Source organism: Notechis scutatus, chromosome 1 (assembly GCF_049901735.1).
Source record: "Notechis scutatus isolate UNSWTSFEM ecotype Mainland chromosome 1, rNotScu1.2, whole genome shotgun sequence".
Taxonomy (NCBI): domain Eukaryota; kingdom Metazoa; phylum Chordata; class Lepidosauria; order Squamata; family Elapidae; genus Notechis; species Notechis scutatus.
The window spans coordinates 202,050,407-202,122,495 of NC_142009.1; positions in this window are offsets into that span (position 1 = coordinate 202,050,407).

Consider the following 72,089-nt stretch of genomic DNA (forward strand, 5'->3'; position numbering starts at 1 on the left):
GTGATTGGTCTAAGGTCTCCCAGCTGGCTTTGTGCCTATGAAAGAACTAGAAGTCACAGTCTCCCAGTTTCTAGCTAGTACCTTAACCACTACATCAAACTAGCTATCAGAATCAGGGTTACATCATCATCATCTTCATCATAGCAAGAGGAAACATTGTAGATGGCATGGCATTCTTACAGGAATTCTGGGTCTGATAAGAAAAAAACATTGCCATAGTAAGATCTCTAGGTTTTATTTGCTCTGCATCTAAGCCATCATTTGGACCAATCCATTATACAAGATGGTTTTATTTGAAGTTTATGTGCAAAATTGGCTTCAGTAAATAATATTTTTCAGTATTTGTTCTATCTAGCTAAGTTCTTTCGATTAGCTTCTTAAGTTCTGGGGATGGGTGAGTTTTGATTTGGGATCCAATCAGTATACAAATTGCTGGGGTGAGTCTCTTTTTCTGTATAAACGTGTACCCTCAAAAGAAACAAACAGAACATTCCCAATATTCTCAAATACCTACAGCAGCATTTACATTTTGAATACTACCCAAACAAGCAAGCAAGCTTCATTCAGTCATTGACCAGCAGATAAAGCACAAAAATCACAATTAATTAGGATAAAGAAGGAAACTTATAACTGTTCCAGAATACCTAAAAAGGATTAGAAGAAATACGATAGTGTAAGAAACTACAGAGCAGTTGTTCTTAACTGTGGTCAAATAAATAAAATCAGACTGATAATAAAAATTTGAGATAAAGAAAGTCAGAATGACCAAGATATTTACTGGTGGAGATAATAATTCCTAGTGAGCACCCACATAAAAGGGGAAGTACAGAATAATGTGTTTCATCATTTCAATTATTTATCCACCACACAGTCACGGTCTCTTTTTCAAAGAGGTTCTTTTGATATCTCCCTTTTGTTAGGGCTGTTGGAAGAGCACCGAATCTGGCTAAAGCTCTTCTAAATTTTAGGACTGTTACTACCTAAGTAAAATGTCTAGCTGGTTTGAGAAGGTGTTTTGGGGCAAAACTGGAAAGTCTGCTGGTGGCTCTAAATCAATGGCCTGCTATTTGAGACCAGCCATTGAGCATTCATATCCCATCAGAGCGATGGTTGGCCATAAAAAGCCATCAAGTTGCAGTTTGGCAGGTATTGCCTGGCACAGGAAGACTGAAAGCTGTCAATCTTACTTAAAGGTGCCAAGCCAGCTGAAAAACTGGAGAGCTTAAGCCAATAGGAGAAGATTAAAATCCAGGCAGAAGTTTCTATTTTAAGTAGGCCAGGTTTTGTTTTTTCCCCCCACAGTGGAGCAAAGAATACTATCTTTTTCTACTATTAATGGAGTCCCACCTTATTGAAAGAGCGTAAAGGTATGTATTTTTGTCTGTGAAATTAAACCTGGGATGAAAAGTTTATTCCAATATTCCTCGTTGGAACTAAACAACGTGTTCGATCGTCATACAAGGTTTCGTTCTTTTCTGTGCTCATGCCCATCTGTCAAGATGGCATTGTGCCCGATTTACAGATGGTTCTCCAATTTCAAAGGTCCAGAGGTGCTGGAAAAAAAAGATGGGTTTATATAACATTGTTAATGCCATCTTTTCTCTCTCCATCCTTTCCGCAATGACAGCTTAAACAAATTGGCACTATTGTAAGATGTACAATGTCTTTTTTTAAAAAAAAAAAATCATAGGGATCAGAGATGGAAATAAGCTTAAGGGAAAATCACTGAGCTTATTTACTGAGCTGGATCATCGCTCCTATCTCCTGCAATATGAATATCACTGAGCAAAAAAGAACGATGGCCTGCATTGCATACATGGTTGCCAAAAACCATACTAGGTGTTAAAAAGTGCATGGGGAAACCTCAGAGACCATACGGGATGTCAGAAAGTATTATAACCGAAATTCGCTTCTTCCATTGACTTTGTAGGACCGTGTTTATCATTAGTGAGAAATGAGTGGGGAATGGACTCATAAAAGAATGCCCCTAAATATGAGTCAATTCTGGGATGTAATACAGCACAGGTGTCAAACACACCACATCATGTTGTAGTCACGTGACATTTCCCCCTTCGCAGAGCTGGGGTGGGCATGGCCTTCGCATGATGCATCAGTCTTGCGGGCTGCCAATTTGACACCCCTGTAATAGAGCTTGCATAAGCTATCCTCTGAAAATATTTTTTTGACAACCACTGTGTCAACTTACCAGAGAGGTTTACATAGCAATTGGGGAAAGTTCATTGAAAAATAGTGGAGTTCAACAAGTTTGATGTGGTATAACTGAAAGTGTGCTCCTGGCAGTAGTGGTATGCTACCGGTTTGGACCAACCGGTAGTAAAAAAGCCTCCGGCGACCAGCTGAGAGGAGAAAGAAGAGAAAAGCACAGGATTGGCCTTCCCACCTGCCCCTGCACTTTTCTCTTTTTCATCCTCTCAGCAGTGCACTGCAGGCCTCAGCTGATGTGTGAAAAGCTGCGCACATGTGTTAGGTGCGCATGCACACATGCAATCACCAAACCAATAGTGGAACATGTAGGATCTTACTGCTGGCTTTTAGGTGTGCTCTTTAAATTTTGAGTGGTCTCTGATGAATGAAATGAAGCTAGTGTCACAAAAAAATGTCATTCCCATTTATGCTTTTCACAAAATAGTTCATTCGATTAACCCCATTGCTTTGGAAGAATTCATTGTTGCCCAATGTTGAACTCAGTTGTTTGTCAATTTTATAAAATAGTTATTTCCAGAACCAAATACGGATAGTGTAGTTGCTCAATATTCTTCCTGTATTTCTAATGTAATTCTTATCATTGGGTTACTTATTGTTGATAGGAAGCAAACTAGTACAGTCCTCTCTCATTTTTTTTCCATTTTTTAAATAATTTTGATCCAATTATTAAACCCCTAAAGTGGCAATTAAAACAACAACAACTCTACTGGTTGAATTATCTCCTGCAATGTTATATATGAGCTTTAGGTCTTTGGGGTGCAACATCAATTTTCATTAAGACTCTTTGGGTTCCATTCTTTTGAGTGTATCAGACCCAGTTAGTCTTGACAACAATAGGAATTATCATTGTCCAAGATTTGCAAAGACGGACATTCTCTGGTTCAATGAGCTGCTTTAGGATTGTTAGTAGATGGAGAGGATTCAGAGCTTAAGAAGGATTGATGAATTAAAACATTGCAACTTTCTTTGTGAAGAATCCCATCAGTAACCCAGTGACCCCATTTCTTTCTTTCTATGAGAATCAGTAGCCTTAAGTTAAAGAAACAGAAAGAGACTGTTGTCTATTTCTATAAAGAAAAAAGAGAGCATCTAATGCAACAAAAGGCTTGGAAATACTGTGTTAAGCCCAGACAATATTTGATGGCCAGTTATGTGCAACCTTCCCTGATCTCTTCTTGCTTTTTTAATGAAAAATGACAAAGGGAACAGACCAGTCGGCTGAACTCCTGTACCTTGGGGCATTTTTTTTCACTCATCTCTTCTCTCTCTCTCTCTCTCTCTCTCTCTCTCTCTCTCTCTCTCTCTCTCCGCCCCCCAGGTTTCACTTTTATTTTTTCCAGGGAGGGAAAGCAGTTCAGAGGAATTGTGCAGAGAACTTCACTGAAATTACTTGTCCAGAAGGGAGGAAGGGATAAGAGATGGACTCATGCTACACAGAGGAAAATGGAATTCAAGCCAAGCAATATTTTACAGAAATTATGAAACTGACCAGGAACAAATTAAGAGAATTAAGGGTGGGCTGGTTAACAGGGTTATCTGCAAAGGTTAGAGAAGGACTGGAACAAGAGAATAGGCAATAGCCCATTCAAGGGAGGCTCACATCATGGGGAGGCAGAGCTATAGCACTGCTTGTTGGATTACATGTGAAGGGACTCAGTGTCTTCTACTATAACCATATTGTTTCAGGGTCTATGACCATTTGTAGTGGCCAACTAGTCATGGCCAACATGCCATGGCCAACTCACCACAGCCAACTTACTGTAGGAAAACTCACTGCGGGACAAGAATTACACTAATATCAAAGAAATAGTGGAATAGAATTATTAAAGAAAGGATTCTAAAGGAGGGACAGAATGAAATGTGAATGGCAAAAATTAAAATAATTTTTATTTATTGTAAATAATGAAATAGAATTGTTAAATTGTCCCATAGTGAGTTGTCCTGAAGTGAATTGGTCATGGTGAGTTGGCTGCAGCAGATTGGCTGTGGCAAGTTGTCCCATGCCCATTGTTTAATTTCATTATGGAAAAGTCAGAACATTAAATCTCTATTTGATATTGACTTAATAAACTGTTGAAATTAGACAAGAAAAATGTAGTAACTATAGTTGAGGAATGACTTCTTGGAGCAATTTCTCTGGCTTTGGACTCATGGCTTTCTAATGGTGGCATAAACATAGCTCATTAACCATTACACGGGTGCAGCCTTGTTATGTTGCTTTCATCTCATCCCCAGTTAAGTATGGGGATAGCTGAAAACCATAGTTAGGTGTTTCTGAGATGGGATATGAGCTGCTGCCAAATAGAAACATTATGGAGGTTTCATTGAGTGGTACAAAGTGAAGGTGAGACATAAATCTAACAACAAGTAGTTCTTCATATTTTTATTGGCTATTTTGCCAAGCAAAGCTACCATCACCAGAGACCAATGTAGCAGGAGGGATCATTTTGACTGGTAGAGCGGCATCTGACCTTACAACTGCTTTGTAAACTAGGCATACACCCAGCTCCATGGATCAGCTAACTTAAAGACAAGTTTTAATTGGTTCGTCCAGCCATTGGTCAAAACCTGTCTTCTCCCTTAGGCATTGCTATTGGTGGTTGTTTATCTCAACAGCAGCTGATGTTAGGAAAATACACCAATCATTTTCTTTGAAGTGCCCTGCATTGAATTTTCAAGGACTGAACCAATCACTGGCTTCTTTGCTGAGGGAGAAGAGGGTGCAGCAAAGAGGGTTGTGCCAAATATGTCAATATACTTTTGTGGCATTTTATGGATTGGAGGAAAACATTTTAATAGGGTTAGGAGAATAATCCTTTGTGAAAGAGGACGTGAAGTTCTGCTTATGGGTAAAAAAAAATGATATAAAAGCTGATAAAGACACAATGTAATATTCTTTTTTTAAAATAATTTTTATTAATTTTCTTTTTTTTTTTACATCATAAAACATCATGGTATCAACAATGTTCTTGGCATGCTCACAAGTTCAATCCATCAATTGATGCCAAAAACGCTGTTCGTGCTCTGGTATCTTCCTCATTGGGCTAAAGCGCTGCGACTTCGGTCTGCCATCAAGATGGCCGATCACTCACACATTGGAGCAAATGAGGTCTGCCTCGAAGCTGTCAACAGCCGCCGCTGTCAAACTTCTCCTTGGGCTTCCTCACACCTTCGTCTTCCCCTCCAGGGTCTACGTGCCCCTCACCGGGGCCTCCAAACGCGCAGATTGGGGATGAGAGAGCAGAGCTTGCTCTTCTCTCCCCACCCCGCCGCAGCGCTGCAACCGGAAGTCGACACAATGTAATATTCTTAACTTTCTTAGTAGGTCATATATCAGATTAACTTATTAATAAGAATATGGGTTACCATATAATGGCAAGGGAGTGTTTCTTTTTTTAAAAAAGTTAAACAATGGGCTCATTTTCGTGTAATCCAAATATATACAGTAGAAGCTAAGACAAAATGCATAATCCACATGATGGTGTGACATAAGTAAAAGAGTTTAAGTTGATTTTCATGAGACTCAGAAGCAGTGAAAAATGCATGCTGAGGGGGAAATTTGAACAGGTGCCTCTTTCTTGAATATTATCATTTCTTTATGAGGTTCTTTTCTCATTCTATTTTTAAATACTCCTTAACAGGATTTCCCATAAAGGTCTCAAAGCTAAAGATTCAGTCTATCATAATACAATTAGCAATTCCTAATGTAAATTATAGTAGAAAAAAAATCTTTTTTTTTTTGCTGATAACATTAGTCAGCTTGTGAAGTGAGAACATCAAAGTCTTCAGCAAGATAGGATTCCTTACTCTCATCTAAAAGCAAAAAATCATTTTAATTCACTTAGAGGCCTTCTCCAAGAGTTCCACTAACTATTAGAAGCACCCAAGAAGGTTCCTGTGCATATGCAGAAATCTCTTCCAGGTACTACAACTGCCAGACAAAGTTTTGAGGTGATGTAAAGTATTTTTGTGAGGAAAACTGGATTGATAATGGTGACTTTTCTGTTGTATGAGGTTCACTGTTAAGGCAGGACCAATTGCCTTCACCAGGCCTTGTAACTACCAGAAAATGATTATAATTATCCAACCTATATCAATCTGAAACCTTCCTGATGAGTTAGACTGCATTACTTTTCTGCCTGAGGATGTTGGGATCTATAATATAACCCATTTTAAGATCACTAGATCAGGGAAGACCCAGTTTGATATAATTTTTACAGCATCAGGCTAGAAACTATGAGTTCTAGTCCCACTAAGCCACAAAGCCAGGTCGGTAACCTGGAGCCAGTGCCTCTCTTAATCCTGAACCTGCAGTCATCTCAGACTGTGAACAACATGAGGTAGTGAGGGGAGGGGGGAAAGGGTAGAGGGGGGAACTTGCCCCACTCATCCCACGAGCCTGTCCTGGCCACTGGGCTGCTTCTTTCCACTTCTTTCTTCTTCTGCTTTTGGCTGCATGCAAGGAAAGCAGCAAAAGTCTTTCTTTCTCTCCCCCAAACTCCTCCAGAAATGAATCTTTGGGACCCTGCAAGGCATCCTGCTCCAAGAGGCTGTGCCAGCATGGCAAATCTCACAAAGACTCATTTCTGGCAGAGTTTGGGGGAGAGAAAGAAAGACTTCTGCTGCTTCTGCTGCTTTCCTTGCATGAAGCCAAAAGTCTGTCTGTCTGTCTGTCTGTCTGTCTGTCTCTCTCTCTCTCTCTCCCCCTCCCCCCGAGAATGGAGCTGGAGACGGTATCCTACGATCCCAAATAAAGAATGATCAATCGGTAGGAAAACCTCTAAGCATAATCTTTGAAAAATCTTTCAGAACCAGCTCCTTGCCTAACCTATGGTCACAAGCCACAGTCATCCCCATCTTCAAAAAGGAGACCCAAGCCTAGTTGAAAATTACAGGCCAATCTCCTTATGCTGCGTCACCTGTAAAGTCATGGAATCAATTATTAACCAATCCATCGTCCTCCACTTAGAGACAAATAACCTACTCTCCAATAAAAATTTGGTTTCAGAAAAAACTATCCTGTAATCTGCAACTCTTACACTGCAAAAACATATGGACGACACAACTCGACCAGGGCAAAGCAATAGACGCAATCTACATAGACTTCTGTAAAGCCTTTGATTCAGTGGTACACGACAAACTACTCCTAAAAATAAAATCCTATGGTATCTCTGGACAACTGAATAACTGGATAGAAGCGCTCCTGTCAAACAGACAACAAATGGTCAAAATCGAGCGCCCTATCAAATCCAGTACCTGTCAATAGTGGTGTTCCCCAAGGCAGTGTTCTAGGACCAACTCTCTTCATACTCTACATAAACGACCTCTGTGATCATATTAAGAGCAATTGCGTTTCTTCGCTGATGATGTAAAGCTGTTCAATACCACAGACAATACTGCTACCCTACAAAAAGATCGTGACTATGTATCAGAATGGTCAAACAAATGGCAACTTCAAATCTCAACAAATAAATGCTCTGTCTTACATATTGGCAAAAAAATAATCAGAAAATAAAATACAAGCTGAATAGTCAAGATCTTGTTGATGACCCATGCTCTGTAAAGGACCTTGGAATACTCACCTCTAATGATCTAAGTGCTAGAGCCCACTGCAACTACATAGCCAAAAAGGCATTAAGAGTTGTTAACCTAATCCTACGTAGCTTTTTCTCTGGTAATATCACACTACTAACCAGAGCATACAAAACATTTGCTAGACCAATACTTGAATACAGTTCATCAGTCTGGAACCCACATTATGTATCTGATATTAGCACAATTGAGAAAGTCCAGAAATATTTCACAAGAAGAGTTCTCCACTCCTCTACTCGTTGTAGAATACCTTATGCCACCAGACTTGAAATTCTAGAACTAGAAAACCTTGAATTACGCCGTGCCTTCGGTCTGACTTAAGCATGGTATATAAAAACATACATTGCAATGTCCTACCTGTCAATGAATACTTCAGCTTCAACCATAACAACACAAGAGCACACAATAGATACAAACTCAAAGTAAACCGCACCAAACTTGATTGCAGGAAATACGACTTCAGCAATAGAGTGGTCAATGTCTGGAATACTTACCCGACTCTGTGGTTTCTTCCCAAACCCCAAAAACTTTAACCTTAGACTGTCTACTATTGACCTCACCCTTTTCCTAAGAGGCCTGTAGGGGCGTGCATAAGCGCACCAACGTGCCTACCGTCCCTGTCCTATTGTTTCTCTTATTCTTTTATTTTTCTTATATGTACCCATTTCATGTATTCACAACTATGTATACATTTATACTTATTACCTTGTAAACAATTGGCAAATCAAATAAATAAATAAATAAATAAATAAATAAAACGGGGTGGGTAATTTTCCTGCAGACTTTTTTGGGGATTTTCCCAGGGTCTCTGGTCCGTGGGATTTAAAATTATGAGTTTGGTGGTCCCTGATGTCCAAAAGGTTGGCAACCCCTGATCTAGAAAGATCCAGGGATTGTGCCTTTTCTGGAGCAATGCCTCTGGAATATTATTCCTCCCAAACTTGCTGGCCTTTGCTAAAAACCTTCTGAACTGGCTTATCACTCAATCATGAGAGTTTGGAAGACATTGAGTTGAATAAATTTGCAGAATTTAACTTGTTTGTCCCCAGTGGCCATTTTTCTTTCATTTTCTGATGCATTCTATTTATTGAATTTTGTCATTATGTTGATGTTTTTATTGTGCCAGCCACAATCACTTTATGTGAGATGGACAGCCATATGAAACTAAAAAAATTAAGTCTTTAGAGCTTCCATTGGGCAAAGATTTGAAATGAGAAATGAGGAAAGTTAGATGAGATCAGACATAAAGAGATGAAATCACCGTGCAAAGCCTCATATTTATCTAATGTCAAGCTGGAACAGAATTCAGATGTCATCAATAATTTAATTTTTATCTTAAAGTGTTCTGTTCTTTTATGCTTTGATGTTATGAACAGGTAGTTCTCAAATTAGAACCACAACTGAGCCCAAATGTATGTTGCTAAGTGAGCAATTTGTTAAGTGAGGTTTGTCCCATTTTACGACCTTTCTTGCCACAGTTGTTAAGTGAATCACTGTAGTTGTTAAGTTAATAAAATGATTGTTAAGTGAATCTGGCTTCCCCACTGATTTTGCTTGTCAGAAGATCACAAAGGAGATCACATGACCCCGGGACATTGCATTTGTCATAAATATGAGCCAGTTGCCAAGTGTCTGAATTTTGATTATGTGACCATGGGAGTGCTTGCAATGGTGGTAAGTGTGGAAAAACAGTCACAAGTCACTTTTATCAGTGCCATTCTACCTTCAAACTGTCACTAAATAAATGGTTGTAAGTCAAGGACCACCTGTATTAATTCTTTTGATGATATTGGGTATATGATAAACTGTTTGTCAGGGGTCCAGTCTTATTCCCATTTAAATCATAGTCTTGAGCCGAACTTCCAAAACTTAAAGAAGAGTTATTAGGAGTAAACATGCCAGCACTACCTGGGTGTAGCCGACTCTGAGACACATTAGACACCCCATTCTTTTACCCTTAAACCAACCTCTATTGACCTCACCCCATTCCTAAGAGGTCTGTAAGGGGCGTGCGTAAGTGCAAAATTGTGCCTATCATCCCTGTCCTATTGACCCCATTTATTAGTTCCTATTTCCTATATTTAAATTTATGTTTATTCTTATTTCTATTGTATTGTAAGCTTTTGACAAAATAAAATAAAATAAATAAACAAATAAACAAACAAATAAATAAATAAACATCATTCATTGACATCCTTGACCCTGGTTTCCCCCCACCCCCTGGGTGTATCATAATTCATATTCTCCAATGGGACACATCCATAGCCAAGAGTCATCTATCATACTCTCCAGTTAGAGAAACTTCAGTTACCTAGAAACTATCTTTGAAAATATTTATGGAAAGCAAGCTGCCCACTGTTCCCCCCTCCCTTTCTGTTGGCAACTCTAAAAAGACCATAGGAATATTTTGAGTTGACACTGTTAGGGTGTTTAATGTTATCTAAATACATTAAATATATCAATACATAAATGATTCCTTCCTAATTAATAGTGATTGTCTTAAGAAGAAATTGATTTTTAATTACATTGATTTAAATGTGGTATATAAACTGCATTAAAATCCCAAGTTTTAGTTATTTCCCCTTTTCATGTACATATACAATCACTCCTTCATCTTTAAGATTTTCATACACACACACACGCACAAACACACATATATACACAATGTGTGTGTGAGGGGGGGTACACACACATACCATTCTTCTATGCCTACATCCTCATGATTGTCTTAAAAACAGAAATTGCGGCTAAATTATTGTGCTATGAATTATTGTGTTATGCTCTGAGTTTGTCGATGCAGATCTAATTATTTATGTAGGACCTAAGAACCCAGAAGCAGGCTCTTTTGAAGCTGCTGGCAGTGGAACTGAAGACCTTTTTCAATTTTTTATGCTGTGTTGTTCCTGGAATTGGAATGACATGAGATGTCAGGTTCCACTCCTTCAGCAAGGAGAATAAATGCTTCGCGTTTTGGATGTTATGAACGAAGGCACAAAAGATGAGTAACCTTCTTATGAACAGCTTTCATGAGCAATAAATGGGAATATCAAATACCTTAAGGAAAAAAAATGTATGTTCCTTTCAACTATAAAAAGGTTTAGAAATTCAGAACAATAAAACAGCCATTTGGATCGTCGACAGATGGACAAGATGAGAGTGTGCTCATTTTTAGTGAAATGCCCCTTCAGGCCACATAGTCTATGAACAATTAGAATCTGATCAAATTCTTTTTAAAAGTACGAAACATTATTTGATGGTACAGAGAGTTAAGTAACCATGATGTAACCTGTGGAGGAAATTCAGTCCATTCAGTAACAATAAGAAAGCTTAGTTTTGTGTTTAAAAAAATATATATTGCACAATGCTTTTTTAAAAATCAGCAAATAAAAATCTATTGAGGATTAAAACCCCTCAAGGAAAATGTGGAAGTTGTGTTTGGTAGCTAAACATTTCATACCAAATGGAAATCAGGCTTATGACAGGCCTTTTGCAGCCAATTCCTCATCCACTGGATTTAAAGATAATCTGGAGAAAGCTTTCTGGCTGAGGACAAAATATCTACCCAGTTTCTGAGCTTTGCAAGCAATATTCCAGGGAAATGTGCTACGGTAATTCACAGAATCTGAAATTCAACAGAAATTGTCCCCCAAAATATTGGGTTGGCATAATCATCTCCACATGGAGCAGCATTTAAAGCCATCTCAAAACTTCTGCTGACACAAAACATTGCTGCCATTGGAGTATTGTTTGGCAGTCTAAAACAGGTCATTTTTTAAATCTCAATTTCTTAAATATTAACTAGATTAGGACCTGATCAACGAGTTTGCTTATCTGTTTAGACTTTTGGATTAGCTTTGGAAGCTCTCTTTCTCTGGCCTTTCCATGCATTCACCAAACTCCCGGTTTAAAGTAGAGGACGTTTATTAAAGCCTGATTTGGTGAATGGGAAAGACATTAGTTTCTGTCTAGTTACCCCATTTTTCTGATTTTACTTAGAAATTCTGATAATGATAAGTGACAGCCTTTTGAGATAAGCTGACACTGCAAGAAGTACTAGAAATCCATGTTATTATTTTAGGGTGTAATAACAGAATCTTGAAAAGTTGGCAAAGTTTCCTTCTGCTCCCTTCTTATATGAAAGAGAATTGGGGACTTCCGGTTTGAGCCTCTTCACAGACAGACCAAAACCACGATCGTGCGTGGTTTCGATCTGTGCTCGCCGCTGGAGTGCCCTGAGCTGGCTGGTTTCGGGGCTAAGCCACCCCGTAGAGGTGGTGAAGAGGGGGGAGACTGCCAGCAGGGTTGAGGAGAGCCGTATCTCTCCTCCTCAGCTGGCCATTACTCCCTTTCCCAAGGCGGTTGCAGCGGTGGTCAGAAATGGCCACCTCAAAGAAGAACTCAACTGGAAAAGAATGTGCAGGAGGAAGATAAGAAGAGAAAGTTTTGGTTGACTGGGTTAAACTGCAAAAGCAACAACTAAGGTACCCTGGAATTTAAACTAAAAAAAAATAACATCGTTCCCAAAGAAGATTCTGAAGCAGCGAAGGAGAGAGAAAAGGGAAAGGATTTGGTTTTTTTTTCTTCTTCTCTCCTTTTCCCTATACTGACAGCTAAGAGATTTAAATAAGAAATTGGGGGAAAAAATCCACTTTGACATCAATAGGCATTTAAGCTGAAAATAAAATGTCAAAGGGATAATAAAGATTATTATTAAAAGCTTTTGGATACTTAAAAGCTTTTAAAAGCAGGAAAGGAGAGAAAAAGAATAAAAGGGCAGGATCTGGAAAAAAGGGAGGAGACTGCCTGGAATTAAAAGGAATTTACAGTAAAACCTGAACAAGACTTCTAAAAGATACATTTTAACTGAAACTTGGCTACAAAATAGTAGAACCCCAGGAAGAGAAAGTGGAAAAAAGAAGCATGAAGAAACAGCTTGGGAGTATTTGGATTATTTGGTGATCTCTGGATTTTTGGTTATTGCATTTGAATGACTAAAATCAATCAGGTGGTTGTTTAAAAGTGTTTTAAAATGGCACTACTTTTAGATGAACTGAAAATGGAACTTAAAAAGTACAAAGAAGATGCACAAGAAGGGAGAGGTTCTTTTGGCTTTGTATTTCAATTTTTAGAAATGGAGATCTCGAACTATGAGAAACAACAAGAAATTCCTGCAGAACAAGAAGACTGGGACAAAGAAGAAGCCATCTTTAATGAAAAAAAAGGAAAGGGGGAAAAGAGAATGAAAAGTTTAAGATTTGAAAAAACAACCAAGAAAAGGAATAACTTGAAAAATAAGTATAATATTAGAAAGCAACAGAAGAGAGGAATACAGAACAGAGAATTAGAACTAGAGAGACAAGGGGGTAAAAAGGAGAGGGAGAAGAAGAGAGGGAAGAAGGAAAGGAAAAGAAGTTATAAAGGACAGAAACAAGATATGGAGAAACAAGGCCTATTTAGAGATAATGGGTGAAAATTTAATTGAAAAAGGGATTCTGCAAAGGTACATAAGATAGTATTGTTATATTAGAAATAGAAATAATTTTAGAAAATATGAAACAATGTATGATTAAAATGATGGATAAAATAGTTATTGTAATCTAGTGAAATGTTTGTTAATAAATAAATGAAATAAAATGAATGAGAGAATTGAATTAGGAAAAGATGGGAACATTTTAATTATTTAATGTTTTATAAAATATAAGGGGAGAAATGGGGGAAAAAATTAATTACAAGAAACCTTATAAGTGTTCCCAAGGAAGTATGATATTTAATTGAAAAGTAATGTTAAAGATGTTAAGACTTTAATCAATATTAATGATAGAATTGAATTGGAATGGAATGAGTGTTTTAATTACATATATTTATAATCACTTTTTAAGAATATAGTGTGTATTTTAAGAATGTACCAAGGAGAATTCGATTGGAAGTTATGTATTATATTGAATGTTATAACCTCAAGGTATATATTGAAGCTTAAATAAGAGTTGAATGTATAAAATTAAAAGATATAAAGGTGTCATACTCCAATTAGTAACTACAGGAGAAAATTTGTTTAATGAGAAAATAAAATATGAAATTGAAACAGGACAGACAAAAGTATAAATATAATGATTTGAACTGATATGAGATAATTAAAATAAAATTGAGAAAATTAAGAGAGGAGAAAAACTATGTAGAAAATGTAAAACAGTAATAAGATATGGAATAGAACATAAAAGTGAGCATGAAATTGAGTTTGTGTCTGTATGAAGAAGTGTAACCCGGGACCATGCTATTTTCAAAAAAAAGATGTTTTATTTGTATTTTTTGTGTGTGTGAAAACCCAAATAAAATTTTCAAAAAAAAAAGAAAGAACGAAAGAGAATCAAGGTGGGATTATCTTGAGTTTCTTTCTCACCTGCTCTTGCTTTCCAGGCCTCAGTTGATGCTTACTTAATTATTCATGTATCACGCTATCTCCATATACTTCTACACCAGTGCAGGTTCTACTGTTAATCCAAGCTAAGCAACTGATACTAGAAGGTGCTGGAGAAATGAGTCTGCCCAGGCAATCACAACAATGAAGAAATGGCATGCTAAGGTCTCAACACAAATGTATACTTTTTGTATTTCTGTCACAATGTTAGATGCAAGTACATAATTCACAGGAATTGGATCATCATGTCACAATGTACATTTTGTCACTGACCTCCTTGTCTCTGTCCATCCTCCTCACATACGTGGCTGGGGAGGAAAAGCTGTTGTCATATAACCTTGCATTTAAAAACCTGAGAAAAGAAAAAAAAAGTTAACAATTCTCTCCAATTTATTCTTGATTCAGTTTTCATTACTGATGCTTGTTTTCCATTATTAGGGCTTTTCTTTTAACATAATGTTCACGCCATTGTACTTACACAAATTGTTATCTTTATTTTAATAGAAAAATTATAGATAGTGGAAGAGAGGCAAAATATTCAAATACTTGATATTTGGATTTTGTATGTCCTTTCTTAGAAAAATCAATTTCTTGTTTTATTGAAGGCTTAGGTTTCAGAATCACAAACAGGCTTATTCTGACCTAGGCTTCACAAAATCATGAAGCAGACTCCTTGTCCCGACAAAACTCCTTTTATTTAGGCTAATGTGAATTCCTATCATTCACATCCAGCAAAGTCCCGGCAAACAGTCTTTCAAGAGTGATTTACAACCACAGACTTTATCAGGCTCGGAGAGTTGCCAGGCCGATAGCTTCCAAGCACAACGCTGTACAAGAAAATACTTGGCAAGCAGTCTCTGAGAGTCACAAACAAATCTTCACACTAATTAAATGAACTAATTGTCTCCTGAAAACACCACTCCCCTTTCCCTCTTTATTTCCTATGGGAGGGGCCATTCACCATCCACCTGTGCCTTTACTCCCAAGTCGACCCTTGTTCCTTAACTGTTCCCTTCTCCTGGCAGCTCTGCACATGCGCACATCAGGAACAGGCTCCAGCTGTTCTTCTGCCCCACTGACATAAAGGCTGTTGATAACTGTCAGATGGCCCTAGCGCCATCTTTGTCTCCAGTGGAGAGCACTCATCAGAGCCTTCCCCAGACTCCAGGACTGCCCATGTTCCTCCCCAACCTCCTCACTGTCTGAGTCTGCCACCAGCTCTGCTGGCCGCTGGCGGGCCACAACAAAACTTATTTCCAAACAGTTAGTTTAGAAAGAAGGAAAGAAAGGGGAATCTTTACTGGAGACATGATCTTCTTTTTGCATTAAACAAAGCAGGCACAATAATTAGCATTTGGACCTAAAACTGGTAAAAGCTAGCTGGAAATCTCGTTTGGAAATTTTCTACACTTTTGAGTCCATCCATTCAATCTAACTCAAGAAGTCAGTTGTGAGGGAGAGAGAAATATATATTACTTTGACCGCTGGGAGAAAAGCAAATTAAAAGATGCAAGACCATCTTTGCATTAGCTTTTTACATATTATGAGACTACAGTCAAATGCCAATCATACATGTGTGTATGTATATATTCAGTAGATTCCAACTTTCTCCATCACAGTACTTTGGGCTTCCTGTGTGTGATAGCTGATTCAAAAGATCTGTGTAGGGTTTTAGATTTGATTTCTAAAAGATGCTTTGGAACATGTTAAGTATGAATGTCTTTAAAATGGCTGGCGGCCACATATTTTCCTGGAACAATCTGGTAGCTATTTAATACCTTCCTCGTGCAGCTTCAGTTAAGTGTCGAACACAAGAGTTAGATTCCATCTGTAATGATCTTAATAAACCTGATGTTGAAGTACAAGATGCCACAAATAGAGTAAGTCTATAACACTATAGGTGATAGGACAGAGATACCAACTTAGTTACCAGGACTGCATGTGCAGTTCCCAAAATTTTAAGCCTGTTTTCCCCAGAAAATTATAAAAGTTGTTACCAACTTTTTTCTAAAAAATACAAGAAAAAAAATTCAACACATAATTGAGAAATTATTATATTCACCGCATTTTGGTTTAAATACTATAAATTTATATTAAATTGAAATGAACTACATTCAAGTTCATTTTTATCCTAACTCTGCCATAATTTTTTGAAGTGTGGCTCTTTCAATGCCATTCAAGGGTCAAACGAAAACCTGGATCCAGAAGAAGTTACACTATTTTAGTTTAGAGCATGGTGTTCTGACCAAGGCTTCCTGAGACCATAATTAAGTACACACTTAGTCAAAATAACTCTTGTTTTATTTCAACACTGGGAATTATGTTTAGTCCCATCCTGTAATGAGTCCCAAACAGTGCCAAATTAACTGAAAAAGCTGCTGCCAGACTCCGGAGGCTCCAGAGTTAGCATACAACTCCCAGATGGTCCTGGCCCCATCTCTGCATCGGACGCAGGACACTCGTCCAAGTCCTCTCCAGATTCCTGGATGGGTCCCCGTTCTTCCCCACTGTCCGATTGCACTGCCGTCTGCACAGGCTGCCAGCAAACCACAACACAGGGGTGTCAAACTCACGGCATCATGTTGCCATCATGTGATGTTTTGCAACATCTTTCCCATTTGCAGAGCTGGGGTGAGCTGCGCATGACGCATCCAGTCTGCGAGCCACCAGTTTGACACCCCTGGTCTAGAAAAAGGTTGGTAGAATGGGAAACGCTAGTTAGCCAGAGCAGGTGGCCTTCCCAACCAGATATGATATGATGGAGAAATGTTCTATGAACAAATATTTTTGAAGGAGGGCTTTGTTAGCTTAGCAGCTATATCAATCAGTGTCTTATCTCAGGCTGATCAGAAATGATTGAAGCAATGGAGACAATAAACCTTTCTAGTTGACTAAGCTCATAGTCATGTGTCGTGTATAGCAACATTAAGCTTCTACCTGAGTTCAGTAGAATTTGTGTCCTTCTAAATGTGTCAATGTGACTCCTGAAGGCATTGCACATCAATAAAAATTGACAGAGCTCCGTGGAAGTTACTCGGTGACAGAAAATTCATTTGCCTGTCTTCAGAACAAAGGCGAGCATCCAAAATGATCAACGCCACCATGAAGCTAATATTAAGTATGCAAATAATGCTAATGGAACTTGTCACCTGCCTGCAGCTTAGCAGGGGCTAAGAGGTTTAGCAGGCTGAGTCCAAAGTCCTCATTCCTTTAGAAAGAACCATTCTTCACCTGCCTTTACACGAATAAAATGTTTCCTCTTTTTTCTTAAAGCCCAAGGGTTACATTCAGCATCATGTGACCGAGCTGCTTGGAAATTAATTTACCTCGCTCAATGGAGCAAATTTGAGAGATGCACAGGAGGAGGGAAGATTCAGTATCTACTTCACCGGCTGACAGACACAGTTGGATACAGCGTCTAAAATTACCTTTTTGGTGTTTTTTTAAAAAGTACTACTTCTCTAGAGTGTAAAACTCTGTTCTTCTACTTTAGGAATTCTTAGTGCAGAGAAAAGCAGGAAAATACCTCATGAACAGAACTATAAATAAATAAGATTTTATTTATGGGACTTATTGGGGTGTGGGGGCAATCTTCTAGAGCAAGATTTATTCCTTGGTAAAGCAGAGATAGGCAACAACTTGACTGCATCTGGCTCCAAGCCCCATGTTTATGAACCTGGAGCATGTCTCCAGTTGTGCTGCTGAAATTTGGGGCCAAAATGCAGGGCCAAAATCCTGTGTTTCTGGAGAACTAATAGAAAAATAAATTAGTTGCATTATGATTCCACCGAGAAGCATAAACAGCGGGTTATTGTCTTTAGGAATGTCACCATGTTGCTCCACATTCCTGCAGTTCTTTGAAGTGAAAAATATTAAAACAAATGCATTCTCCAACTATATAAAAAGTTGCTTAACCTGCATGCCAGTAAAAAAAAAAAAAAAAATTTCTGATACATAGTGAAGTAACGTAGCAAGATATGTGAGGACTACACTGTGGGACATCTTAGTTTGAAGAAGCTATTCACTATTTGCAGAGAGGAGATGTTTAACTAAACTCCATCCAGATTTCATAATATATTGATCTGTTTTCACAGTGGTGGTAATTCACCTCTAACGTTGTTGGAACTCTCTCTACATTTGATACATAACACATTCTCGAGAAAGAAAAGGATGGCTGGTGGGTTTTATTACATTTGAGCTGATGCTCATTTGGCAAGAAGCTTTTTCTTCCCACTCATGCTGGGCTATACTATTCATTTAGAACAAAAACTAGTTAAAAGATGACTAAAATACATTATTTAATGACCCTGTAATCCCTCGCATCAGGGTGGAGTCAGGGCAACTGAATGGAGCTGAGCATTTACTGGCCGGATGCCCTTCTTGACACCTACGTGGAGTTCACAGCAGATATTTTTTCTTTGTACCTAGGATTGAACTCACAGCCTCCTGATTGTGAAGCGAGAACTCCACCTCTAGGCCACCATGCCACTCCTATGACTGAAATATAATAACCTAAAATAATCCTGAAAAAAGAGGGGATGAAAAGAAGTATTTTTTATAAATGCAGAGCTTGCCTTCCATTATTATTCCTAGAAGCTGAAGCCATGGGGTTAACTATTTTGTTTCCATCGCTCACAAAGAATCGAATTAGAGCCCCAGTTATCCATGTACTCTTCTTCATCAGCACTATGCTTTTGCTGCATCGTAGTCATGGTCCACAATCAAAAACAGGGTGAATGCTTTTCAACCCAGAACAAGGAAGTAATGGATATGTTCGACACTATGGGGAAAGCTTAAAATCCACAAGAACCTGATTGGATTTAGTTTATTTTCAGTCAGTTATACATGAGAGGAAACTTGGCTGCATTTGGATGATGTAGATGCTGGTTTTTAATTAATTGCATTTCTGATTGTCAAGATATCATTGTTTCCTGTTTTTGGTAAACTGATCTAGTGGTATATTGTTTCTTAATGCTCATACTGTGAGCTGCCATTTGAGTGTGGATCGACTAGAGGATGAGTTGGCACTCTAGCAATTTAATTAAAAAGAGCCTATTGCACCATTTTATCATTTTGAATGAAGATAATTCCTTGAACTATGAAATATAGATCAATTTCTCTTGCGTACTTTTCCATTTGGACATATGGTCCACTTACAGTATACATACTTACTGGATATTCTGCTTTGAATCAGCCAACATACTGCTCAATTGGTTCTCTGACAGGTTTAGTATATCATGTTAAAATTTTCCTGAGTTTTTTGTGCTGAAATAGTTCCTGGATATCTTGCAGCTAGAGGCTTATAACATGCAAAGCTGTATCATAACACTTTCATTTTTGTATTCCAAATACGTAGCTGATTCGAACAACAGCAAAGTTTTTATTATAGACTGAATACTCTTTGGTAGAAGCTGGGTGTAGTGATAGGATCATTGAACTGAACAGACCTTGAAAATCCATAGACTAAATGACTTTCAGACAGCTCTAGAGAAATCTTTCACTGAACAGAGTCAACTGACCTTACTAAATGCTAACTGAATTGAGGCTTGGATAGATGACATTCAGAATAGAGTAGAGTAGAGTAGAGTAGAGTAGAGTAGAGTAGAGTAGAGTAGAGTAGAACCTTGTAAGTCATACATTCCAACCCCCTGCTCAAGCTGCAGACCTTATACTATTTCTGACAAGTGGTTGTCCAATCTCTTCTTAAAAACTTCCTGTGAAAGCCTCCCATAACTTCTGAAGGCAAGCTGTTCCAGTGGTTGATTGTTCTACCTGTCAGAAAATTTCTCCTTATTTCTAACTTGAATATCTCCTTGATCAATTTCTATCCATTGTTCCTTGTCTGGACTTCAGATGCTTTGGAAAATAGGTTGATCCCCTCCCGTGACAGCCCCTCAACGATTGGAACACTGTTATCATGTCACCCCTGGTCCTTCTCTTCACTAAACTAATCAGGTCCAGTTCCTGCAACTGTTCTTCATATGATTTAGCCACCAGGTCCCTAATCACCTTTGTTCTCTTCTCTGCACTCTTTCTAGACTCTAGAGTCTTAACATCTTTTATAGTATGGTGATCAAAACTAGATGCAGTATTCTAGATGTAGCCTTACTAAGGTTTTATAGAGTGGTATTAGTACTTCACGTAATCTTGATTCAGTCCCTCTGTTAATGCAATTTAGGATTGGATTGGCTTTTGCATTTTGACTGCCAACATTCAGTTTAGTTCTTTTGTTTTATAAAAGAACAGAAACTGAAGGTAATGAGGCAGTAAAACTCCTAATAAATCTTCCTTTAGGCATGCGCATCCTTAATTCAGAGAGATTCATATTTGATTATCTGATCAAAAAGTTGTAGAAGGCTGCTGGTGACTTGGGAGCTACCATGTGCTCAACAATTAAGAGTATTTTGTCTTCCTGCCCTAGTTTACTGAATTTTATTACGGAATGTCTCTTTGTTTATATTGCTTGAGATTCATCAGATTTGGAGGTGGCCTCTATAGATGAGCTATTAAGAGTTTCCTTTTATGAAAGTTAGCCTCCAAATGACAAGTTTAATTTGATTTCTATTGTTCTCCATGTTCCAATTAATGCTGCTAGTTGAACCTGTTTGTGCACTTTTCCTTGATTGATGTTGTATATTTGGAAGGTTTAATACTGCTCTCTGGTTTAGGAAAATCATTGTTCCCGAAAAGGAAATTATGCATTCTGAAAGAAATAAAACAACCCATGTTCTTAATATTGTTATTAAATATATTATATTTAATATATATATTTAATAATATATATTATATTTAATATAAAAACAGAATTCCAATTAAAATGTTCAGGCCAATTGTAGAAACGTTTAGAAATGGGACATTCCTTTGCGACATGCTCTTAATTTGTAAGGAACTGCTGAAATAACTACCAATCAAGATTAATATTGGTTTCTGGCATTTGGCAGAAATAAAGCCTTTTATGGACTATTTTAAATGTCAAGATCAATGATTTAGCTTGTATGAGTATGACTTTCCATGCAATAGTCAAGTACCTTATTTGTTCCATGACTTCATTATGTGACCTTGGTTGCAAGACTTAACCCATAACAAACATGTAATAGTGAATTTCTTCAAAAAGCTGTTATGAAGGTAGTTCACAGCAGTATAAGTAGAAACTGCTAATTTAAATTCATATTTGAATTATCCCATTTTTCTTCTAAATATTATATGCCACTTCTTGCTATCGTAGTTAAAGCGCAGCCAAATCATCGAAGCTCAGGGCTAATCAAAACAACCACAAAGTTAAAAACTAAACATTAAATCCAGACGTTGGATATTTCTTATATTGGGCCTTTCTCTTTTGCAGTAAAGCCACAGAACATCCCCAAAGTTGTAGGTCTGTATACAAACCTTAACAAAGCCAAGATAGTATCATATGTTATTCATCAATGAGATTATTCGAGGTTCCGTTTTATAGGATGTGTACAGAATGCTAAATTTGGCCTGTTGGAACATTAAAACAGAACATCTACTCTTTTTCAAAGATCAAGCCAGGTTAAGCATCTGTCTACCAGACTAAGTGGTTTGAGGTTCTAACCTCAAAAGGACTACCAATGCACTGGTCTATTTCTTAATGCTAGAAAGCTAAACCTGACTGACATCTTTCATGCTGCTGCAAAGGAGAGTTTATTCTATTGAGCTGGATGTGTCTCTTTAATGCCACTTGTAGGCTCTCTGACTTTTTTCCAACCCAGATACAATAGTCGTATCTTCGTGAATTCTATAAAGTTTCTACTAAGTTATAGCAGCTGATAAGTGTAAAACTCACCAAGCCCACCATGGTATAGAGTCAATTAATATAGAGTCAATTAAATGATGACAGAAGGCTATAGCTATCTATAAGCTAAACAAAACTCATGTCAGAGATCAACACTGGAGCTTATTCAAAAGGATAAATTGTTAAACATTACCCAATGTGTTTATATAGTGGGGGAAAACAATTTTATTTCCAATCATCAAAACCCTCCTAAGCATTTGGACTGCTAGTTTGAATGTGCTGATGATGACAGTGATGGGCTTTTAACATAGGGTAGACAACCAGGACACAATTATTTCTTCTGTATCTTCCTAACAGAAGTTAAACTCTGAGGAGCAAAGTTACTTGACCCTTCAGATAGTTGCCCATGAAGAAGCTTTCATTATCTTCTTACAATTATGGCTGCAAAGCTTAGATGTTTCCTGAGGAGCTTAGCCTGTTCAACCTTCAGCCTCCCTTTTCCTCATCCTCCAAATTTTGAAGAGAATGAAGAATGTCTTCTAGCCTAGCATCTCAGTAGCCCAGTATTAATATGGGTGTCACAACTTAGACTTTCACATTTTTAAAGCTGCCAGGTTTGAGAAACAAAGATCGATATGATCATTTATATTCTCAGATTTTGCAGTAGCCCCCACCCAGCTTCCCACCCCATACATGTCAGAGTTATAATCTATTGTCCCTCAATTCAGTTATTCAGCCTAGAGCTAGATTTTGGTTACTCGCCAGATGAAGAAGTCCATTAAGGCAGATTGGCATGTGTGAAGTGGGGATTAAAACTGAATTATCTCCACTAATCTCTGTGGTCTTGATGGAGATCAGCTGCACAAATTTCACGCTCAGCATACTGTGTCCACTTCTATGACTGAACAATGATTGATATACATTCCTGTATTGGTTATACCCCACAATATTGTCCAATCACCAGTGCTTTAATAAAAAAAACCTTGCACATATTTTGAAGTGTTTATGCAGCTATCAACCCTTTTCCAGTGCAGTGTAAGGCTTACAAAAGCCATTTTACTATTTTTTCTTTAATTCTACTTCAAAGACCACCATTTACAACCAAATACCCAATAATGGGCCATAGGAAGACAGACATTGAAATGCCTCAAAGCACATATTCAATCCCAAAGGTGCTTTTTTCAAAAGGCAATGGACTTTCTTTGCTTTTTTTTCTCCTCAAAGATATTTCTCGCCTCATCCAAGAAGCTTCTTCAGTTCTGACTGAATGGTGGTGAATGGAAGGATTGATATTCCTTGCAGTCATCTCATTGTTGGCACTCTCTCCAAGAGTCACTGAGCCACTTGGAGGTTTATCTGTGCCCTCAGGGTCACTTGAATGGGTGTGGAACCTTCTTAGACCTGCCAAAAAGACCATGTGGTAAACAGGAGATAGGCGGTGTTGTATCCCTCCCCCTCTGTGGAGAGAGTTCCAAGTTCCTTTCAGCAGAAAAGTAATTAGGAAAAAGAATTAGAGAAAAGAAAACTGAAATCCCGTCTCCCACCCAGACCCAGAAAAAAACAGACACACAAACAAAGCAGCCAAGAAAGCAGCAATGAAGCATAATGTTTGACCAATGATCTCATCCATTGAGAGACATGTCTTCAGTGGTTCTGCATTTGCCAGCCCAATGCAAATTTCCCAGCGAAGGTGGAAAAAACCTGTTTGCTGCCAGTCCTTAATAGTCAAGAAACACTAAGGAACAGGTGAGACAGGAAACACACACACCCCAAACAATAAACTCTGCCAGTTCCCTTCTCTCCAATTCTGCAGCCATTTGAAGATGTAGTTAAAGCATTTGTAAGGCTGAAAACATGCCTGATAGGCTTGCCTTATCTCTCTCTGACCCCAGATACTCAATCAATTCCCCTCCTTGCAAAGCAACAAGAAGTTTCTTACAGGCTGAGTGATTTCCAGCTTCATCCACCAACACCTACCCACCACCCACCCCACCCCGATAAATAGAAATCTGGCAAAGGTGCTGCCGAAGGAGGCTTCGTTCAGCTGCCGAAAGCTATGTTTGGATCTATGGCCTGGTGGAGCCCCGAGTTACTTCACTTTTCTCTCTCTTTAAGCATCCTGTGTGCTCGGAGCAGATTAGAATTGGGGGAAGGGAGAGAAAGAAAACCTCTAATTGGAAAAACATGCATGGGTTTCTCTCTGTGGTGGAGCTGCGGATGCCAATGAAAATCAGGGTCCAGCCTTGCAGAGTTCCAAATTTGCTGCTGGAAAAAAAAAGCAGCATGCAAGATGCTACCTAGAATATGTGGGAGAGGTATAAAAAGCCTCAGGCTAAACATGGCCAAAAAAAAAAAAAAGCCACCCCACAAACCAAACAGCCCTTACATTCTTAAGTGGAAGAGAATTTCCCCAGAGTTTAAGCAGCTTCTGAGCAGGTCCAGTTCAATAGGTAACTTAATGTTTGCACACAGCAATGTACAGCATCAGCTCTAACCAAACTGTTGAATTACATTCAGAAATTGATGCTGGATATAATTCAAGGCTGGACGAGGGGAAAGGACCAAGAATAAAAAGAAAGCCCTTTGCTCATTTTCACTTCCAGCCTCTCATTCCGTCTCAGTTCTCTCCAAATCCCCCAATCTTCTGATTTTATTTTTATCCCACTTTTATTACTATTGATAAATGACTCAAGAGAGCGAGCATACCTACCTAATACTCCTTCCTCCTCCTATTTCCCTGCAACAACTACCCTGTGAGGTGGGTTAGACTGCGAGTCAGGTCACCCTATTGACTTTTATGGCTAAGGCAGGACTAGAACTCATGGCCTCCTGTTTTCTAGCTGGTTGCCTTAACCACTAGCTCTCTGGGTTACATTAAAAAAAATACAAATTAGTAAAGAAAACAATCCATCCACCAGCAACTAAACTTTCATTGTGCTCTAGAGCCTGGGAGAATAGCCAGATCTTTAATACCTTCCTGAATGTCTTCCATTTATCTAGAGCAGAAAAAAAAAGTTTTTTATTTTATATATACAATAATTCCATTCCATTTCAACCATGTGTCAACTAGGTACATATTTCATGTGCTTACAATTATAATTAATACTTTTGTTATCAATAAGACAATAATCACATTTCATTATAAATATTATCTAATATGTCTATTTTTTAACAATCTTACCTTATTGCTTTATATATTCATCTAATTTCTAGAGCAGAGGTGTCAAACTTGATTTCATTGAGGGCCACATCAGGGTTTTATTTGACCATGAGGGGCCAGGGTGGGCATGGCCAGCTTGATGTCACTCATGTTGGGGGCGCCTGTGGTGGCTCAAGCGCTTTTCCAGTGAAAACGAGCTTCCAAGCTCCGTTTCGGCTGCAGTGGCCTCTTGTAACCCTTTGCCAGTAAAAAAAATGGAGCACTGGAGGGCTGCACACAGCTCTGCCAAGCTCCATTTTCACTGCCAGAAGCACTTTGAACCAGTCCTTCACTGTTTCCAGGGCAGCCCTGCAGGCCAGATCTAAGCATCCCGTGGGCTGGATCTGGCCCGCAGGCAGAGGTGGTATTCAGCAGGTTCTGACCAGTTCTGCAGAACCGGTAGAGGAAATTTTGAGGAGTTTGGAGAACCAGCAAATCCCACCTCTGACTGGAGATTTCACAGTATCCTTCCCCTGTCACACCCACCAAGCCACGCCCATAGAACCGGAAGTAAAAATTATTTGAATCCCACCACTGCCCCCAGGCCTTGAGTTTGACACCCCTGTTCTAGAGGCATGTCATTTTAAAGGTCAGGTGCATATTTCTCACAAGATGATACTGCTAAACTGATGGGACTCAGAGCAGGTCTACTCTGCCTGATTGAACTGCACAGGTAGAAACAATAGGAGACAGGTGATCCCTCCAATAACCAGGCCCTATGCTATGAGGGCTTATAGGTGATAGCCAGTGCTTTGAATTGCACTCAGAAGCCAATTAATAACCGGGGCAGACTGGGGCCAGACAGTCCACCCTTCAAAATAGACCAGCATAGGAAACCAATTCCAAACCAAGTATGTCAATGCTTCTTTGTTGTAAAGTTAGAATTACAGAATCTTGCACTATCTGAGTCTGAATACCCTTTCCTCCTCCTTCCTTTTATCTTCATGTGAACTAGGAAGGGCCTTATCTGGGTGTTTATACATTACTCCCTAGGTCCATTCTCAGGCCCCTTTTATCTGTTTGTTGCCTTGGTAGCAGCTCTTCTTCCTATCTTTCAAGGCTATTCCCTCTGCTCTCTCTCAAGGCATAAGAAAGCACATTCAAAAGGTCTGAATTGCTTCATTCTGGACCAGCTGTGGTTTTCAAGGACAATGTCATATAGACCAGAACATCAAAGCAACTCCATAGGAAGGCTGTGACTACTTTTATTGAGATTGGCTATCATAACAGAATCTTATAAGTCTGGTTGTGCTATGCCTTCTCTTTCTTCTTCTAACTCATATATATATTCCCGAAACAGGACACCCAATTATTCACAGCTACCAGTCTTACCAGGATGGAGTAGCAGATTCCCCATCCAGAAACACATGGTCTCCAAACACTGGGACTAGATTTGAACAGCATCACTGGGCCTTAGGACCGAGATATATATTATATTGGCTTTATTGACTCCAAGCCAATGGATAGTGATGCTGAGGATGATGATGATAAGTACTAAATAAGCAAAAAAAATTACTGCAGTTTTCTCATTTGCTCTGATACAATCTAAGAACAGAGCTTAACCCTTTAAAAAAAAAGGAATTGTTTGAAAGAAACAAAGGAAGGAAGGTCTCATATGCATACCAGATGTTTTTAGAAATGCTCATGAACTTTTAATTGGATTCCAGCATATCTTATCATTTGAGGGGGAAATACAAATAAAACCCAGTTTAGCTTTGTTTTGGAGTTTGAATAACATCCTAAAGTGATGTTTTATAAGCAACAATTTGCAAATGGCCTTCAAGCAATGCTACCTTTTAAAAATACAATTATTTGGCTTGTAAATTTGCATTTTAGATATGAAAAGCCTTCTACCTTTAGACACACTTGCCACATCCATTTCAAAAGGACCATGAATGCTATAGCATGCATATGGGATGTCAATATACACTGAGTAACAATATTCATTTTGTGATAGGTCTTTGCACCACATACAATGAAAAGAATCTAAAGGACTGTCAGTATAACAAAGTAAAAAACATGAGTACATATATGCCACTTGATTCATATTTACCGTCTAGTCAAAGGAATTCCAAATACACAAATACACCTTTGAAGGGAGTTGCATGCATGGAAAAAATCTCTGCATTAGCAGTATCATCAATGCAAGGAACAGGATTTGTGTGTATGTACAGCACTGTAACAGGAAATCCCATTGAATATGAAGCTCAATCATAATCAGATTACCTGGGAGAGAAGCCAGCTGAACCTAATGGAAGTTACTTTGGAAGGGCACAGAATGAGAGGAAAAGTCCTAGTTAATTGGTCTGGTGAATCATATGTTTTGCCCTCAGACTGTCTCATGTTCAGTCTATAATTTATAAATAACAATAAGAAGGCAGGTAAATTAGGTGAATTGTGGCCTTCGGCCCAATGTCATGAAATTTTTGGCTTACTGTTAGAAGATGAATTCGACGTTCAGGTTAGAATAATCTGTTCCTTCTATGTTTGTCATGTAAGGAGGCAGGCAGGTGGGAAAAAAGGAGAGGGAGGGAGGGAGGGAGGGAGGGAGGGAGGGAGGAAGGAAGGAAGGAAGGAAGGAAGGAAGGAAGGAAGGGAAGGAAGGAAGGAAGGCAATGTCAAGAAATCTCAGACTAATTCCAGCTGTGACTTTTCCGTTCACTTCATTTTGGGCTCTGCTTTTGCTCATCATATGCAAATACCAGGTAGCTTATTCTTAGCAAGGTAACAAATGATGGGAAGGATTTCTGATTAACACCCTGGATCATCACCAAACAGAGAATTGTAATTAGAAAAACATTATTTCCTGATAATCAGTATTATATGCCATAACTTGAAGCAGTATTTAAAATGCATAGGCAGTTAGCAAGACATCCCCAATAAAGGAGTGGTTCTGCAGGTGGTGACCACAGACCACTTCTCAGTTCCTATGCTTTCTGGCTGATGGTTTGGTCACTTTTGAATGCTGGCGGTGCTTTCACTCTAGTGGTAGCATGAGACGGAGTCTACAACCCACACAAGTGGCTCAGGTAGTGCAGCTCATCCAGGATGGCACATCAGTGCGAGCTGTGGCAAGAAGGTTTGCTGTGTCTGTCAGCGTATTGTCCAGAGCATGGAGGCGCTACCAGGAGACAGGCCAGTACATCAAGAGACATGGAGGAGGCCATAGGAGGGCAACAACCCAGCATCAGGACTGCTACCTCCGCCTTTGTGCAAGGAGGGACAGGAGGAGCACTGCCAGAGCCCTGCAAAATGATCTCCAGTGGGCCACAAATGTGCATGTGGCTGCTCAAACGGTCAGAAACAGACTCCATGAGGGTGGTATGAGGGCCCAACGTCCACAGGTGGGGGTTTTGCTTACAGCCCAACACCGTGCAGGACATTTGGCATTTGCCAGAGAACACCAAGATTGGTAAATTCGCCACTGGCACCCTGTGCTCTTCACAGAGGAAAGCAGGTTCACACTGAGCACATGTGACAGACGTGACAGGGTCTGGAGATGCCGTGGAGAAGGTTCTGCTGCCTGCAACATCCTCCAGCATGACCGGTTTGGCAGTGGGTCAGTAATGGTGTGGGGTGGCATTTCTCTAGGGGGCCACCCAGCCCTCCATGTGCTCACCAGGGGTAGCCTGACTGCCATTAGGTACCGTGATGAGATCCTCAGACCCCTTGTGAGACCATATGCTAGTGCGGTTGGCCCTGGGTTCCTCCTAATGCACAACAATGCTAGACTTCATGTGGTTGGAGTGTGTCAGCAGTTCCTGCAAGATGAAGGCATTGATTCTATGGACTGGCCCACCCGTTCCCCAGACCTGAATCCAATTGAGCACATCTGAATCCAATTGAGCACATCATGTCTCGCTCCATCCACCAACGCCACGTTGTACCACAGACTGTCCAGGAGTTGGGGGATGCTTTAGTCCAGGCGTGGGAGGAGATCCCTCAGGAGACCATCTGCCACCTCATCAGGAGCATGCTCAGGAGTTGTAGGGAGGTCATACAGGCACGTGGAGGCCACACACATTACTGAGCCTCATTTTGACTTGTTTGAAGGACATTACATCAAAGTTGGATCAGCCTGTAGTGTTTTTTTCCACTTTAATTTTGAGTGTAACTCCAAATCCAGACCTCCATGGGTTGCTAAATTTAATTTCCATTGATAATTTTTGTGTGATTTTGTTGTCAGCACATTCAACTATGTAATGAACAAAGTATTTAATAAGAATATTTCATTCATTCAGATCTAGGATGTCTTTTTTTTGTGTGTTCCCTTTATTTTTTTGAGCAGTGTATTTTCAACAGCTCCCAGTGATGGGTCATGCTATTTGCTTCCTGTGCTTATTAACTGTTATAGAAGTTTGCCTTCCATATGAGGAAATTTCCTAAGGATTGAAATAGAGATCATTTTGGAGATTCTGAAATCTTAGAAACATGAATCCAAGAAATACTCTTTGTGTGTGTATGTACCGGTATGTTTGTTTCTGTGTGCATGCAGTTATATTTTCAGTATTAAGCAAATCAAGAACACGGGGGCATAATATCAAACTGACAGGAAGGAAGTTCAAAAGGAATATTAGAAAGTATTACTTCACAGAAAGAGTAGTGGAAGCTTGGAACCAACTTTCAACAGAGTTAGGGATCAATCATCTGTAACTGAATTTAAATATGCCTATCGTTTGACAAAAAATTTAAAAATATAAATAATAATAGTTAAAAAACCATAAACACATAAATTAAAAAGAAAACAAAAAACTCAGAAGGCAGACTCAAGGACTACTGGACTTTTTCTGCCGTCAGTTTTCTTTGTTTCTATAAATGAGCATGTGGAAATCAATCTGCAAGTTCCACAAAATGGGGGAACTCTGAATGAAACAGATGACCTTTCAAAGAATCTCTTGCCTCTTCTTAAAAAATATGGAAAGGAAATTACCTTTTCTGTTCTGAAGGATGAAATCACTTTTGAACATGTATACATTTCATCTATGTTTAATGCAAACTTTCAGAGCCAGAGAAAGCTGGTTGATATTATTGGAGCAATCAAACACAGAGTAAAACTTAACAGATTCTGAACAAATAATAAATTGTGTACTTTAAGATTATCTCTAATTACATAGAAACCCCAAACATATGTGTCCATAAATGAAGACCATATTTGATCAAAGCTTTTTGTTCTCTTTCAGATTTTTAGGTGCCCCTATATCTAATAAGCGTGGTAATTAACAAGGGCCAAAAATGTCCTGTTTTTAAAACACTGCTTTTGCTGTCAGTTCCAAGGTAACAAAACAGGATATTGTTGCAAGAGGAGACTAAATATGTCTAATAAGCAACAGAGAAACACTGGGAGGATATGAACCAGGTGAGTTTGTGGTCACTACTCATCCTGGGCAATCTTTGAACCTTTTTATTCCTAGTATTGATTGGTTGATCAAGATATCACAACCAACACTTTTTGTTCCAGTAGTTCCATTCTCAGGAAAACTCAAGTTCACTCTATGGAAATCTTCATACACCATGCTGGATTAGGTCCGTCACAACATCCTTCTTGGCTGAGGGGGGGGGACTTATTATTTGTGAGGAGATTGAGCCAGTTGGTTGGTTTATGGTTCCGTGTATGTGCAGACTGAGAAAATGAATAATCTCACTGAAGATGTTTTGTGAACGCAGACATCATTTAAGCTAGTCCTTCTTTTTAGCAATTTTTTTTAGTCTTTTTCTGCTAAACGATAGGCAACTTCATGCTGCATTGAAGGGAAATGCAATGAATCTTTTAAATTCAATATAATTTCTGAAGAAACACTGGGTTTCACAAATATTAACATGTAACTGAATGTTCCCAAGGCTTGTATCTAGTCTGCTGAATCTCCCCTCTTCATGTTCTCCAGTAATTAAAAAGAAAACAAAGAAATACAAAAGCATAAACACTCACACCAGGAAGCTGCAGTGTTAATTATGCAGTTTTCTCTAGTCAACATCAGCCTGGGACCTGGAGGTTAAAATACACACTGACGCGAAGGATTTTCCTTACTCTGACTCACAAGAAGCTGCTACCAAAAAAAAAAAAAAGATAGTATCAGTATGCAAAGCTGAGTCGAAAACCCCTCTGGAAGATATTGTGGAAACAGTAAATCAAATCTGTCAGCATTAAAAGCTCTTTTATTCTTTTCCAAAATGGCCAGGTGATTTCTTTTCATAGTTGCTCTGCATTTTTCTTCATTTCCTTGAGCTGGTTGTCATAAATTCAATGCATACAACATATAAATTTTATTCAAGCATTTTTCTTCTTCTTCTTCATTTGCTGTGGTTCATTAAGACATTTTCCACTCTTCTTCCTTCAAATAGGGATCATATTATTAGCAAGGGTGATAAGTCAGAATTTTCTTCTTTATTGGTTTAAATACGTTGTGGATGTTCTAATGATGGGCAAAGGCATTCAGAATAGAAATGCGGACATTCGGGTATCGATTAATAGAAGTAGCACCATCAAGGGTGGACAGTTGGGATCCAGGATAACAATGAGGCATGATCAAAGATGAAAATAATCCCACCTTTGTTTTAAATAAAATAAAAGGATTATAGTAACTCCAAATAAAACGAATCTCTCTCAGCCCAACGCACGACACTGGATTGTTGTTGTTGTGGGGAAAATAGGACTTGAAATACACATGAAAAAAGGCAGCATAAAACCCTAAAATGAAGCCTGCAGTACTGTATGTACTTTTGGAAGAAGATGTACTTTTGGAAGAAGGAAATGAATATAGGTAGTCCTCAACTTACAACCATTTGTTTAGTGAGTGTTCGAAATTATAACAGCCTTGAAAAAAGTGACATGACCATTTATCACACTTTCGACTGTTGCAGGTCACGAGATCAAAATTCAGATGCTTGGCAACTGGCTCATATTTATGACCGTGGCGGTGTCCCTGGGTCATGTAATCACCTTTTGTGATCTTCTGACAAGCAAAGTCAATGGAGAAGCCAGGTTCACTTAACAACTGTGTTACTAACAAATGCAGTGATTTACTTAACAACTGTGGCAAGATTCACTGTGGTAAAATGGAGCAAAATTCAACTAACAATTGTGTCACTTAGCAACAGAAATTTCAGACTCAATTGTGGTCATACGTCAAGGATTACCTGCAGGGGTGGGATTCAAATTTCTTAACAACAGGTTCTGTGGGTGTGGCTTGGTGGTCATGTGACTGGCTGGGTGTGGCTTGCTGACTGGGCATGGCTTGGTGGTCATGTGACTGGCTGAGCGTGGCTTGTATGGAAATATTATAAATATTTATGTAAATATTGATTCTTTTTTATTTAAAAAGAGCAACTTTTACCCAGAACCAGGCAAAGCAGGCAGGCAGATTGAGTTGCTCACAGTACCACAGATTCATTCAGAGATCTATCTTTCTGCCATTGGCTACCTGAGTCTGTCACATAAAATTTATTGCAAGCAAACTCATAAAATTTGCTAGCAAGCAAACTCACAAAATTAACTCACAACATACCATGTATGAAAATACTGATTTTTTTATTTAAAAAGAGCAACTTTTACCCCAAACCAGGCAAATCAGGCAGGCAGATTGAGTTACTCACAGTATCACAGATTCACTTAGAAATCTATCAATCTGCAATTGGCTATCTGAGTCTGCACTGAAAAATAGACGCTTCGGTCCTAAGGAAAGTTCAGCTCTGCTTTTAGATTAGCTAGAAAGCAAGAAATGCAATGATTTCCTGCTTTCTAGCTAATCTAAATCTCCCAGCAGCAGAACAGCTGATGGTTGGGAGGGGGAGGAAAAATAGCAACTTAGTAGGCAAGTTTAATGGTGCGCATGCCAGGTAAGGAGTAAGTGGGCAGGGCAGGGCGGTGCCAGTGGCACGATTTGCTGGTTCTCTGGCAGGTAGAATCCCTCCCTTGGTGAAAGTGTGTTTTGTGCATGTGGTTAGACCATTTCCAAAAAACCTCAGCTGTGCCACCCGGACAGCTAACAAGCGCTGCGTGCAAGTGCGCAGCGTTTCAAACTCCTCTTCTTTCCTGCTTTTTCAACCTCAGCTGTGCTGCGCAAAGCAGCTGAGGTTGAAAAAGCAGGAAACAAAGGACAGCCAAGAACCCAGGCAGGCAGCTGGGCCAAACAGAGCAGCAGACACCGAACTGTTTCATTGTCTGCTGCTCTTCAGAGCTACCGATTTTATAGAACTAGGCCAAACCGGTAGCATCCCACCCCGATTACCTGTAAACAACATTCTATGTATATATTTTTCTACTATCTATCTATGTATCTATCTATCTATCTCTATCATCTATCTATCTCTATCATCTATCTATCATATCTACCTCTATCATCTATCTATCTCTATCATCTATCTATCTCTATCATCTATCTATCATATATCATATATCTATCTATCTATCTATCTATCTATCTATCTATCTATCTATCTATCTATCTATCTTTCTCTATCATCTATCTACATCTATCTCTATCATCTATCTATCTCTCTTTCATCTATCTATATCTATCTCTATCAACTATCTATCTCTATCATCTATCTATCCTATCTATCTATCTCTGTCATCTATCTATTTCTATCCTCTATCAATTTCTATCATCTCTCTCTCTCTCTCTCTCTCTCTCTCTATCTCTCTCTATCTATCTATCTATCTATCTATCTATCTATCTATCTATCTCTATCTATCTATCTATCTATCTATCTATCTATCTATCTATCTATCTATCTATCTATCTAGTTGTATCATCCTCATCTGGTCCTTTATCCTTTATCTGTATATGCTGTGTTATTGTTAAATAATGTTTGTTAAAAGAAAAAGATGGTGCTGTGGAGAAACTGAACTCATGTCTTGAATAGATTGATACCACCAAAGACCTCTTACTCTCAAACTCAGTGCTCTGAATATTATCGATATTGGATTTGCACCCAGAAAGTGGGTTCTAGGAAGGAAGAAATAAAAAGCTAGGTTTGGCCAATAAATGGAGGGAGGGAGACCAGGTGGAAAGAAGAGTGCAGATGTGGTAGGCACACTTGGAGATCTTTTTGACTCCTTCTGTCCTGAAAATAGCAATAGCACTTAAACTTGTATACCACTTCATAGTGCTTTACAACCGTCTCTAAGCAGTTTACATAATCAGCCTATTGCCCCCAATAACCTGGGTCCTCATTTTACTGACCTCAGCAGGATGGAAGGTTGAATCATGTGTCACATCAATGTGAGTTTCAAATGTAACTTTTACACCTGAAGCTTTGGTGTGTTTCTCCACTTGAATCTCACCTTAGCACCAAAATGCTCTGTAAATTGCTTTTCTTTGGTGTGTCCCAGTGAGGTCGTCTTCATCTCATTCTCAGTTGGAATGGTTTTAAAGTAGCATTTCCCCCTTATTTTACAGCATTCCAAGGCAGTCTCAAAGCATATATAAGACCTGTCAGGCTTATTACTAGATTTAACAATTGCCTCGATCTCATCTTCTGCAATAGTTTGAATTCAATTTATGGAACACAAATTAAAGAAACCTTTTCCAACAGTGACTACAGCATGATTGACTTTTGTCTCAACATACGTCCACACTAAAGTCAACACAACGATGTGATCCCCAATTATAACTTCAAAAAAGGCAACTATGATCTTATAGACAACGGTCTCTCATCCCTTGATTGGCAATTTCTATTCACTGGATGCAATACTGTTGAAGATCATTACAACATATTTTTACTTGAAGTCAAAAGAGTCGTCAAACTATATGTACCAATAACAACTCCCAAAACCAGAAAAAACAGATTACCCATAACAATAATAAAGTTTCAATCCAAAAAGAGATCACTTTGGTGGAAAAACAAATCTGGTCATGTTGCCAACTTCAAAAGCCGATACAAAAATTTATGCCACCAGATAAAGACTGAATGCACCAATTATCACATTAAACAAGAAGAAAACCTTCTATGCACAAATTCCACCCACGCTTTCTACAATTTTGTAAACAATAAACTAAAAGACTCAAGGTCCATCCCACCCCTGAAAGGACCTAATGGTAAAGACTGCAACGATGACACCATTAAAGCCAACCTCTTTAACACATTGTTTGGCTCAGTATTTGTAAACAGCAATGGATCATGCCCAGTATTTCCTAGTCGAACCACAGACAACTACAATGATGTAATACATATCGATTTTACAAAAGACAATGTTGAAAAAGCACTACGCAATCTAAAACCATCTCTATCTATTGGACCGGACGGAATATGTGCCTACTTCTTTAAAAAGCTATCCACTGCCATAGCCGAACCTCTAAGCATAATTTTTGAAAAATCTTTCAGGACCAGCTCCTTGCCTAACCTATGGTCACAAGCCATGGTCATCCCCATCTTCAAAAAGGGAGACCTCAGCCTATTTGAAAATTACAGACTAATCTCTTTATGCTGCATCACCTATAAAGTCATGGAATCAATTATTAACCAATCTATTATCCTCCACTTAGAGACAAACAACCTACTCTCTAATAAACAATTTGGTTTCAGAAAAAAACTATCCTGCAATCTGCAACTCTTACACTGCAAAAACATATGGACTACACAACTCGATCAGGACAAAGCAATAGACGCAATCTACATAGACTATTGTAAAGCCTTTGATTCAGTGGTATACGACAAACTACTCCTAAAACTAAAATCTTATGGTAACTCTGGACACCTGCATAACTGGATAGAAGCATTCCTGTCAAACAGACAACAAATGGTCAAAATTGGGAGCGTCCTATCAAATTCTGTACCTGTCAACAGTGGTGTCCCCCAAGGCAGTGTTCTAGGACCAACTCTCTTCATACTCTACATAAATGACCTCTGTAATCATATTAAGAGCAACTGCGTTTTCTTCGCTGATGATGTAAAGCTATTCAACACCACAGACAATACTGCTACCCTTTAAAAAGTCCTCGACTATGTATCAGAATGGTCAAACAAATGGCAACTTCAAATCTCAACAAATAAATGCTCTATCTTACATATTGGCAAAAAAAATCAGAAAATAAAATACAGGCTGAATAGTCAAGACCTTGTTGATGATCCAAACTCTGTCAAGGATCTTGGAGTACTCATCTCTAATGATCTAAGTGCTAGAGCCCACTGTAACTACATAGCCAAAAAGGCATTAAGAGTTGTTAACCTAATCTTACATAGCTTTTTCTCTGGTAATATTACACTAATAACTAGAGCATACAAAACATTTGCTAGACCAATACTCAAATATAGCTCATCAGTCTGGAACCCACATTATGTTAACACAGTTGAGAAAGTCCAGAAATATTTCACAAGAAGAGTTCTCCACTCCTCTACTCGTTGCAGAATACCTTATGCCACCAGACTCGAAATTCTAGACCTAGAAAGCCTAGAACTACGCCGCCTTCAGTCCGATCTAACTATAGTATATAAAATCATACATTGCAATGTCCTACCTGTCAATGAATACTTCAGCTTCAACCATAACAACACAAGAGCAAACAATAGATACAAACGCAAGGTTAATTGCACCAAACTTGATTGCAGAAAATACGACTTCAGCAACAGAGTGGTCAACGTCTGGAATACTCTACCTGACTCTGTGGTTTCTTCCCCAAATCCCAAAAACTTTAACCTTAGGCTGTCTACTATTGACCTCACCCCTTTCCTAGGAGGTCTGTAGGGGGCGTGCATAAGTGCATCAATGTGCCTGTCCTATTGGTTCTTTTTATTTTTCTTATATGTATCCATTCCATGTATTCATAACTATGTTTATACTTATACCTATTATCTTGTAAGAGATTGACAAATCAAATGAATAAAAATAAATTATCCTGAAGGGTAATCAGTGCCTGGTAATGGCAAGGAACAAGGCATATCAGGCAGGTACAGTTTTCTCTCAGTGGTGAAGTGAACTCAATCACTTATTAAACAATAGCAGAAAACTGATTACGTGAAGATCATTCCCTAAAATGATTGACTAACATTCTATGACAGGGGTGGGCAAACTTTTTGGCTAGGGGGCCGCATTGACTTTTAAAATTTGACAGACGGGCCGGGTCAGCACAAGATTTTTGGGAATGCCCCCACCCCACCCTTCCCCCCACCCTTCCCCCCCACCCTTCCCCCCCCTCTTCTCCTCCTTCCCCTCCCTCAGAGGCCCCCTGAGTCAGGAGTTGCTACCGCCGGCGCGGCTCGCGCGCTCCAGTCCCGCGTTGCCTCGGGAAGGAAAGGCAAAAAGGAAGAGCCGCGGCGGTGCTTTGCAACGGGAGCAGCGGCACCGGAGGCTCAGGCTCAGCGGCTCCTGGTTTTTCCTTTTCCTTCCCAAGGCAACGCGGGACTGGAGCCGCACGGAGCTGCGCCGGCGGTAGCAACTCCTGACAGCCCCAGCCGGACACCTGAGCGGAGCCCGGGCGAAACTGCCTGTTGCTGCTGCCGGAGCACCGCCAGGTCGCCTCCTCCAAGCAGCCTGCCCGCCCACCGGGCTTCCTCTCTGCCGCGCTCCGGGGCCAGGCGCGAGCGCCAGCGAGTTAAAAAGGAAGCCGAAAGTTGCTGGGAAGTTGCTCGGGTGCTGGGAGCAGGCTTTTAAAGTGCCGCCCGAGCAAGGTTTAAGCAGCCCGCTGCTCGCCACAGGCGGAACCCTTCCCGCTCCTCGGTGGGAAGATGCTCCAGCCTGCAAACTTTGCCTTTTAAGCCCTGAAGCCCAGAAACCCACAACTTCCCAGCAACTTTCTTATATTTAACTCACGGGCGCGCGCCTGGTGGAGGGAAGCCCAGAGCCCTCCAAGCAGCCTGTATTCACAACTTCCGCCATGCGGCTGGCCATACAAAGGAAGCCGAATGTACTTAAGTTGCTCGGTGCTGGAGCAGGCTTTTAATTGCCGCCGAGCAAAGTTTAAGCCTGGAAGCCCGAAATAAATAAACTACGGGCGCGCGCCGCCCGAGCCGCACGGCGGAGGGGAAGCCCGAGCGCGCCGGTCACCTCCTCAAGCATGCCCGCCCGCCGCCGGGCTTCTCTGCCACGCGGCTGCATATTAAAACGGCGAAGTTGCTGGGAAGTTGCTCGGTGCTGGGAGCAGGCTTTAAAGTGCCCCGAGCAGGACCGCCGAGCCGGGAAACGGGGCACCAAGGCAGGGCAAGGCTCCACCAGCAGCGGCCTAGCTTTAGGTGGCTCCAAGCAGGCCGCCCTGCCCGCCGGGTGGAACCCTTCCCGCTCCTCAGCGGGAAGATGCTCCAGCCTGCAAGCTTTGCCTTTGCAAAGTTTAAGCCTGGAAGCCCGGGAACAAAAGGGGATCGGCGGGGACTCACCTTCAGAGAGGTCGCACTCGAAGGTGATTTCAACTCCCAGCCGAGGCCTTTGCAAATTTCTTTTCTTTCCTACCCCTAGATCGCTCCGCACTGTTTTGCAGCTTTGGGGGCCACGCGGCACAGGGCAATACGCCACGCCCAGCGATTTTTTTTCAGGGGCGGGCCGGATTGGACAGACCAATGGCAGCGATTTTTTTCAGGGGCGGGCCGCATTGGACAGACCAACGGGCGGATGTGGCCCGCGGGCCGTAGTTTGCCCACCCCTGTTCTATGAGGTCAAGAACAGAATTGAAACCTATGTAGTAGTGCCCTCCCTAAAAATCGTACATCTACTCTGCATATATTTAGAAGCCAAGCTAAAGCATTCCTGTTTGGCAGGCATTTAATCTTTCATCCTTGACCTACCCACAGGGCTAGCTTATAAAATCATTTATATTGGTGTTATTATTGTCTCAGCTTGAATTTATCCTTCAGTTTTAAACCTATTTGGAAATAATTTTGAGAGTGTTTGTCCATGGGGTGGTATGTAAGTTTAAAAAGAAAACATGGCCACAAATTTGACTAGCTTGTAAAGTATACAGTCTTGTAGAAGGTCATGGTAGAGAAGTATAAATAAAGAAATCTGGAATACCCAGACAGTGTACCCAGACAGTACACTGCCATTATGGATATGGAAAATTTATATATAACAGAGGAAATTGCATAATAAATAATAATGATGATATAATAATGATGATGATGATGATGATGATGATGATAGTAATAATAGTAATAGTAATAATAGTAATAATAAGAAGAAGAAGAAGAAGAAGAAGAAGAAGAAGAAGAAGAAGAAGAAGAAGAAGAATGGAATAGCCTTCTACCCAGGTATAAGATGACCAGTCAAAACCACATTTCTATGCATATCTACTTAAAATGCCAGTCCTTGACTGTTGAATTTAAAAAGAATGAATGACAGGGACCACCACTGCTTAATTTGAATTAATATGAAAGACAATGAGATAAGTAATGCAACAATGAGGGAATGTAAGAGATAGAGCAATGAGAAGAAGACCTTTCAAGAAGATTAGAACTATTTATCAGCTGTAAACATTCACATCTGTTCAAAGACAAAACTTTCTTTCTGTGTTCAGGCGCCGCAGGAGATTACAGATCTTTTATTATGCAGGCAAAATATGAAAATGAAGATATTTTCCCTCAAAATTATATCAAAGCTTTTATATAAAAAATTAGAAGCCTGGGGATTTCTTTGAGATTATCTGGTGTTTTAATGTGGCTGAAGAACCTAAAGGTTAGTTCATATCTTCTCTCAAAACATTTGATATCAGAAGAAAAGAGACATACGCTATTATCAATTCTGTGAAAGATTCAGAGCACATGAGAATATATTTGATTATTTATCTGCAAGACCAAGCTTTTGGACAGCACTCTTAATCAACTTTAAAGGTTTATATTTCTATAGCAAAGATTCATGGAGTGACTCAAGAGTGAGGGTGGAATATCACAACTGATATTGTCTGATCATGTTTTTGGCCCTATTCTCCTCAGCACAGAGATGAAGGTCAGTGAATGACACATTCAAAGGCTTTTTTTTTTAAACAATTCCACAAAGCTTCACCAAAATCAAGAAGATATCAGTATAGTTGATGAGCACAATCAAGAAAACAATTAGAAGCAAGAAGACTTTGCTTGGAAAACAATTTTGCATGAATGAAATGAACAACAAAGACAAAACATGAAGTTGCAGCAAAGAAATATAAGCATAGATTGTCCTTTAGTTCATTTAGTGACCATTGAAGTTACAACAGCACTGGGAAAAATGACTTTTGACCAGGTTTTTTTGCGGGGGGGTCAACTATTATGGTCAACCAAATCAGATTTTATTGTGACATATATTGTAGTTATTGTCTCTTGGAATTTTACATAAAAGTTTATATTAGTGATAATTGTAGTTAACAAGAACAACATTAAGAAAGAAAGCCATAAACCATATATAGAGCATACTTATGCATATACTTATACCTACCGACATAAGTATATTCATAAGTATATTCATATTAATATACATACATGGGGGGCAGGTAAACAGTGACAAATGCAGAATTACTATTATTATTTAAGCATTTTCAAATTAATTAATTTTAGAACAGTTTAGAATAAAATCTTGCAGCCATGACATGGAATGGACTGAGATTAATTCCTATTTTCCTAACTGAGGGTATGCCTAAAATAGTGGCACTTACACAGAAGTGCGTCACCAAAATACGATAAAGAGGAAAGGATACAGATTTACATAAAATTAGCATATACTAATTTATCTGTGTGGATGCAAACTCAAAAGCAATTACTCTAATTTGAAGAGGAATTGAATTCACTTCATCACAGTGGGGAAGATTGTAACAAACCGGCCTGTCTCTCTCTCTTTCACTCCATTTTCCATCATTGCTGATAAACAGAAATCAAGGACCTCACCAGCAGGCCACATTGGCTGAGGTTGGAATCTAAGCAGGATTAGGCCTGATTACTTTTTAGATGAAGAACATCCTATAAATTCCTTTTTTCAGGTGAGGACTCTTGTATAACCTAGGAAACTGGAGGGGAAATCTCAAAAGAAGTAAATGGCAAATCATTCTCATAACACTGTCAAGAAAATGGTCTGGATTAAGTCACCAGGTACTAACCATGATCTGTGAAACAGAGGTGGTATTTTTTATTTATTTATTTTTTTTTTATTTATTTATTTGATTTGCCAATTGTTTACAAGATAATAAGTATAAATGTATACATAGTTGTGAATACATGAAATGGGTACATATAAGAAAAATAAAAGAATAAGAGAAACAATAGGACAGGGACGGTAGGCACGATGGTGCGCTTATGCACGCCCCTACAGGCCTCTTAGGAAAGGGGTGAGGTCAATAGTAGACAGTCTAAGGTTAAAGTTTTTGGGGTTTGGGGAAGAAACTACAGAGTCGGGTAGAGTATTCCAGACATTGACCACTCTATTGCTGAAGTCGTATTTCCTGCAATCAAGTTTGGTGCGGTTTACTTTGAGTTTGTATCTATTGTGTGCTCTTGTGTTGTTATGGTTGAAGCTGAAGTATTCATTGACAGGTAGGACATTGCAATGTATGATTTTATATACCATGCTTAAGTCAGACCGAAGACGGCGTAATTCAAGGTTTTCAAGTTCTAGAATTTCAAGTCTGGTGGCATAAGGTATTCTACAACGAGTAGAGGAGTGGAGAACTCTTCTTGTGAAATATTTCTGGACTTTCTCAATTGTGCTAATATCAGATACGTAGTGTGGGTTCCAGACTGATGAACTGTATTCGAGTATTGGTCTAGCAAATGTTTTGTATGCTCTGGTTAGTAGTGTGATATTACCAGAGAAAAAGCTACGTAGGATTAGGTTAACAACTCTTAATGCCTTTTTGGCTATGTAGTTACAGTGGGCTCTAGCACTTAGATCATTAGAGGTGAGTATTCCAAGGTCCTTTACAGAGCTTGAGTCATCAACAAGATCTTGACTATTCAGCTTGTATTTTATTTTCTGATTTTTTTGCCAATATGTAAGACAGAGCATTTATTTGTTGAGATTTGAAGTTGCCATTTGTTTGACCATTCTGATACATAGTCAAGATCTTTTGTAGGATAGCAGTATTGTCTGTGGTATTGAACAGCTTTACATCATCAGCGAAGAGAACGCAATTGCTCTTAATATGATCACAGAGGTCGTTTATGTAGAGTATGAAGAGAGTTGGTCCTAGAACACTGCCTTGGGGAACACCACTATTGACAGGTACTGGATTTGATAGTACGCTCCCGATTTTGACCATTTGTTGTCTGTTTGACAGGAATGCTTCTATCCAGTTATTCAGTTGTCCAGAGATACCATAGGATTTTATTTTTAGGAGTAGTTTGTCGTGTACCACTGAATCAAAGGCTTTACAGAAGTCTATGTAGATTGCGTCTATTGCTTTGCCCTGGTCGAGTTGTGTCGTCCATATGTTTTTGCAGTGTAAGAGTTGCAGATTACAGGATAGTTTTTTTCTGAAACCAAATTGTTTATTGGAGAGTAGGTTATTTGTCTCTAAGTGAAGGATGATGGATTGGTTAATAATTGATTCCATGACTTTACAGGTGACGCAGCATAAGGAGATTCATCAGGTTCTGACCAGCTCTGGAGAACCAGTAGGGGAAATTTTGAGTAGTTCGAGAACTGGCAAATACCACCTCTGACTGGAGATTTTACAGTATCCTTCCCCTGCCACGCCCACCAAGGCATGCCTATAGAACCAGTAGTAAAAAAAATTTCAATCCCACCACTGCTGAGAAACAGTTCTCAAAAATTCATGGCTTTTCCAGCATTGCTGAACTACAACCCATTGGAGCTGAATGGGGCAGATTATTGGAGTTGTGATTCATCAATATCCAGGGGACAATATTTTCTCCATCTCTGCTTTACTGGAAAGGCTATGGTATATTTTCATACAAAAGAGGTTGTGTTACTCTTGAACTTTCAACAAATTCTAAGGGACATGTTGGGTGAAGAAGAACAATGTTTTTGTTATTTTTCTCCTCTCCCCACTCTTTCTGTACCCAAGTGTATACTTTTTTTTCAAGGCTTGAAGTCATACTTGGCCTTTAAGGATATTCCATGGACACCTCAAAGAATATGACAAGCCTAGATAAAAAAAAGGGTGATTAAAGACAAATTTAATTTAATTTAAACTTAATTAAAATGTTAGTTTGCAGCAGAAATTCAAGTCCAGAAAACACACAGATGACTGATTCAGCAGGATCATTAACTTCTTTATAAACATAATAATATGAATAAAGTTTACAACACCATTTATAGATTCTTTCAACGTAACATAAGCAAAAACACAAGCAGTAGCTCAGAGGGCTCAGAACATATATCAGTTTTAGTTTGCAAGCAAGTTAGTTTCACTTTCAATTCTCAGCAAAGCACACAGAGCCAAACCATACCTCGGCTGTCAACTCCCATTGGCTGGTCTGTTGCCATACTTACTCACCTGCTGACTTTGTTAACCATGTCTCTGCCAGTTAATGAATATACTCTAACATAAAATATAGCATGACTACTCTTTATTTATTTACTTATGACAGAGTTTGATTTACTACCTACTTCCATAAACTCAAGACAGTTTCCAAGACAGCCCAAAATGTTGTATATAAGTTCACAACACACCAGTAAAACAAGTACATTCAGTAACAAGCTAACTAATAGTTACCATATCATACACAACACCACATACCATTAGCATCCCAACACCTTGTAGAATAGATGAATTAACAGAGTGAGGAAGTTCACCTTGGGTGGCAAAGTGTTCCAAAATGTGTGGACAGCCACAAGGAAAATTTATAATTTAATTTACTTAATTTATGTACTAGGTCTTAGGATATTGATCTACCTAGCATTCTGTTTTTCAATATTTATCCTCACAACAGTCTGTGATAGACTGAGAGTCACTGAGCTCCTACACATGATGTTATATCTGAGAAGGGTACAATTTCTAAGTCCTAATCCAAAACTTTAGCCCTTATAAAAATATTTTTTACGGAAAGTTGAGAACTAGGGAAACTTCACCATTGAACTTTCTGCTTCTGCAAAATAGGTGCAGAATAATGGTAATCTTCCCTTCCATCCCTACTATGGAAATATCCTCAAAGTCGGTTCCCAACTATATTTGATTGTATTTCCCATAGGATATTTTCATTATAGTCAGCATCTCAGATGAACATGGGATTCTTTCAATTCTAGATCAGGGATTCTTTCAATTCTAGATCAGTCCTAACGTTGGTGATTCACGTCTTCAATCCATATAAGCTATATCTATATAACTTTCAGGAAACTCTCCTAGAAACCATAGAAGACCACTTCTTCAGCATTTGCAATAACTAAGCAGCATAAAAGCAGAATAAAATTAAATAAATAAATCTTCTTTCATCCTTTCAGTTTCCATCCTTTAATAAGATACTTGGTGTCATAGGAAAGTATAGACTTTTAATAAAAAAATATTAAGATTTTTCACAAGAGAGTTGTTTATATATGTTTACGTTGTAGATTCCAAACAGCAAATGGGGGAGATAGGCTGCCTGAAATGAAACATGAGGTACTTCTGTGAACTGGCCTTTGAGCTAATAGCCCATCATTTGCTCTAAGAATGATGACTGATGGCATTTTGTGAAAACTCCCATTGGCAGTTAACCTTTAGACTGTAAGACTGTGCTGGCTGAATTTATAGCTCTTTGTCTCTGACTTTCACTGGGACATTGTTTGTTTCCTTGATTTCATAAACATAGAATCTGATGCCATCACCACTTTTCTATCTGCCGTATTTCATGAGATGCAGAATTTTCATACTTCCTCTGACCCCAGGCATTTTGTGCCCGTTTCAAGAAGCCTGACTCAATGAGGACAATTGTCCCACTGAAGATCACCCAGCCACAGGAGTTTTCACATGACTCCATCACATGGGTCAGTTCCCTGACTAAGTTCAGATTGTTGTGCCACAATAAGTCACAGATGAAACTACAAGCAGAGGTGCAATCGAGCTGAGGGTCATGACTCTTTCTCTCTCTTTTACAGGGCTTTTTCAAAGCTACACTACAATCCAGTGGTGTGTTTCAAATATTTTTACCACCAGTTCGGTGGGTTTGGCTTGGTGGGCATACTTTGCACGCGCGCACAGACTTTGCATGCGCACACATGCCAAACGCACACTTTGCGCAGGCAGGAGGCATTTTGAGTCACCTCCTGCAATCCTGCACTCTCCCTGACGCTTCAGCAGCTGCCGCACAGCAATTGCTGTGCTGCGCAAAGCAGCTGCACTTCAAAAGCAGGACATAAAGGTTAGTATGGGAGCCCAGGCGGGCGCATGGGCCCAACATGGTTTCACCATATGTAGTGTCCACTGCTCATCACCACTACTGGCTCGGCAGAACCAGGCCAAGTCGGTAGAATACCATCACTGCTATAATCTTACCTTCCTAATGGGTGACATTTGATAGTTTATTACCCATATAGATCCACCTGCAGGTGGGACTGGAATTTTTTTGCCTGGTTCCCACCATCTAAAGCAGGGCTTCAAACCACCTCTGATCACTGAACCTTCTTGAGGCTTGTTGGCATGTTCATTGAATGACCTGGGACTGGAAAAAAAATGGTTTATCCTAAAAATATAGATTAGGCTGTTCAAGCTTTGCCAGGTGAAAAATCAATCTTGGTTTGTGACTACTGGTAATCCTTGACTTAGGACCACAATTAAGCCAAAAATTTCCATTGTTAAGCAAGGCAGTTGTTGAGTGAGTTTTGCCCCATTTTTACCACAGTTGTTAAACAAATCACTGCCATTGTAAGTGGCTTAATGAGTCCATTAAGTGAATCTGGCTTCCTTCATTGACTTAGCTTGTCAGAAGCTGGCTGGGAAGGTCACAAATGGTGATCACATGACCCCAGGAATAGTGCTACGGTCATAAATACATACCAGTTGCCATTTTAATCATGGGAACACCGCAATGGTTGTAAGTGTGAAAATCGGTCATAAGTCACTTTTTTCAGTGCCATTGTAACTTCAAATGGTCACTAAATGAATGGTTGTGAATTGAGGATTATCTGCATTATGCAAGGAGAACATTTGGGGGTAGTGGTTAATGTGTTAGATTTGGACGATTTAGGTTCAGGGGCTTCCTCAACACAGAACATACTGTGTAACACTTTGGAACACTTAATCACAAGATTGTTGATCACATATACAAGGGAAAAACTCCATGTGGGTCAGATGTCAGTTGAAAAGTTCATTATATGTCAGATGTCAGTTGAAAATTACATTAATACATTCAATTAATAAATAGCACTTAGACATATATACTAGTCCATGGCGTTGTATACCAGGGCTCCTAAGAAGTATATCCCTAAAAGGCATGTTCAGAGCCAGAAAAAAAAAATATTTGATGGGATTTCGTTTAAATAAAATTACTGCGACTTCTAACTAGCCACATGTTAACTAGGTTTCCTTTTCTCAATAAAAATTACAATTTGATAGCAATTTTCAGAGAACTTGGGGGACTTTGTCCAAGAATTTAGCAAAACACAACTTGTCCTAGAGCCTTGACTCTACATCACTGATAGCTCTAATTTCATTCTGAAATTCCCAGTTATGCAGACTTCAAGATTAAGAAATTTTATATTTTTGATATCTTGCCACATTACATATGGTGAAAATAGCCTAGTTCTCATCATAGGGCATCAGTCGATCCATTTTAATGCATTTCTTCTGCTACTCTCCACGTTTTTCTTCATTTGCTGTCAGTTCTTTTGAATCATTTATTTGTCAAGCTATTTTCTAATCCAACTTCTCCCAACACTGCTTTTATTTCTTAAAAGGTCTCTGTCTCATTTTCTAATTTTATAACTCTTTTAATACTTTTTAAATTTAAGTATGTTTAACATATTTTGCCACAATGTTTTATTTCAAAGAAAAATAACTGATAGTAAATTTACACAATATTTGGTCATGCATTTTTTATTTTTTTTCTCATGTGGAAAGAGATAGGTTGGCTACAGGGAAATCTGTTTATTTAAACTGTGTTTGTTTGCTTGTGTGTTTGCACACATATGTATCACAGGAGGATCCCAAATGAAGACATCAAATAGAAATGTTCCCATATTCTCTACCCTACTTAAAAATTACAAGTAAAAATCCTGTGAGAAAAATATTTTGTCCACTCATTGACATGGTCTTGCTTTATTCCCCCAACTTGAGATTTAGAAATAAGAGGACCTACAAGAAAATATTGGTGAGCAGAGTTCACCAATAGCATTTTCATTTGCAAGTCCTCGGGTTTCCCAAAATGTCCCATTCCATCAATAATCAGTCAACATTGCTTGACTGCAGAGAATTGTCCCTCATCATTCATCATAAGAGCCATAAGAGTGGTTAGAATGCGGTATTGCAGGCTAATTCTGCCAACTACCAGCAGTTCGATCCTGACAGGCTCAAGGTTGACTCAGTCTTCCATCCTTCCAAGGTCAGTAAAATGAGGACCAGAGGTGGTATTCAGCAGGTTCTGACCAGTTCTGGTACCGGTAGCAGAAATTTTAAGGAGTTCGGAGAACTGGCCACCTTTGACTGGCCCTGCCTCCATCTATTCTCTGCCTCCCAAGTCCCAGCTGATCATCTGGGTCTTCTTTTGTTACCCTACACAGGAGAATGGAACTGGAAAGCAGGTTAGTGGGGTGGGGTGGGGAGGGAATGGGATTTTGTAGTAACCTTCCCCTGCCACGTCCACCAAGCCATGCCCACCAAACAACACCCACAGAACCGGTAGTAAAAAAATAAATTGAATCCTACCACTGGTGAGGACCCAGGTGTTGGAGGCAATGTGCTAATTTTTGTAAATCGCTTAGAGAAGGCTGTAAAGAACTGTGAAGTGGCATATAAGTTTAAGTGCTATTGCTAGTCACCTGGTTGGAGGAGTCTCACCCAAAGTTGCTTCCCCATCATGCAACAATTCTGTGAAACTAAAATAATATATTAAATGCATGAAAGTGATCGTATGAACAGCATTCATTTAATTTGATGTTGATTATAAATAAATTATAGTTAGCTATGATTAGACTAAATTAAATGATACCTAATTAAATAATCAAAAGGCCCAGTCATGGCTTTTCCAGGTTCCACTTGTTTTTTGTAGTGCTACCCCTTCTGATCTGATCCCCCAAATCTTTGAAACAGGATTCAATCTCTGATCTCAGGTGTTAGGACCATTGCATTGGACTTCTTACAGAAACGCAACATTTTCTTTCTCCCAAAAATGAATGGCAGTTGAACAAGCATTTCTTTTATTTTTAAAATTTTTATGAGATTGCAGTTTAAAGAAAAAGGTTAAAGGTTTTTCCTGTCCAGTCATGAATGATTCACAGGGATGCTGCTCATTTCCCATTCTCAGTTTGAGGGACCCCCGTTGTCTGAGAGACATTTCCACTGTCATGTGGCCATCCATCCTGAAGATACAGAACACAGTAACTTTTCTGCCAAAGCAGTGCATTTTGCATGCTTTCGAACTGCTAGTTGAGGAGGAGCTGGAGCAAGTAGCAGGAGCTCACCCTGTCATGAGGTGCTCGGGTCTCGAACCTGAACTGTCAGCTTTCCAGTTGACAAGGCCAGTGTCTTAACCGCTGAGCCATCATGCTGCCCCTTATGAGATTACGGTTTATAATTTGTTTTGAAATAGCATCCAATTAGTAGAATGCATCATATTTTGTTGCTCTGAGTCACTAGCAAACATCTGGTAAGTATTAACTTCTAATACAGGAGTTTTGCCTTTTGGAGATACAACTTCCAATCATGGCTCACCCCAATATTTAATAAGCACAGTTATTAATGAAAGTTGTTCCAGACTAGAATCTGGCAGTATTCTGGAGATCCAGAAGTGTCCCTTTTTGGACTTTGGCAAACAGCTATTGTTCACCCCCTCCTTTTTATCTTGAGATTATGTATTTCCTAGCCAATCATAACATGAAACATTGACAGAATTTTCACTTAGCTTGATTTTGTATTCATCAGATTTAGAGGTCCAGACCATCTGAAATCAGGATGCAGAGCAATCCCAGGGAAATACTAAATTTACCAGATATCAATGAAACAGAACAGATTCTCTTTAAAGCACTAACATCCACAAAAACCATTTAGTTGCAATCCAACCAGGGGTGGGATTCTACTGGTTCTGCCCAGCTCTATAGAACCGGTAGCTCTGAAGAGCAGCAGCCACAGGACCGGTTCTGTGTCTGCTGCTGTTTTGGCCCACCCTCCCACCCGGGCTGTTACCTGTCCTCTATTTCCTGCTTTTTCAACCCCAGCTGCTTTGCGTGGCACAGCTGCGGTTGAAAAAGCAGGAAAAAAGAGCCCTTTCCACCGCTACACATCCGCACGCAGCGCTGCTCATCTGTCCTGGCAGCTCAGCAGGTCATAAATTGCATGTGCGCGATGCAGAGCAACAGAACCGGTAGTTATACCAGTCAGATCCCATCCCTGAACCCAACAGTTTACTAAGAATGAAATATCCACTTTTCTTCTGCAAAGTACGAATCTTATTTCATTCCTGAAGAATTTCAAAGCAGCTTCCTGTATGTTGAATATATTCACAATGCTCAACATTGTGAATTTGAAATAGAGCATCATTTCGTTATAATCACATTGGTTCTTCCAATGATTTTCTGCATGACTGCAAAGAATGAAGACGGGGTGGGGGAGGGCGTGAGTTCCTATTATTTCATATTATTTAACTATTTTTTCTTCAGTGCAAATTTCCTCCTGCAATTATATTGCTGAAAGACTCCGCATTCCTCAAAGATACAATCCTTTTTCAAGTACAAATAGGCAGGAAAATTGTGTCTGGAGATGACAAGGCAGCCCAGATGGCTCATCTGCCAAACCACCATCTCCTTGTCTGGAACCCTTGCCAACAAAATCCAGAGATTATATATTGGTTCTGGTGAATATCTTCAGCACCCTTCTAGTCCCATGCAACCGCTCTTGTCTAAAAACAAAGAAGAGAAAGATGCTATACGGCTGTCGTGTGGTTTACATTTCATCCCAATATATCTGATTATTTAGACAAGTGAATGTTGGCTACACCATTCATAAGGTAGCAAAGTAGATCTTTGAACAAAAGGAAGGTGCAGTGATGGGATTAATGGAGCATTTCCTCCCGGGTGTTTTTTTTGAATATGCTTTATGCAGAAGAAATAAAATCTACAATCTATTGAGTTGATGTAGAAAGGCAGGCCTACTGAATTAAACCGAAGCACTATATGAGTCAGGCTAAAATTAGAATAACCTGGTACAAGACAAGGTTAATAAGAGGAAGGGAGACATTCATGAGTAATTGACAACCTTCTACAATGGCCTTTGTCACTATTTTGTGTTTGTGAACATGGGGATCTTGAGGATCTTGCTTCTTTTGTCAGAATGACAATAGCATAGTTGTGTCATTATAACACATGCTTTGCCCTATTAACAGTTTATTGTTATATACAGGAAAAAATAGGAGAGAGAGAGAGAGAGAGAGGGAGGGAGGGGAAGAGGCCAGGTTTGATCTCATTTCTTTCTTCTTGCTCCCATTTGGAGTTCTCAGATCAGCCCTATACCAAATATTTCAAATTAAAGAGGGTCACTGCAGGGGTAGCAATTTGACTGCAGGAATCCATCCATCCACCCACCCACCCACCCATCTGTCTATCATAGATCTATCTATCCATCATCCCATTTGGAACCTCCCATCTCCTGCAGAGAGGAAGGATGCTTAATGTATTAGACAAATCCCAAAATACTATTTACCAAGGGAAAACAACCTTGCACACATCTATTTATAGAACACAACTGTCTAATATATACATAGACGCAGAGACTAACCTCTGCTTCCCCTCTAAAACTACTGAGGAAACAAACTGTACAGTTTGCTACAGACATAGCATGCAGGTGTCTTTCTTCATTCAGGAGGTGCCAATTTTTTAAAAAAATTCTACGCATGGAAAAATGGGAGTGAATGTCTTCAAGCTAGAATCTGGGAAAAGGAACAACATACTTCCAACCCATATTGAATCAATCTATATATCTCATCATGTGCTTACGTTAATATGAAAAGGCTGTGAGGCTTTGATGTATTTTGTTCCACTGACAAGAATGGAAGGATTTATTTATTTTTTTGCCTCTTATCAGTTTCTCTGTGATCAAATCCTACCTTTGCCCAGGTGCTTCCTGTGAGAGCAGAAGAGTAAGCTGGACCATTCCCGGTTAAAGCCCGAAGATTCAAGAGCAGCAGAATAAACTAGGAAGTTGAAAATATTCTTCCATCCTGGAAGAAGGCAAAAACAAATCGATTTCCTTGTTCCTGCAAAGCCCTGTCTAAGAAGACAGCAGGAACTGAGCTCAGTTCAAACCAGGCTTTTGTCTCACGTGGCATGGATCCTGTGTCATCAAGACACTATGACTAGAACAGAGTTATTGGACTGCATTGCACGCCACGGAAAAGGTGGGCTTTCTCCCTTATATCACCACTGTCTTGTCATAATTCTTTAGTAGGAAAACAAAATTAGCAACTCCTTCACCTTTGGAGGAAGGTGTGTTTATCTAACCACACCGGACATAAATTCAAGAGAAGTGCCTCTACTAAAAGGAGGGCAGGTTGGCCGTATTCACCAGTCAATCATCACCCTCAGAATATACACCTGTCCAGTCCACTTGCATGGACAACACGAGTAATTACACAGTTGCAAAACACGCCAGGTTATAGTGAAATTCAGGACAAGATGTTACACTCTTTCCCGGATGATTCGTCAGATATATCACTGGAGGAGACGTAAGAACTGGGTTCCATTAAGGTCAGTCCGAGAGGGCAACCTGTGAATCTTTCCACTCCTATGGATGGAATATAATGCAGAAAAGTGGGGCAATGAGCATTTGATCCTGCAGTCAAATTGCTACCCCTGCAGTGACCCTCTTTAATTTGAAATATTTGGTATGGGGCTGATCTGAGAACTCCAAATGGGAGCAAGAAGAAAGAAATGAGATCAAACTTGGCCTTCATCTCTCTCTCTCTCTCTCTCTCTCTGTCTCCCTCCCTCCCTCTCTCCCCCTCCCTCCCCCCCTCTCCTATTTTTTCATGTATATAACAATAAACTGTTGTTGCTTGCATGTTTGTTTTTTTAATCCTAGGAGTTGCGGGGGGGGGGGGAATGCAATGCCATCCAATCATTTGCTTGACAGGCTTTTTTTTTTTACTAAGATGGACTCAAATCCATGAATAATCAGCAGACTCCTGGTGAAATACAGTTAAGCCCAAATCAGAGCCGAACTGCACTATCCAAGCATGTCTAGGAGATCCCCCTGACCCACGGATTCCACCTTTCCAACACACCTGTCGGTGAGCAGCTTCACAACATTTGATGCATGCAGCTGGAGTAATGTTGCGCCTATGTGCAGGGAAAGATAACCTGCCTTTATTTTCCCCAAGGTGTCTGCTTTGTTTACTTTTCCACACAGTCGGTTTAGCAAAGAAAGAAAACCTGGGACTGTGTTGCTCAATTCCATTATTCAGAGAGAGGAAAAAGCAAGCGGGCCAGTCAGCATGAAGGAGGCTAGGAGACGAAAAGCAGAGACTGACGGATGTTTTAAAAAATAATGATTGCCTGACAATAGGAAATGCTAACTAATGAGAACAACCTGTCCATTATCTGTTTCAGTTCCTCTCTGTCTTCTTCCTAGATGCAAATTAATAAGAGATGCTGCAAGCATGCTAAATGATAAATTAGGACCTCAGGTACTTAGTTATCCTCAGAGATTCTGTTATTTTGAAGAGATTGGAGATGAATATAAACTAAACTAAGTTAATCCCAAATACAGCATTTTCTTGGCCTGGTTCTAGTCGCTACTAAGACGAAGTGGCCTGGACAGGTTGTGACTGAGCTACTTCAGATTTGATGTTGTGGAATTTGATATTGTGAATTAAAACTCCCTGAAATTAGGAATTTAAAACATCAGGAACAAATGTTTTCATTCAGCTGATAAAAGAGGTATGGCTCACAAAAGCTGATGCCTGTTAATCAAATGTGTTAGTTGGGTCTAGTGTTAAAAGGCTTCTAATTACTTCCATGTTGTAGTCATTTCCTTTGAGTGTAGAATTTCTCGTACCAAGACATCTTCAAACAACCAACACTGCCTTTGAAATGACAAAGATTTTCTCCTTCAGGTAAAACTAAGTGAAGAAAAAGTGCAGAAAAAGGAAGGCAAAGATGAGGAGAAGGCTAGCAAATTTCCCCTACAAGGGAAAAACCACAGTATAAGGAACGCCTTAGCCTGGAGAAGAAACGGACAGGGGAAAGGCTATGATAAAGCTACATAACATCAAGAATCATCCCCAAAATGTGACTAAATGTACAACATGTTTCACCCTTTCACAACATTGGAATTCAAATTGTTCTTTAAAAAATAAACATAAGAAAAGTCAAGACCAGTAAATGGTAGATGAGTATCACTAGAAGATGTGAATTCTGCCAATTTAGATGTTTTTAAAAGTGTAGACGAATTCAAAAAATACTAAACACCAGAAGGAATTCAGGTAGCACCTCAGCAAGCTGTTTTAACCACTCAGCAAACACTGGTCACCTTCGAAGTAGCAGTACACAACAGCTATGGCTTCCCCACCTGTGCTTGTGAATACCTGAATGCATCTGCCTGGTGGCTCTGTGAGCCCAAATAGTGGCCTAAATAAGCCTTGGCTTCAGGATTTGAGGTATGAAGAGGTTAAGGTACCAGGCTAGAAACAAGCAGACTCTGAGTTCCAGTTCTGCCTTAGCCATGAAAACCAGATGGGTGGTCTTGGGCCAGTCACTCTCAGTCTAAATCACCTCACAGGGTTCTTGTTACGAGGAAAATAGGAGGAAGGAGTATTAGATAGGTTCACCATCTTGAATTGTTTATAAAAAATAATAAAGGTGGGATACAAACCAATGAAACAGATAAAAATAAAAGGTCCTTCATGGTCACCAAGTCAACGACTGATTATTCAGTCTCGATGTCATGAGATCCTCAGAAAGATGAACGAAATACCAATAAATACTACCGTTGAGTGCCAGTCTTAAAGTCCTACAGGACTGAAGTAGGGATAAGTCTTATAAATACAAATAAAATAATTTTGTCATTACTGTAAAGCCTCCAGGAAAGTGTTCCTTTTTAAATAACTGAATGGGGGAAGTAGATATGGGTTTTTTTGCATGTATTTTGTCTTAGCATATTTGATTTATATGGAATAAATAATAAGAGTAGGGACTATAGCCTGTTTGGGACCATGACATTCTAGGAAGAGTTAACTTGCTCAAACATGGCACTGTACTGAATTCTCCTCCCACCCCATCGCACTGCACCTATTTTTCGTGACAAGAGAAAAATCATAAGCAAATTATTTTAAATTACTAAACACACTCTTGGCCTCATTCCCACCTACCTTGGAGTCTATCTTAACCCCTGGCAACTTCCTGGACAAATCCCTACAGGTTCTTTGGCAACATCTTCAGAAATGGTTTGCCATTGCCTGCTTCCTTGGGTTCAGAGAGAGTGACTGGCTTAAGGTCACCCAGCTGGCTCCATGCCTAAGTCAGAGCTAGAATTCACAGTTTCCAGCCTGGTATCTTAACCATTCCACCAATACCTCATCACTTGCACTGTTGACTTTCTAATGTTAAATTACCCTAGAAGATGACAATAATTATTACAAATACAAGTTGCATACAGGATGTTTACAGTTAGATGAAGTAATTAAAATACCTGAACATCAAGGCAAAACATTAAGCAGTTATATCTTTTCCCAGGCTTTTTGAACATTTTTAAAAACATTCCACAAGCCTTTTCTGAGGCAAAACATTTTGAAACGTAACATTCTTTGCATATCTTCTAGGCTTGGATCAGGTGGCTTTGACTCATTTTGCTGCTGTAGAGGCTTCATGACTGAAGCTTATCTAAGAGAAGAGCTCTGCAATTTGGCTTGACAAAATGCTTCAAATTGCCTTCCAGACATTTTCAGTTCCTGCCAAGCACTAAGAGGCAGTGGAAGAGACTTCAGAGAAATGAAGGGGTCCTATTGTTTTTTTGGCAGACTGCTGCTTTGATCAAACCTACATCAAAATCTGCACAGTTCCTAATATACTGATCTTAACCATCTTAGCTCTGCTGCATATTAAGAAATGAGCTTATGATAGAAGAGCCGTCAGATAATCTAGCTTTATTACTATAATTATGAGTGTTGTGCTTATCTGGATTTTGTGGGGGATGGGATAGCAAACCATTAAAATAAATGACACTTTGAATAAAAATGCAAATATGCTTCTCTAACTGATCATCTCATCATTGTAATGTGAGAATTACAGTTATATTCCCTCCCCTGGAAAGGTCTCTGTCCCCACCCGAGATGCCATTCCTCTAACCTAAAATTAGACATGCATCTTATTAATGAATTCCTAGAAGAGTCCTCTCTACAGATCATTCAAATAATTAGGGTTGCTTTATCTTTCTCCAGGGAACGCCACATCCAGAGTCAAAGAAAGGCACAGAAAGAGAAAGGCAAGGTGGTTCTGTCTAATTAGACAACTGGTGCCTAATTAAATGCATAAGCACTGTAACAATGTCTCAGGATAGTTGTTTGATTGTGAAATGAGGGTTCAGCTCTTTATTTTGCCAATCAGGTTCTCCATCTGAGGAGAACAGAATTTCCTTCCAAAATATTTAGTGATTTCCAAACTAGAAGACTAAGTTTATTGTGCAGGGAATGGTTCTCCTTGAATCCAGCAAGTGCTTGAGTAATGTGGCTGAGGGGTTGGGTTCCCTAATGGGTGGGTGTCAAAGGTCCTTTTTCAAAAGGCAACTGGACTTTCTTGGGTTTTTTCCTTGAAGACATTTTGCTTCTTATCCAAGGAGCTTCTTCAGTTCTGAACTGAGCAGAAGAAGCTTCTTGGATGAGAAGCAAAATGTCTTTAAGGAAAAACAAAGAAAGTCCAGTTGCACCTTTGGAACAACCGTGACCTGGATGACTGAGAATCTCCATAGACATCTATGAGGTGGGGATTATCTATTTATTTATTACATTTTTATGCTCCCCTGTAAGGTGACTCTGGATGGTTTACAAGTGACCAGTAGAAACAAGTAGACAACTATAATTAATAATTAAATAATTACAATAGTAAAACATTAGAACTTCACAGGTTAAGATTTAAAGCTATACTGAAACCAGAACTAAGAGAGATGGACGTGACGGGGATGAGGTCTTCTTACCCTGTCAGCCATTTCCAGTGTTGAGCAGGTTGTTGGAGTATTGATTTTAGTGCGTGTATGATGGGGTGGAATGAGATTGGGCACCATGCCTTGGCCTGGGACAAGAAAAAGAGGGTCGGAAGCTGAGGCAATAGAATTGATAATCAAGTGAAGTATGGAGGGGAACCCAGAGACAGAATGCATTATGGGACCCCAGGTCTGCTGTCTCAACTTCCACCCTCAGTGCTTTGGTGACCCTGAGGGTCCTTCGTGGTCCTGGGGTCCAGCTTCTGCTTTTTAATGCCAAGTTGTGTGTAGTAAAACTACTGTTAGATGCTGCTCCATTCAAAATCCAAGAAAGATACTCCATTATTATAGAGAAAAGGACTTTTACTGGAATTCAAGTGGTAGCATCAAAGTAATTCTAGATCTGAGGATTTATGCGCAAAAAACACATACACAAAGTGATAGCAACGTTCCCACCCACAATAGTTGAAACTGTCCATCCAATCGAAGATGTGTATAATGTCATGTGGGGCATCTTCAGGTGGTGATGCAGGCATCTGGCTATTGACTTTGGCCTATTTTGATAAAGAGCTACAGTTGCGCAGTAAGCAAGCAAGGAAGCATAAACAATGAAGTTTTTCCCCAAGTTATACAGTTCATTCTCTAAAACCTCCACCACATTCCCCACCCACACAAAGCCCAATTATTTCACCCTCCCCCTGTTACTATGGCAGCTGAAAGATGCGAAAGAAAGGAAAGGAGTCTTGAAGGCTGACAACTACCCTCATTCATGATCTTCTAATCAAGATCTGGTTGGGCCTGGTGAGAGGGGTGGCTGTTTACTTCTCTTGCAACTATGCCCACTTGATTGTTTTGCATCATCTATGATCCCAGGAGAACGGAAAATGCATGACTGCTCTTATCTCTGAGTACTTGAGGACTTTCTCTACAAATAACTGGATGTGATTACACTTTGGTTGCAGTTGTACTCCAGGGAATAGTTGGATTGCTCTTGGTGTCCTTCCCTGCCTGCTGGTTAACAACATCCCTACTTTTACTACTGGATGCTGTCCTTGCACATGGTGCTTAGGGATTTCAGTCTGGGTGTGTGGAAGTTCATGGCCTCCTTGGCAGCCATGGACCTGTCCCAAGTCATCAGTGACCTAATGCATACCAATATCCACCTACTGGATCTAGGCTTGTCTTGGAACAGTTGTGGTGTGATCTGGTACTAGAGGACATTAATATCAGGTTGTTGTCATGGGTAGATCACTTCTAATCATCTTCTGGCTCACTGGTGCCCCCCCTCCTCCACATGGCTCTAGGGCCTTTATTGGGAGGTGCGAGAGTTATGCTATTGGGTGAATTCATCCTCTGTTTCTTATTTGTCATGCTTTTAAGTTATATTTACCTAGTTTGTTACAATATGAGTTCCCGAGAGTGGATTTGGAGTTGGAGTGAATCTCTATCAAATAAATAACAAACAAACAAATACTTCACGTGTGCACCAAGATTTAAAATAGATTAGGAGGAGTCACAATAGTTACAATATGACATGATAGGATGCATCATTCTTTTTAAGATCACATCACTCATCTGGCAAACATAATATTCTGCCATAAGGTTCTAAATAACTTGACTGGCAAGTTATTTAGGTTAATGGAGAAAATGTCAGCTAAGATCTATAATGCATCTATCTTTCGTCTTAGATTTGGAGGGGCAAAATAGAAGAGAGTTTATCTTACTGTGCATTTTAATAAGATGTGTTTTTTTTAAAAAAAAATGGGATGCATGTGTGTGTGTGTTCAATTGAGTCACTTGATTTGATAGGAATGTGGTTTCTTTAATATTCTGTGTTTAAAAATGCCATTTTTGTACTTAGCCAGATCACATTAAGTATAAAACTCTCTTGCAGATACCCCACAAAATATATATTGTATTGCCAGAGGAACCAGGAGGTGGGCAGTGTTATCAGGGGATGATCAGCTGATTTGATATGTGGAATTCCTGAAAGGGTCAATGGATAGAATCCTGACCACAGAATCTCTATCTATTGGACCTGATGGAATATGTGCCTACTTCTTAAAAAAGCTATCCACTGCCATAGCCAAACCTCTAAGCATAATCTTTGAAAAATCTTTCAGGACCAGCTCCTTGCCTAACCTATGGTCACAAGCCACAGTCATCCCCATCTTCAAAAAGGGAGACCCAAGCCTAGTTGAAAATTACAGACCAATCTCCTTATGCTGCATCACCTGTAAAGTCATGGAATCAATTATTAACCAATCCATCATCCTCCACTTAGAGACAAACAACCTACTCTCCAATAAACAATTTGGTTTCAGAAAAAAACTATCCTGTAATCTGCAACTCTTACACTGCAAAAACATATGGATGACACAACTCGACCAGGGCAAAGCAATAGAGCAATCTACATAGACTTCTGTAAAGCCTTTGATTCAGTGGTACACGACAAACTACTCCTAAAAATAAAATCCTATGGTATCTCTGGACAACTGAATAACTGGATAGAAGCATTCCTGTCAAACAGACAACAAATGGTCAAAATCGGGAGCGTCCTATCAAATCCAGTACCTGTCAATAGTGGTGTTCCCCAAGGCAGTGTTCTAGGACCAACTCTCTTCATACTCTACATAAACGACCTCTGTGATCATATTAAGAGCAATTGCGTTCTCTTCGCTGATGATGTAAAGCTATTCAATACCACAGACAATACTGCTACCCTACAAAAAGATCTTGACTATGTATCAGATTGGTCAAACAAATGGCAACTTCAAATCTCAACAAATAAATGCTCTGTCTTACATATTGGCAAAAAAATCAGAAAATAAAATACAAGCTGAATAGTCAAGATCTTGTTGATGACTCAAGCTCTGTAAAGGACCTCGGAATACTCACCTCTAATGATCTAAGTGCTAGAGCCCACTGCAACTACATAGCCAAAAAGGCATTAAGAGTTGTTAACCTAATCCTACATAGCTTTTCTCTGGTAATATCACACTACTAACCAGAGCATACAAAACATTTGCTAGACCAATACTCGAATACAGTTCATCAGTCTGGAACCCACACTACGTATCTGATATTAGCACAATTGAGAAAGTCCAGAAATATTTCACAAGAAGATTCTCCACTCCTCTACTCGTTGTAGAATACCTTATGCCACCAGACTTGAAATTCTAGAACTAGAAAACCTTGAATTACGCCGTCTTCGGTCTGATTTAAGCATGGTATATAAAATCATACATTGCAATGTCCTACCTGTCAATGAATACTTCAGCTTCAACCATAACAACACAAGAGCACACAATAGATACAAACTCAAAGTCAACCGCACCAAACTTGATTGCAGGAAATACGACTTCAGCAATAGAGTGGTCAATGTCTGGAATACTCTACCCGACTCTGTAGTCTCTTCCCCAAACCTCAAAAACTTTAACCTTAGACTGTCTACTATTGACCTCACCCCTTTCCTAAGAGGTCTGTAGGGGCGTGCATAAGCGCAACAATGTGCCTACCGTCCCTGTCCTATTGTTTCTCTTATTCTTCTTTTATTTTTCTTATATGTACCCATTTCATGTATTCACAACTATGTATACACTTATACTTATTATCTTGTAAACAATTGGCAAATCAAATAAATAAATAAATAAATAAAATAGAATTCTGACCCCCAAATCCCTGATCTGACTCCTAAGAAAGAAAGCTTGACTGATTTTTCTCTGCATGCATGCCTGTACATGCCTGCTCAGAAGTAGCGGCTATCAAATTTAACTGTGCTTATCTTCTAGGGAAGTAATTCAGGGTTGCAATCTCAAAGTGATTGTCACCTTAGACAACAGAGCCTCTTCTGGTATTTGTTTTGGGTTTTTTTGTCCTTCAGCCTGCCAGTATTAAGCAACAGCAGGAGGAAGTGGGGGAGGGGAGGCATAGGACAGCATGTCTGCTCATGAAGCTGGAAGGTTTTACAGTGGTGAATACTCAGCTATCAACAAGATTTATATAGTTCCACAGAGAAGGAAGAGCATCTGCAAAATTCTAGTAGGATCTTGCTTTACAACTCAGGCAAGACACTGGCTTGTTTCTCCTGCTTCCATTTCTCCTGGAAGAAATGCAAAACATCTTTTCCCTCGATCCCAAAGTGCCTTTGGATGCAGTTAATATATAGGGGGAACAGAAATTCAATATATTTTGCTGCTGTACATACACAAGGAACATGGAATATTTGGCTGCTCTGCCAGCAGTTGTACACCACTAAATTGGAAAACAGAAGCTTATTCCTGATGTGGGGGAGGAGAGGGGAGGGGAGGGGGTGGGGGAAGGGAAGGGAAGGGAAGGAAGGAAAGGAAAGAAGGAGAGGAAAGAAGGAGAGGAGAGGAAAGAAGGAAGAGGAGAGGAAAGGAGGAAGGGGAAGGGAAGGGAAGATGGAAAGGGAAGGGAAGGAAAGGAGGAAGGGGAAGGGAAGATGGGAAGGGAAGGGAAGGGAAGGGAAATGGAAGGAAACTGTTTTATACCAGTGCTAATTATTAATTCTTTCTTATCAATAATTTAGCATTTGGACTGCTTATAGATGTATGTATTTCTCTTCATTTAATTACTATACATTCTAGTAGAAGTAATTTCATACAGTATCTGGCTACATTAACCTCTTGAAATGTACTGCCTATTTTTATGTCTTTCATTCAGTGTGACAAGTAGGACTAGACACAAAATCTCTCATATTCTAGTGCGAGCCTGTCTATGGCCTTATTACCATTTATTTATTTATTTGTTTGTTTATTCTCTATTATGGTTTTAACTTGTTATCTCATTTGGAAGGGGAAAAAATTCCAGGGAGGGTTTCCTTCTTGGGTTTTAAATGAGTATCATGTCCAATTCCAAAATCAGGCAGTAGTCAAGCCAACATTACAGCTAAGCTCCGTGTGGCGCCAAAAATTGCACATAGCCCACCTCTGCTGTGATAAAGGATACCTGAAGAATTATTTCTCTGTATTTCAGGCTCCTCGGTCCTTAATGTCTGATTGAGACATTCTCTCTTTGGGTTCCAACCGTGGTGAAGACCTGGTTGATGCGAAAAACAGATCTGGGCTCTTTCCTGGGCAGCTGGACCTATACTGACCTGCAATCCCCTCCATCGAGAAGCATGGCTGCCTCTCTTGGTGATGTTTTTTCACTGATCAGCGGAGACTGTTTTATTTTGGAAGGCCACAATGCCACTAGGGATACACATCTAATTATTTCAGAGGCTGAATCTGCCTACTTTTCTTATATCACTTGTCAGTCCCGCAGGGTAGACCAGATCAGGACACTGAGTCTACAGGAAGAGTAAAAAATATCCTTTATTGAGAGAGACTGGAGTAACAGCATCTTACAGGCCTCCTTGTGTTTTCTCTTCCTTCCCTCTTTCACCCCAGAGAATCAGGGGAGTCTAGTCTTTTGCTAATACTTCCCAGAAGTGGGCTGCTGCAGGTTCGGATGGGTACGCCCGAACTCCTTGTTCCGATTCTGCACGGTTTGGAGAACCAGCAAATCGGACCACTGGCTGGCTCTGCCCCCACCCGTTTTTGGGGCCATTTTCAGCCATTTTGGGGATGTTTTCAGGCTGTTTTTCCAGCCAAAATCAGCCTGAAAATGGCCTGAAAAACAGCCTGAAAACGGGCTGAAAAATGAAAATGGCCGAAAACAGGCCGAAAAATGCAGGGCAGGGCCAGCCAATGATAGCCCCAACCGGCTGAATCCTACCTGTTCCTTTGAGGTGAGTGGTCGGGAGGTGGGGCTGGGTGTGATGAATGACATCACCCACCCAGTCACATGACCAACTGGCCACACCTACCCAGCCAGAGAACCGGTTGTTAAAAAAAATTGCAACCCACCACTGATACTTTCCCACTTCCCTAGGCTTAACATATGCTTCTGCATGTGATTTTGTCTTAACAGTATCTAGATAGCTTCTGTAAGATCACCTCCATCATGGCTTCCTATGTTAACCTTTCTTATTCTTATTCTGACCACTTTTTTAATGTTACATTTGTGTCTGAATGTCTATGGAGACTCTCAGTCACGCAGGTCATAGTTGTCTCAAAGGTTCTTTTGTTGTCTCAAAGGTGCTTTAATTGTTATTAGCCATTCTATTTTTTGTGGATTTTTTTAAATATAAGCCAAAACATATAATAGGTTTCTATGACAGAAGGAACTGTGGAATTCTTCAAAGAACAAAATCCCTACAACTGGACTTGTATATCCGTATTGCAGAAATCTCAATTCCTAGCACCGGTCCTGTAAGCTGAGGCTGAATACAGCTAATCTCTCTGGACTTTGACAACTAAATATTTTTTAAGACTCTAATAAAAATAAAATATAAAACACTGCTCTGTATTGACAAGGTAATAGTTTTAGAAACTCAAGGTTGGTGTAGAGGAGCAGCTTTTTTTTAATGATCGAGTGTGTCATTTCATGGTTTCTTTCTCTCCCTTTGCATTGGGCTTCCATAAGTACCAATCTGCTAAATATTGATTTGGAAAGAAGTTAATTGCTTTTTCTCTTTACTCCAAAATAAAACATGGAACTTAAAAGAAAAAGAATGAGAACTCCCACTGGTGCCTACTAATATTCCTTTTTTAAAAAATATGTGCTTTACTTTTATTCATGAACATTTTGAATACAGTGTATTGTCAGAGCATATCATTTACAAAAAAGCAAAAGAAACAACAAACAGAAATATCAACATATATACTAGTAACAATGATAATAGTGTAACAAAATAATTTTAACTGAGTTTCTTGTATTAGCTTATTTATAGTTCTATTAATTACATCAACATGTTTCTAATTGTCAACTCTCTTTGTATTTAATTCTTACATAACAATAATCTTTCTTCACCTAATTTCTACCTTTTACCTCTAGCCACTCGTAAAATCTATTCCATGTTAATATTCTGTATCTTCTTTATCTTTTATTTTTAATGTCAATCTATCCATCTCTGCACAGTCTAGTATTTTCCGAATTACATCCTCATCTGATGGGGGTGTTCTCATTTTTCCAGTTTGTGCAAATACAATCCTTGCAACTTTCAATACATGCAAAATTAAATATACAGTCCCTTTGTCATATCCTTCTGGCATTATACCCAACAAAAATATTTCTGGTTCCAAGTCGGTGTTGCTTAATCATGTATGCATTTTCATCCAACATTTTCTTGCTTTCATACAGGTCCACCACATATGATAATAAGTACCCGGAGTTTGATTACACTTCTAACATTTGGTGGATGTGTTGCTAAACATTTTTGCCAATCTTGCCGGTGGCAAAGAGGTATTCCTGATGAAGGCTTCAAATTATAATAGATGTTAGCACAAGTTAATGTCTCTGAGTATCCATTATTGGTTGATGTTTAAGACCAGAGAGAGTCGACCATAAAAATCATTCCAGAAAGAAAAGGTAACTGGCTGATGTAAATGGCCTTTCAGCACTAAACACAAGGAGACGCCTTTTCTGTGGATAAAAAAAAAAAGTTGGATTTGTCATAAGATTCTGGGTGTTTTTGAAAACTGGGTTAGCCAGTTTACTGTTGTGATGACAGGCCTTGAGAAACCTGAAAGGAGATTTTTATGGCTATGCTGCTTTTGAAACAAGGAGGACAAAGACGACAAGGAATTTGGTTTATTGGGTTAAGGATGAGTTTCCTCTGCTGGCATTTCATCATCAATGGTGTGCTGCTACTGATAGAGGATCCGGTTTTCATTTTGGATCTGATCCTTTCGGTGGAGACGAAGGGGCAAGGAAAGATAAAAGATGAATATCTGGAAACAAAATAATGTATGAGTCTGGATGATTATGACTTTTCCTTGAAGTTGTCAGTGTGCCTCTTGAATACAGGTAGACCTCAACTCATGGCCATAATGGAGCCTGCCCATTATGGTTGCAAGTTGTGACAGTCACTAAGCGAGGCAATCATGTGATCACCTCGCTTAACAACCCCCTCCCTTGCTCTCCCTGATGTGGTAATTAAGCAACCATTAAGCAGAGCCTGCTTTCCCTCCCCACCAGGTCCCCCGCTTCTCATACCAGTGGGTCCAGTCCCTTTCCTCATCCCCTCTCACTAATCACACACTTATTTTTAGAAGATCTCAGGTCCTCCAGAGCTTGCCCTGGGGAAAGAGAGCAGGACACGCAACTCCTCGGTGTGATAGAACTATAGAACATTCAGAACATATTGGAGGCTTTTCACTGACATTCTATACCAGGGGTGTCAAACTTGCAGCATCACGTCGTCATGTGACGAATGATGACTTTCCGCCCCTTCGCTAAAATGTGGGTAAGCGTGGCCAGCATATAACGCATCTGGCCCTCAGGCCGCGAGTTTGATACCCCTTTTCTATACCTATCTGTCTCAAAGTCCTATGGTATTTAGTGGAATATTCATTTCAACTAATATGTACATATTTCTGATGTCAGTAAAGAAACTGGAAGAATGTGAATTGGTACAGGTAGTCCTTGACTTACAACAGTTCACTCAGGGACCGTTTGAAGTTACAACAGCATTGAAATAAGTGACTTATGAACATTTTTTACAGTTATGCCTATTGCAGTACCCCCATGGTCACATGATCAAAATCCAGACACTTACATTTATGACAGTTGCAGTTTCCTGGGGTCATGTGATCACCTTTTGAGGACTTCTGACAAGCAAAATCAATGGGGAAGCCAGATTCACTTAGCAACTCTGTTACTCACTTAACAACTGCAGTGATTCACTTAGCAACTGTGGCGAGAACGGTCTAAAATTTTCATTTAACAGCTGTCTCACTTAGGCCCAGAAATTTTGGGCTCAACTATGGTTAAGTTGAGGCCTAGCTGTATTGTGGTTAGGTTATGTGGTGAAGTATTTGTCTTCAAAAGAGTGTAAAAAGTGTAAACCTGAAAGGGGAAAAAAAAAAAAACCCTACTTCCACATAGACCAGTGAGAAAAAAAAGCAGTCCCCTGTGGAATAAAATAAAATTCTGATAGAGATTAGCTGATGGAATGTTTTTGCTGGAAATCTAAAACATATTTATTCACTCAGGCCTCTTCTTGATTGCACTGCCTGCCATAATTACTGTTAATTGGATTTTAAATAGTGTCAAGTTTTTCCCATTTTTATTTCATACTTTATGGTATTCATATTAAATATATTTACCTTACATTATTAAACCACTAGCTTGATACCCATGCTTTGCTACTATGTGGTCGGGCTTAGATTTTGGGGAGGAAAATAAGGAAAAGAAAATTCTGCCTACCAGCATCCATCAGTATTCATCTGGCTAGGGTCCTGTCAGTATGTGAGAGAGTTGAGGGCTGTTTGAAAACTGAAACAGTATTTACTGTGTGAACAAGAAGGAGACAGCAAGGAGCATGGGCATGGCTTAGCTCAACTGTTCTGTACTGGTTGCTGCTGTGAAACTAAAACTGAAACTCCTCTGCTTGTGTTTTCAATTTGGAAGAGATTTCTTTTCAGGTGGGGAGGGGGAGTAGAACTCCTTAGCATCAGAGAGTGTTAATAATAATATACAAAATACTAATGCTCTAATGGTCATTTCGAAAAATTCTTTCTTAGTGAGCACCTAGAAGCCAAGAGGAACATAGGTGCCAAATTTCAAGTTTGTAGGCTTTACGGTTCTGGAGATTTTGTGATGGTGCATGAGTGGTATTTCGCTTTTATATAGAGAGATTGTTTCAATGATGAGCTTGTATTACAGTGTCATTAATGGATCTGTTTTGATGGGATTTGGATGAAAAATACCATCAAAATGCTACAACTAATGTTTTAAAAAATTGAATATCCCTTGTAATATTTCCTTTGACTAGACACAATGACTTAACCACTTCCCAATGGCTTGTCTTCCTGGCCAACCATTCCACTTTTACATGGATGTAAATTTTGTGATCCAAGCATAGGGACAACCTATTTTTTTTCCATTCTGCCCCATTTAATTCATCACTTTATCTGTTTGATTGGCTCCCAGAGGTCTCCTATATCACATGGCACCGGATGAGACTTTCAGGATCATTAGCAGCAGCTCACAAGAGACTGTGGGTCAAGTTGCTCTTCTCCCTTCCTTCCAGTGGTGGTATTCAGCTGTTTCGCACCAGATCAGGCGAACTGGTAATAAGGATTTGGCATGAGTCGCCAAACCGGTAGTAAGTTCTGGCTGGCCACGCCCCTGACCTGGTTGCCTGGTCACCGCTGGCTCACTTGCCCCGCTCACCTGACGCTCTCCCCTTAAGGTATTTCTTTCTTTTTTTTCCCCTTCCGACAATCAGCTATTCATACGATCAGCTGTGCCGAGATTCGCTTTGCTGAGGTCCAGGAAGGCAAAAAATTGAGGAGCTCAGCCCCCCTCCATTTTTTGCCTCCCTGAGACCCCAGAGGAGCCTTCTGAGGCCAGGAAGGTCCCAAAATGAAGCTGGGGGGGGTGCAGCGTGCCCTCTCTAGGCTCCGTTTTTGTCTTTCTGAGCCCTAGGGGAGCCTTCTGGGAGCTAAAAAGCCTACGGTTGAAAAGTCACCTTGGCTTTCCGGTGAACTTTCACAGAACTTGAAGAGCCATTATTTGATTATCTGAGAAGAAACTTGGATGGGCTGAAAAGAACAATCTTTCCCAGCCACAAAAATCCTTGGAATTTCCAGCAAGAAAGGTGAGGCACCTGAATAATGCCTCAGGACCAAATCAGATGCATAGCAATTTCATTCTTTATTGAATGTGGTGTTTTTTTAAAGCAACAATGGTATTATGCTACAACAATACTCTGTGAATACTTCTTTACCGAATCTAAAGAGGTATGGTGTTTCACAACATCAGGACTAGAGACAAAAGATGGAGTGGGGGGGAATATCTGCAGCATGTTTTATATTTTTTGTCCATCTTTAACACCATGTTTTTAAGCAAAAGTTTGAAAAGAAATAATGAGCATTCACCATGTGTCTCGGCATGGAACTTTTCAAGGTCTAAGGAAAGGATTGTATATAAATCACATGCCTGAAGTTGAGATGGGCTAGTTTTTCCCAGTCGCCCCCTTTTCTATAGGTTGAATTCAAATGCACTCGTGCATAAATCCACCAGGATTAATGCAAACCAAATTAATGTATGAATAAGTCTGAATTTCACCCCATATTTTCAGACGGCATGACCCCTTCAGACATTACCCTGATTGTTGGGGAAGCTTGTAGGGAAAAACTACAAGCCTATATAGCCTGTTCTTCATGCTTCACCAGAATGGGATTCCATTGGGTAATTTCCCCCGATTCAGTAGTTAGTCAGAAAATGACAGGCAGTTTCAGTTCATACATCCAGAATTCATTCATGCAAAAACGGCTTCTCCGCTGCAACTTCCTTGGAGACTAATGAGCTGAGCTCAATATACGATCGCCAGTTAGGCGCAGAAGATTTGTCCTCTCCTACTTTAGGAAGTATAACTCCACACAATAATATACAAATGATAATGGATACAGCCGTCATTAGTTACATTGCACAGGCAGGAAGGCCAGCAACAATTATCATCATCATTATCCTGATTTCCTTACAGCATTACTCGTGGGGAAAATTTGTCCATGGTGAGGATAGGCAGAACATTTTCAATCCTCTTCTGAGCCACATCAGTCTTTTTTTTAGGGGTCTATTGCTACAAAGAGAGAGATTATCTAGCTATTTTGATCTTGGTGAGTCTTGTTGTTTAAACAGCACAACGGTTTGGGCCCAGCTACATAACTAATGACGGGTGAGTTTTCCCTGACGCTGATTTGAAACATGTTTCATATAAAATAAATGAATATAAATTTGATTATCATTTTTGGATCTATTTGATAGGCGTAACCAGTTTGCATTTAAGGAAAGACATGTGCCTCTCTGCCCTTATCCCTTTCCGGTGTATCTCCCTGCCTGAGGAAAATAAATGAATATAGCCCAGCCATCTGGCGCAGCCATTTCCTCCTTTTCATTCCTTTTTTTTAATCTTGGCCAAAGTTGGCAACTTTAAGACTCGTGGGCTTTGACTCCCAGAACTTTAGCTGAGGAATTCTGAGAGTTGAAGTCCACAAGTCTTAAAGTTGTCAAGTTTGGAGACCCCTGGTCTTGACCCTATCTGCTCTCCTCCGTTTTTCCAAGGACTATCTTAGATTTTTGCAGAACTCTCCTGTAAAGGGAGAAAGAAAATTTTACTCAGTCTTTGTTTTCTCAATGTCAAGAGCTCAAGTCACTCAGAAGTTAATCCAGAAAGGGAACACACACACTGAGTTTTCCCACCCTTCATTTGCAAGCTTTTTTTTAAATAGTCCTAGAAAGGAATCTCTTCGAGCCATTTTCAAATTGGAACGCCCTTACGGTTTGGGCTTGAATACAGCTCAAATGACTCTCAAATAGACAGAGACCTGTCAGGATCTTCCACTGAGTTGGTCTTGCAGCTTGGGAGCTCAACTAAACCCTTCTGGTCCATTGGCTTCTTAGACTTTGGAAGCAACATCTTTTAGGTGGTTTCTCCTGAGACTAAGAAGCAGGATGCTTCTTAGTCCTTTGAAGTGGTCTCAATCCACAGTTTCAGCAATTCCATAACTTCAAGAAGCCAAGACACACATACCCCGCATTGACAAGCAGATCTTGACAAGCTACTATCATCTTTCCCCCTCAACTAATGGAGGATCCAAGTCATCCTGACCTTTGAAGACCAGAACTGTGTGTACAAGTAATCCACCAATGAAAAAGAAAGGTGGTTTTTTTTTTTTTCCTGCCCCCTCCCCCTCTCTTCAGTCCACAAACAAACCATCTATTTCAGTGATAGCTAACCTTTTCGTCCTCATGTGCCAAAAGTTCACGCATGCCTGCACCCATAATGCACTGCACGTATGATCTCCCCTGTCCCTGTGCATGCACGCATGAACACACACACCCCGTTCATGCACGGCAAATACCTGACAAGTGCCATAGGTTTGCATCACGAATCTATGTCATCCTTTGTCCTGAAATAAAGATGTTCTATCTCTGCATTTGTGCATATGAATGCTATTTCTTGTGGCCTATCTCTCCTTGTGCTATGGCAATAAGTCTAAAAAAAAAAATAGGTTTTTGTTTTATTGTGGCAAAAGTTACTATTTTCTTTTTTGGTCTTTTCCATCCATAGTTGAACATTGTACAAAAGGGATCACTTCTTGAAACCTCCTGACATTTCCTTTGCCATCTCTGGATGCCTGCGTTATCTTTCTGTCACTGAGCTGAGTATGGTCCTAAATTCTCATCGATTATTAACAGCTTCTTCTTCGTCTGCCATCCTCAAATCTACTTTGTGCTAAATTACCCATAAATTGTTAGTTGCTTATTGTTTGATTGCCCTGAGTGCCATTAATTTTAAATATTATTTAATACATTATGAAATAATTGGTTATTAATTACAGTTTCATTTCTGGACTTCTGGAATACATTAGCACATTTAGAAACTCGTTGTGTTAAGGTCCCAACAGAACTGGTGTGTGGGAGGCTGCAGATGGAAATAATAGCCTCTTCTTTCCTTATGTTTGATAACAGGGAAGATTGCTAGGGACCCTTCAGCCACCTCTTTTCCACAAGTAGTTTTTGACAAAGCTGAACTTCAAATATTGTTACAACGCTATTAATATTTTGCTGCTACCTATAATTAAGGTTCACCACTGTAATCTTTACATTGAAAAATCCTTATGGTTTACAATTTTTTTTCAACAAAATTCTCCCCCCACCCCCATTGTTTTAGAGGTAAGCATTGTGTAGGGTTCACATGTCCCCCAAAACTTTAAAGAATTTCCCTTCCTAAAAGCACTGGCCACTTGCTGCTAGTTTAGACTTAATCAATTGCAGGTTAATTTATTGCAAAATTCAGTTGCAATGAAAGTGCTTCACCTGTGCCTAACAATTGTTTTAATTTCTTGGTTCATAAGACCTATGACCCTGCCTTCTCACCATGGTGATGCAGCGGTTCAAGTCTCACAGGCTCAAGGTTGACTCAGCCTTCCATCCTTCCAAGGTCAGTAAAACGAGGACCCAGATTGTTGGGGGCAATAGGCTGACTCTGTAAACCACTTACAGCGGGCTGTAAAGCACTATAAAGCGGTATATAAGTCTAAGTGCTATTGCTATTGTTATTTATATTGACCTTTTCAACTACTCATTCTAGAGACACTAGATCTGGGTTGCAAAACTCCAGATCTGCAGTAGATAGCAGCACTAATTATATACATTTCCCCTGGCTTGCTTCTTGTAGTGTGGTTTTGTTGTTGTTGTTTCTAGAAAGGGAGCTGTTGCAGATACAAAGGGCAAGTTACAGATGTAGAAGACTCTTATACTGTTATTTCCAAGGAGGTTTGTGGCAATTAACAAAGGAATGGGAAAGCAAAAGAGATTGAATTTCTCAGTCCGGGGGAAAATAATAATGATGATCATTAATTCTTATTATTGCACCCATCAGTTATTTAATGAGGATCTTTGAGGTGGATTGTAAAGGAAATTAATTTGTTGTGGAATATGTGCGTTATTGTTACCTATTTCTGCTGAAGTATGCAATTAATTGGAAAGAGGTGAAGAAATGCATTGTCAAATATATAATTACATTTATAATTATTTAAAATTATTGATAGGTTTATTAGTTATTTACTGATATGATCCACATCCATAGATTTACTTCTAGTCCTTCCCATGTTGCTCTAGCTGTATTAAGGATGCCTCACCCATTCAGTCTAGCCCTCCACTCTTTAGGACAGGTATATCAAACTCAAGGCCCGTGGGCCTGTTAGATCTGGCCCGTGGGCACACTCTGGAAACAGCGAAGGACCAGACCGTGGTGCCTCTGCCAGAGAAAATGGAGCTCGGGGAGGCCACATGTGCCCACCTAGGCTCTGTTTTCAACCATTATGGCCTCCTGCAGTCCTCTGCCAGTGAAAATGGAGCTCAGGGAAGCCGCCTCCAGTCCGCCTGGGTTCTGTTTTCAGCCACGATGGCCTCCGGCAACCCTCTGCCAGCAAAAACAGAGCACAGGGAGGCTGTGTGGCTTCCCCGAGCTCTGTTTTTGGTGGCAGAGGGTTCCAGGAGGCCATTGTGGCTGAAAACAGAAACCAGGCGGACCACAGGCAGCCTCCCTAAGCTCCATTTTTACTGGCAGAGGACTGCAGGAGGCCGTGATGGCTGAAAACAGAGCCTCGATTAGTGACATGGAGCTGGCCATGCCCCCCCCCCGAGGTCAAACACAACCCTGGTGTGACCCTCAATGAAATTGAGTTTGACATCCTTGGTTTAGGAGGATAGATTAAATGATAGCGTCAAGCCCCGATTCGGGGCTCGCCATACCTGGGCACATACCTTGGCACTGTGTACCAAGGCTCCAGAGTGAAGATTAAAGACTGGTTGCTGCTATGTTGTTGTGCTCTTTGTTACCTGACGTGTGTGCTGTGGTTCTTCCCATGGTCCAGCCTTGCACCTTTGAGAGAAAGTCAGAGCTCCTTCTTTGGTATTTTTCCCTTGTGTTTCCCCCTGTCCTTTTCTTCCCCTCCTTTTTTTTTTCCAGTCAAAAAGCTGAAAGGTAGACAGAATGCTTCTCAGGGTTTTATAAAAGGAGTCCTTGCAGGTTTTATACTGCTAGTCATTGCCAAGTATATGGGTTGGGGCTCATCTCTGTTTCAAGGCCATGGAACCAGCGCTATACAAAGACATTTTCACAGTAGTGTGGCCAGCATGATGTCACAGGGTTGT